The following is a 72,089-nucleotide window of genomic DNA, read 5'->3' as shown; positions in this document are numbered from 1 at the left end:
ACTAAGTTCATTCATTTCCATTGAAAATTCTTTTCATTTCACAACTTGAGTTAATACAAAATAAAAACTGATATTTCACTTGCGTTACTTTGGTACACCTTGAGCGTATTTGATGTGTCACCCCCATTATGTCATTTGTGAGCTGTAGACAATACTGAGAAAAATTAAGAAACTCACTAATATGTAAAGTGATTCATGAACAGGGCTATGTGAAAATTTCTTAAATAAACACAAAGTCAAAGTAAATTTTAAATCAACGAAAGGTTTGTTTTCGCTTGCTGTGCTTTTTATAAGATTTTTTACCGGTTTTATTTATTTAACAGTTTTAACTGACTACGTCCAAACCGCAAGATCGAACCATACGAACAACATTTAAGACACTAAATGAAACAGTAATAAATGATGTTGTAGTTTCAAAGAGACCTAATTGTTTTATTTAATTACATAAAACTAGTCGTTAGCACGTGGAAAAATGCACGAAAATTCACCCTTCGTACATGCTTGCTGCATTGATGTATTGTACATCCTTTTTGTTATTTTTTGTCTGATTACATAAAAAAGAAAACTTCTACCTTCTTGTGATTTATGCCAAAAAATTAAGCAAAAATATCTGCCCCAAATTATTCGGTTCCTCAAGTTAACTTTTTAATTAATATTGGTTCCAAAACCTAAATTAAATCAATTTATTACAAAAATTATGAATAAGCTTACAATTCATTTTTTATTTTTGTATAATCCATTACATTAAATTTCGTTTCTCAAGTTTTCCGTGTTAAGAATAGGATGCTGCCGTTTTGTAAGACTATTAAAATCAAAATCAATAAACTCTAAGACATATGGTTTTCTTTTGTACACCAACTAATTTTACAAGACTTTTCTTACAAAATTCTTTTATTTTCATTGCATCGTCCACGCAGGAAGAAGTAACATTTTCTAGAACATATAGCAAAGTTTTTTAATTTACAATTGACGGATACAACTGCTGTTGCTTTCCTCAAATGTCAGACCGTCTGGACATTTTTGACATCCTATCTTTTTTCCATAATAGCAACTGACATAACGATGTGGATTCGTAGGATGTGCTATGTTACCGACAAGACTCGGCAACCGACTACAAACATCTGGACAAGACATTGCATCATCTCTCTTCCAGGTTTCAACATCATTATTGCCATGACCTCCGGAACAAGCATCTAAAAAAATATAGCTAGAGATCATTTTTTGCATCAAATAGAATTCTACCAATATATTATATATTGGGGCAGTGTATTATTTTACATATGTGGCAATTTAAAGGTATAAAAACTGTCATCAGGAAAAAAAATACAATTCACCAAAACTTATGTTAAATATATTGTTGTATATATTTTGTAAACTTTTTATAAACTAGTCAGTGGCCCGTTGAAAATTCACGGATTTGCCCGTTCTTTTCAAACCGCATAGCGTGCGTCTCGCTACTTTCGGTACCATTTTGCGTGACAGACGGACAGACGTATACGGGGTTATTATAGTGTAGATGTAATAAGTGCTTGTAATTCCCATATTAAATTTGCTTTTGTGAAAATCGCACCTGCAAACTGAACGTTTTTAGAAAGAAGGTTCCGTTATCACATAGTCACCACTTCTGTCAACATAATGAAATAAATTTGTTACTTGTTCGCACCTGTTAGGCTGTAAAGACATTGGTTACATTTTTCCACAAAATGTAACGACGCTGGCCAACAAGTTCTGCAGTAGGGTATACCATTTGCACATGTTAAAAAGTAATGAGAACTTCCTGAGTACCTGTAGTTACCATTCCATTTGCCAGTACACAAACAGTTGGGACCTAAAGAGCATAACAAAAGAATATCAATAGAGTTCTTAATTTCTCAATAGTTGGTTTTGAAATTGCAAATTAATTTTCTTACATTTTGGTTGGGAACTGGAATCAAAGGCTGAAAAGATATAATTTTTATAAAGTTACAACACAAAATAATATAGAGTTAACAAGTCTAACATTTTGACGTTATTTAAATCTTGAGCAAAATTCAAAATGAGAATAAATACACACCATTTCTTATTGAAAAATGATGTTGATCAATCGAAGGAGCACATTGTTCAAATGAGCATGATGGACTGGATTCATTCTCTGCAAGACAGTATCCGTTTATTCTGCAAGTTGATCTCTAAAAAGATATATTTAAATTTTCTAACTAATTTTTATTTTAGCTATTGTTGCTAAGAGCAGGCAGAAGTATACTTTTCAATTGAGTGTAAGTAAAGATACTTAAAAACTTAAAATTTCATGTTTTTTACCTTTAGTTGACAAGCAGCGGAAGTTGCATTACATTCAATGCATTTTGAATCGTAAACCACAAAAGTCTTCTTTTTTGTGCTAAAATGTGTTCCGTCATTTGAGAGCTGTACGCGGAATTCATTTGAAGACCTACCAGTATTCTTTGAGGGGTCACCAACCAAAATAAGAGGAGGAGATGGAAGAGTGCAAAATACTTCAGCGAAAGAAACAACAACAGCTTCAGTGGTAATAGAAGTGTTCCCATTCTATAAAACAGATACAGACGCAGAGTAAATAAAACTAGTAGTAATATAAAAAGTACAGTATTATAAAAGAGTTGCGCAAATTTGATTTGCAGAGAAAACACTCCTTCATTAAAATTTACAAATGCTCATTCTACCTTTGGCGTAAACTTGCAAAATACAGGACTTGATGTTCTGATATTGCTTCCCACAACACTGACTGTTAAACAACTTTTGGTTCGTCCATCACAAACTTCAACACCAGCAACCACACTCGGGGGTTTATCTGAGGGTAAGGCAAAAAAGAAGAGATAAATAGTGATTTATTCACAACCAGTAGATCTAGTTACAAGGCGGTTTCAAGAGACTTTTAGTAATGTAATTTAATCGTACAATTCCTATATATTTTACTTTTCATGAAAGAAAGGGTGTTATGAGTGTGTTTTTAAAGACGTCTTGTGCAAGATGTTGGTAGTTTTTGAATTAGACAAGGCAAAACAAGACAAGACAAATGGAAAGATAAGATTATAACAGTATGAAATTGCATGGAAAATAATTCTTTCCACATACTTCTCTCTATAGAGCAATCTTCTCCTTCAAACCCAAAACTGCAGAAACAAGTACTATTTATACATTGTCCTTTTTCACTGCAGTCATTTGGACAAATGCTGTTACCAACAGTAGCTGGTGGTATCAATGTTCCATTGTTGTTCCTCACCCAATATTTATTAACACCCTTCAATATAGTTTCCGTACACGATGACGTCATCGAGTCAATGATGGATTGGATATAGTCGTAAGAATCTGAAATCTAAAGGGATGTTTTAATTGTTGGAGTTTTAAAGGAAAATTGTAACGGATTGAGGATGTCGTTCAGGATTTCAAATCGCAAATACTCCCAAATTCTTGCTAACTTTAGTACTATAGCACTTTGAGTTATGAATGATTCCTATACATATGTTGTAAAAAGCAACAAACTTTTAAGAAGCAATGCTAATTTTTCAATATCAATCTTCCAATTGAACTTACCTGTACATCTGATACACATTCCCTACGAAATGTGTTAATGTCAAAATCTGTACCCAGTGTTATAGAACACTCTTTTCCTGATGTTGAATTCAAAATGGCGTTGTTACAAAATGCTTTAACTTGCGCTTCTGTTTTTCCACTGCTTGTTGGCCATGTTTTGGGAACGAAAGGTCGATCTGGTGGATCGTACTCATATATGGTGTCGTCTCCCTCGTCGGGAACAACAATGACGTTTGATACTGCCCGACGCTTTCGGCGATCACAATCGGAGAACGCTGTAATGTAAAAAAAAATAATAATAAAGGCAAAGGAATAATAGGAAAGCATTAAATCAAATTGGCACTATAAACGTTAATATATTTTTGACCTGGTAAAAATAAATCTTTACGAAAATATTCACTTTAAGGTGGATCATAAATAATTGACCTAAATTTAGCACAAGTAGTAGCTTGTGGAATCTTAGCAGCTTAAAGTTCTAGACTGTAAATTGCAAAAACAGATGGGTCTTACCTGCAGAAACGATAGTTTTAAAATTCGTTGAAGGTGTAAACGTTGGTTTTATAGCTATCCTTTCAATTCCACAGCTAGGTGTCACAACACCACCTCTCTTATGACAGATGCATAAGTTTGTGTCATTTAATTGGGTTGGTCGATCACAGGTCTTGTTTCCGCTTCGTTTGAAGAATAAACTAGTTCTGTTCCTTAATCTGCAAAAACCAAAGCATATTAATGATAAACAAGATGAATTCTTACTTACTTTACATAATTACATATTAGCGCTACAAATTGTCTATATAATGGCGGAGGCAGCTTTGGTGAAAGAAATTTCAACAAAATCATCTGCCGATATCCTTATTCCTTAACGCTTTTGTTACATGGTATCATAAATCCAAAGTAAAAGTGAGAAACAATAATTGCGTATTTTAATTAGCTAAAGATATTTTAAAGCAAAAGGACGTATAGACGTACAGGGCGTATAAAACTCAATCGACGAATAGATGTGTTGGGTGTGTGCATAAAAGTTGTATAATTAGACGTCGTTACAGAGGAGGATTTGAAAAAGAGTCTATCTGCATCTATTTTTGCGTGCGGTTTTTTAACTTGGCATACAGACCCGGGCGTCAATTGGAGAGATTAAATTTATTATATAGTATTTTTGTTTTGGAAAAAGACGTTTATCAGTCACTTAAAATAGCCATTAATCTGAATTTTCATCTGAATACCTTCAGTAAATGCAATTACTATTCCTGCTGAACGCAACTGCGATTGAGAAAAACATCTCTGAAATTTTTTTTATAGATAGTGAATAAATTGATCAAAAAGACTTCTTACTTCCAGCTGTTAACAAAAACAGAGTTAGCAGGATACGTTTGTTGATAAACAGTTTTTTCTTTCGATGTCATATCGTTGTTTATGTTCCCATCAAATGTCCCACACAAGCCTTCAACCTTCTTATAGTATATAGAAGGTACTTGAACGTAGATATTGGCGAAAGATGGACGGTTTGTTCTTCGGTGAACTTGGAAAATAATTGATGTTCCAGATGAAAATTCGATCTGTAAAATATCCCAACAATTACAAAATATGTGTTGTTGTTGAGGTTATATAAAATCTGTTCAATAACACATCTACTATACACCACAAAAAATCGTGAAATCGTGTTCTCTACCAAACTCTAAGGAAGGGTACTTAGAGTTTGGTGGAGAACACGATTTCACGATTTTTTCACAATTGCTCTTGACAAATTGTGTCATAATTCGATTAAGAAGTACAAATGAATTTGTTTCATCATGCCAATTGGTGAAAATGTTCTGAATTTGTAAAGAAATAATTTATTACAATTATATTAAATTCTAAGAAAAATATTAATGTTGGTGTTGGAAACAAACAAACCTGAAATCTAGTTGGATTAATTTCTTTTAACTTTGTTTCTGGAGACGGACGGTGCCCAGTTGGAAATCTAAATTTGGGTGCAACAGAATTGCACATATCAATTGCAACAATATCATCTTTCTCTTGGGCAGCTACAGCGCAGTTGCATGTCACTCCTTGTAAACAATCAAATGTTCTGATGTGGATCTAAAGCAACAAATATGTAGGTTTTAAAATTGCGGGTACATTCACTAAAGTAATCATAAAGGATTAAAATAACAAAAAGTTGTGTCATTAAATATGGAGTGTCTTTTCATTGTCACAATTTCTTTCAGCTGACGACCAATTACTGTCAGTGTGCAGATAAGTAATAAGGGAAATCCTACCAGGTTTGTAATTTCTATTCTTAACTATTCTTACCTTAAAGTTATTTTTACGACTTTGGGCTAACACGAAATCTCCAATGTTAAAAAAGGAATACCATTGCCTATCATACGTGCGAATGTAGGGGTCACCAGAAGATGAGCATGAAGCTGTTGTAACGCTTTGTGTTGTAACCTAAGTAAATTAGGTAATATGGAGATGTGTGACACTTTGCACGTTGAAGTATAATACATTTACGTTAAATCAGTGATAATGAAGCAGTGGCTATTACACATTCACGCGACGTAAAAACTCAACAGAACATAACGCAAAAACAAGTGTAATATGGACAGAATTTGTATCCTTTAATTAAGTGTACTTAAATTAAAACAAAATAAGACAAAATATAAACATAATTACCAATTACCTTTTTGTTTATAGTAAATAGAAAAAATAATGAAAAAAAGTAAGTCTAGAGACGATGCTCTATTTTGGTTTATCAGGAGGTTAAACCTTGCGAAGCTGGTGCTTATGAAAATAAAATTTCCTAGATTTTCCTTTTTTTATTTCCTAAATCTCCGCATCTTTATGACTGCACTGAAAATATGAATAAGTACAAAACAAAAATAATAAAGCAAGCAAAAAGAAACCTTACTTTGATTGGCTGAGAAGGTGCATGATTATGCCAATCAAACATGTTGGTTGGTTTACTAACAACTGGTGTAATTGTAACAGTAGTTTTACCATCATCAATGAAATCTTGAGTGGGATATATGAACAATTCTTGCATACTTGGTGAATTTGGTTTAAAGGACAGCATGCACGTGCTAAGTTGGACATCTAGTCCTTGATATGGGAATGAAATGGTCACTTCACAGTTCGTGCTACCATCAGCGCATATAATTGGAATAGTGGAAGTCACTTTTACTTTTGCAGCTTCTGAACTTTCAGTTATTGCGAATTCTCGAGGTTCAACCTGTAATAAAAAATGTTTTTTACCCTTTTTTTCTTTACTTTTCTTTACTTTTTTTCTGTTTTAAGGCCTTTGTATTTGAATTGACGCTGACCAAGGTCTTTGATTTGGCATAATTCATACAAAGGAACTTGCATTTAGGTGCACCTAAAAGTGCCAATAATGTCTCTTTGCCAACCATCTACACTTCGGAATATATTTTCAAGATTTAAATAATTTTAAAGCCCATAAAAATAGCTAACAAGTATTGAGGATTTGCCATAAAGATGGGAGCTTACCTTAATTCCAGCAAAGAACTTGTTACTCTCAAAAAAGCGACTTTTCGTATTAGATGTATTTGTATACCATGTTCGAACTTTGCAAGATATCTAGGAAATAAATTTTAATTTAATATTTAAAGCTTGTGTTTATTTTGTTTTAATTCTATTGCTCTATAAACTGTTACTTACTTCTGCTCCAAGTTGGTATAAACTTTGAAACACGTTCTCATTCATCAACAAAGATGTTTTCGAGTCATCGGAGAGAATTTCAGTTTTGTTGATTTTTGTATTCCCGTTGTACCACGTGATTTCATAAACACCTCTAGGATCAAGCATATCGTCATCAAGAGTGCAATTGAAAACTAAGCGATGATCTTGGGTAGTCGCTTTAACGACAGGATAACGATGAATTCTTGGGAAATTACCTGAAAGAAATAATTAAGTTTTTTACTTTTTGATGTTGTGGTGCATACTCAATTTCTGCTATTCACATCACGTGACATGACTTCATTGTTTTTATACCTTTACGAACTTTATTGTTTTGCTATGTATGCAACTTGGTACGTAGATTTCAATTACTTTTCTGGCAGCTCTTATTTTTTTATTTTTGTGTTGCAATGTTTTTCTTTTATTTTTATATTCACGTAAGCTTTAAAGTTACCATTTACTATTGGTAATTAAAATCTCACCTTCAGGTTGTATCACGCTGTATTTTTATTTGTATATTAGTGTTTTCTTCGGGGGGACTGTTATGTTATTGACTACAGCTCGTTTAATCATATGCTTCCGCTTCTAACTATTATTACTGTGTGGATAACTTAAAATGCATTGATTTTTTAATAGATCATATTTTGCTTCCAAGAGTCACGCTTAACTTCTGAGCCTATGTGTCCTCCATTGTAAGAATTTTCTGCCATTCTAAAATCTTGTTACTAACTTTAATAGACAAATATCTTACCTCCAGGTTCTCCCACTCTATATATCCACATTCCGTTCACACCTACATTTGATGTATCTACTAATTTGCTCACATTTGCCATGCGGTGCAATGGATGTCTGAAAAAATTTGATTTTGTCCTTTCTCCATCATTCCAGCCGACCTAATACAAGGATTTCATTGCTTAAAAAATTTAAAACAAGTTAAAGGTATTGTACCTGGCTTTCTTATCTCAGAAAATTAAGGAACTGCTAATATGGTTGCTTTGATATTTTCAAGAGTTTATTTAACCAACACTGCAAATCTGTTACTAAAATTGGTACGCTGTAGAAGTTCGCATTAAAAGAGGGCTGAAGTAAAATATATATAAACTAGTCGGTGACCCGTGGAAAAATCAATGGGTTCGCTTGTCCTTTTTATAGAGCATTGCGTGCGTCTCGCTAATTGCGGTACCATTTCGCGTGACAGACAGACACATGTATACGGGTATTATAATATGAATAAAGTGACATAATTTGCATGCTTTCCCTTACACTCATACATAAATAAACCTTGTCAGGTTAACATTTAGAGGCCTGTTCTATTTATAATTAATTCAATAATATATTTAGTCATTCATTCAACTTAAAGATCAAACTTCATACTCAACAAAGGATATTGTTGTAGCTCACGCTGCATATTAGGCGCAAACATTGCGTTCGTGTGACCGAACACAAGCTTAGGGCGGTTATAATCAATGCATTTGAATTCTCCACAGTAACAATAACTGATTATTCAAAATTGTCTATTCATACTTAAAAAAAACTTCCTCTTTGGCAGCTCATGTAGTGATTAAATCACATTAATTAGGAAATTTCAATTAAAAAATGACAATTAGTGGTTTAATTAATAGTTGCGAAAATCAAAAGTTGTTGCCTGGTGTAGTTTCGTTGTATTTTCTTCCTTTCAAACGAATAAAACTTAAAAGAGTGTATTGCATCTTCAAATTAAAAAAAATTAATACCTGCCTATCTATTTATGCATGGTGAATGATATCTATATTATTAATAACAGTATTTCGTCTGTGAGTCTCCACCAAAAACGCGATATATAAAGGACAGGCGACCCTGTGTATTTTTTCACGGATTAACAGCTAGCTGTAGAATATTTTGTACACGCAAGAATGTTTTAGTAGGGGAAACATTTCAATAGCTGCTTAGTCGATAAAAAAAAATTCCGGCTTACGGATGTCACTTTGGATAAATTGTCCAATTGATTGTAAAGAAAGAATGCATAGGTTTCTGTTGCGTCACATGCCAATGCAAGTTGGAAAGTCACTTTTGCCTTGAAGAAAGTAAATAGAACATAAACAGTCTAACAAATATATTGCAATAAAACAAAGCTAAATGAAATATTAATCATATTCAAGGGAAGAGGGAGAATATTCAAGTGATTATTTATAGTAAACTATAAAAATTGAACCTATTATTTATTGCAAGCAAAAGGTAACATGCGCAATTAGACTTCTTAGATTCTCACGAAACTTCTCACTTATTCTAGTCTTTTTTGAGCATTTTGCCGATACCAAACTTAATCAAGCCCCTTGTTGCCTCTTTCATCCTACTATAGACTTTTGTTCTATGAAAGGGGGAGAGAAGGGGCAAATATTCAAAGGGGTGGGATATTCGACTAAATCTTTAGATGGTATTCCAGGAATCCACGTTAAAATTGTGTTTGATGGTAGTTCCTAACTAAATAATAATATGAAAGTAAAATAAACGTAAATGAACTTACTCGTCTGTTACTATAAATATTTGTTTTGAACCATGTAACAACAAGCACGAAATGTGGTTGAAACGCTGTCCCTCTTCTTTGTAAGATTTCTCGTGAAGCTTTCTCCAGAGCTGATCCTGTTTTATGTACCTGATAGTATAACTTTCCAGCCCTATCTATAAAATCGAGGTCATTCCAAAATGGCGCAATCATGGCAACACCGTTGAGAGGAAAATCCTGTGACGTCCATCGATTAAACACTGTTTTTCCAAATGCAACATAGCCGTTTGTGGAGATCTAAATAAGAACGTTGTAAGGTGTATATTATGCAGGAGTTAGATATGTTGAAAGTGAAAAGAAAAAAGGGGGTAATGGCAAGCAGCAGATTTTTTTGTCTACAAAGCTGATACTTAAACTTCGTCTTATTTTGTTTATATTCTCTTTAGAAAAACAAATTAATTGCCATTGAAGTATCGATACCTAAATATTAATTAATATTCCACCTTCTTACATCCAACCTACTTTCAAAAGTGGGTTAAAGGACCAAAAACTCATTACATAATTAGTTAGCCCTCTTACCTGAACATCGGTGTTCTCAGTTCTGTTAAAAAATGGAATGTGAAGTGTTGTAATTTGATAAACGCCGTCATCATTTGGAACTTTTTGCGTGTTATTTTCTTTATCAATTATTACGATATCACCTGCTCCAAATGGAAAGAAATCGGAAACTGGAAGAGTCGACACTGTCAAAAATACTGCTGATAAAAGTAAAAACTTGATTGAAAAATCCGCCATGGTGAATTTTTCTTTACTGCCTCTTCGGTTTGCAGCCGATTAAGATGGTTATAGATGTCAGTGGTTTATATAGCTAGTAAAAGCGGAATATTTTTCCAGAGATATTAAAGTGCAATAGTGAATGGATCTGATTATTTTTTAATTGGGACGATAATAATATGAAACTAATTGGATTGCTATTGACGAGCACCTAATTTTTACGTTAATGTCCATCAATTTATTATTTCGACGTCAAAAGTTCTGCAATACAATCTCCATCATTTTTGCTTTCAGTTTTCACAAGAACACTGTATCTGTTTTTAAAATAGCTTTTTTAAATGGAATATACATTTTATATAGACCATATGAACTTCAAAGATGTGTACAAAGTTGCGTATCTTGATGTTGTTGCGTGGTTATAACTCTTGACTTGTACGCTATTATAAATAAACTTCTGCAAATAAATCAGCCAAACTTTTCTCGGCTTTCATTTTCTGTTGGTCTAAATTTTTAGAATAATTTGAATAATTATGGAATAAAACCTTTCTCGGGTTTTGAAAATAGGAAGGAAATTCCATTATGACCCTAAACGTTCTTTGGCTCAAATCTTCTCATTCTTTAAGTTTCTGTTACTTTTTTTGAGCTAAGGTTTATTTTTTTACCATTTCAATTGTCTTTTATGCAACTCACTAATTAGAAATAATATTAACCCCCATTTCGCTACCTGTAAATTATACTTGCAGTTTTCAAATGCCATGTCTTCCTTCACGATTTGTATGACATAAACGAATTAAAATAATTAGACTGTGGTATTTCTTCATTCTTTTAACTTTCGTGTGGTTAAGTTTCTGGTGTCAATACAACTGTTAGTTGTATTTCTGCCGGAAGTTTTTTGAGTGCCAACTCAATGTATTAAACAGAACAGAAATAATAAATGAAAGTAGTTGGTTTTATTGCACTGATTTAATCAGAATGAGTTCGGTAGTTTATATTGGTAATGCCAGATTGCTGCAAAAGGTTTTTAGTAAATCGAACTCTCATAATTGAACCTAGACAACCATGTGGGCTGAAAACTTGTCTAATACATCAATCCCTCACTTTTGTAGAGGACATTGTTTTCAATCAGTACAATGTGAATCGATCAAGGTGTAAATTTGTGACTTCCATACCAAAAGCAAATATCCACAACATCACCAGTTGCACTCCTACAAAATATTTTAAACCAATCGATAAGAATTTTACTGTATACGTCAGCTGCAGCATTCAAATTGTTTTGAAGTTGTAGTCAATGGACAAAGAGAAATTATGCCATGAAATGATCTATAAAAATCTATTTGAGTGATATAAAATATAATTTTACTTAGTGAAACAGGTTTTTGCTACAAAGTTTTTGGTAGAATCTGCAAAATGTTTCTTCAAATGAAGAAGTTTATATGGCCATAACATGTTCATTAGAATTTATCCATTCCGAGGATATCGGGTCACCTAAATTTTTAGAGACTTTTTCACAACATTTAAGTATTAACAACTTAAAAATTTGTATTGTCCGAAAATGTATCAAACAGGTGAACACGACTGAGGGCATTTTCTTTCACGGTATACAAAATGTTATACTTAATGATGTGCTATTATAACCACAAATTGCGATGTTTGGTTCGATCAGAAAATGACAGCGTTTATAGCAAAGTGGTTTCGGACAGACTTTTTTTAAATACTCAAAATGATGTTCACATCAAGAACAATGTCCTCGAATTCTCATAAAGTCTCGTTAAAAAATTTACATATTGTCAAAAATATTCTACACGTAGCAAAAGCTACTTGTTAAACTTTAAAAAAGTGAATTTTTTTTATAACTTTTTTAATCGTCTGTGATATACACAATAAAAAAACAGGTTATGAGTTGTAAAACAAATCTTTTTTTTAAAATAGCTGAAACATTAGACGAAGGAGTTCTTGTCATAAGTAAAAACGTAAAAAGTATCTTTCCTTAGAAAGCAACCTTTTTCCATATAAAATCAAGCATTTTTTTACCCATCCAATTCTGAGTCTTCAAGATGATTCAACTTTTTGCAGTCCACTCAGTTATGAAAGAAACGCCTGTGAGTCCAATGAGATATCGGACTGGTAGACTTTCGGTAGAGCTTTCGCTTCCAGCGCAGAAGGTTTTGGGTTCAAGCCGCCGTTGAGTCATGCCAGAGACCATAAAAGTGTGAATCGATTCTTCCTGTTTAACGTTCAGTATGAAAATAGAATTGATATTTCAGGCGGTTGTCTAGTTGAGCGATTCCTGTGCTAGCACGACTTTTGTGACTCAAATAGGTACCAAATTTATACCAGTACCAATAGGAAATGAGGACGCAAAACTGGATAAATAATGTTAATAATATTAACGATAGCAAATCATTATTTATTAACATAAAATATAAATAAAAGTTTAATATACGGCTATACACATTTAAAATCAAAAGATCAAAAACGTTTTGTTAGAGCATCATGTATAAGAAAAAAACAAATAGGCGAATGAACATACAATCAAAACAACATAGGGGGGACTGCGGAGCCCGGCAAATTCAGCAAACTGACGTTTGCCTTAGAAAACTGCAAATCGTCCTGACCGTGTCTTGTTTATTGATACACCATCTCTATTTGTCTTTAAATAACTGATTCTTGTAAAGTGTTACTATGTTTAGACATTATTTAGGCTTGGGACCTTAGAAAGCTGTTCAAAAATTAAATGGTTATGTCAGAAACTTAGTTGTTTTAATCCATTATAACCCATTATAAGCTTATTTATGATGAAAATGCCAACGATGGTTAAATCAAATGAAAAATCATTTGAAAATATCAAAAAAAGAAGAAGAAAATTTTTCAAAGAGAAACAGTCATATTATCTTACAATTAGAAATTAAAAAAGAATGTAAAAGTACTTCCGCAAGTTGCAAGCAAAACTTACTCATTCAAGACAGTCAAGAACAGTCAGGTTTTTATCCATTTTAGTTACTGGTCTTTTTCCTGTAGAAATTTTTCGGTTCCTTGGTTTACTTTGCGTAGAAAACGTGTTTCACAATTTAACAAAGCTCGCAGAGCTCAATTACTTCCAAAAACCAAAAACAGAACAAAAACCTAGACATGATGTGAAAGACCAAGTACTTGTATCTTTGCGCTTCCATTGCTATATCTAACACATTGTATCGCAGCATATTTAAAACAAGTCGGTACCCTGTGGATAAATTCACAAGCTACGATATATGCCGATATTTGACTGTATATATATCGCATTTCGTTTTTACGTAGCACGTACATTTCTCATATGGTTTATATTACAAAGGTGTAGCTATCTAACGTCATTTGGCTGCTTTTATTTTCTAGTGATATGTAGCAAAGTGTAAATATGCACAAACCCAGAACAAAAGTGAAATAATGTTAGCTAGGAAAAAAAACTCTTATACCAAACCGATTAAAAACATCAAAAAAATAGTATAATAAATAAGGCTAGCTAGCTACCAATAGCTGGTTTAAGGATGCCCCCACAATATTCATGTTTGTAGCCAAAAATCCTAAAATTGTTTTGATTGAATGTAACAATATATTTATCTTAATATATTATAGATAACGAATGTTACAAAAATAAAAAGGTCAGAAAACGACTTACAAATTTCAACTATCGCATCACTTCCAAATCAAAATGACCTTCGTCAACGTAGTCCGAAATTTGAATTAGTTATTCAGAATTCATGATTGCTCTACATACTACGTGCGAGCGGCAAAACAGAATCAGTGAAAATCGGTCACTGCGAAGATTTTAAAATAAAGCTTCCGCGCAACCCTTTTAAACAGACAGACAGAACACGGTTATTAGTAAAGAAAATAAAGCCGAGAACACGATGTAAAAACGCCTGATTAAACCACAAGTGACTGTGTAATGCGACATTGAATGCCAAGTTGAAAGCCTAATAAAGCTTTAGTATTGACCCTATGATGACTGTTTATGAGGGTAATACCGAAGAATACTGACGTCAAAGTATTGCCGGAGGTTGCGAGGGCAATACGTGACAGAGGTCAATATTCAAAGGTATTGCCCGAAATAAACAGTTATTATATGGATTATTATCCGGGTACTGCATTTTACGACAAAAAATAATCCACTATAAGCAGGTGTAGAAACCATGTCTTTATAGAAACTATTCCCATGTGGAACGTACATTCGAACTAAAAATACACTTTTTAAAATCGAATGTATCGTGTAAAACAAGAAAAAAGAAATTGTGTTTTTTTATTAACTATCATCTTCCAAAATTACTCTTCGTCGTTTGCGAGGCGAAAAATAAGAAATGGACCAAAGTTTATGTTAAATGTCTAGTTATTTATCGAAGCTCCTTGAAAAGTAGGTGTATGTGTTACAAATAAAAGTAACTTTCACTTTTGTTTCGCGTTTTGTTTACTTTTTTCCGTGTTTATTTACATTTAATGCTACCATATTTAAACTTTAAACACGGGTGCTATAGTAGCGGGCAATACCATGGAAATTTGCCCGCTATGACGTAAGTTCTAACCAATCACATTGCGCGATTTTCGAAAATATCGATGCCGCCCTTTTACTGGGGTAAAAAAGGTATATAATGAAGAAAATCATGTAAAGCGCACAAACGATTAAAGTGTTTCGGGTGTAACATATTTTTGAAAAAAATAATTTTTGCAATTTTTGCTGAAAAAAACCACAGTTTACAACCTGTTGTTACCCAGGTGTAACAAAGTTGCCAGCCAGCTTTTTTTATTTTGCAGAAAAAGTTTCTGTAAAAGTACACTTAGTGCAGGTAAACCGTCTCGCCCACCCGTATATGAACGTAATATTCTTTTTCCAAAAAGCATTATCATAACTTCAATTTCAATAGAAACACAGAAAACAGCCCGTCATTTCCCCGTCTAGCTAAAACAATCACTCGGCAATTTTAATTTGCAGAAGTCTTCGCTAAAGTAGCCTATCGTTACAATTATTTATTGTGGGCAATCGTACCCAATCCACTATCTTTCACGATTGAAATTGTCAAATCGGAATTGAGATGTAAAAGCCAATATGCTTTTAAGATTGTTTAAGAAAATAATAAGGTCAATTTTAAAAAAAAGTGAATAGCTTTTGCCAAAATTCGTTCTTATATAAAACTTAACAGTAAGATCAAACAAAATTTACGAAGAAATAAATTCAAATTTATACCAAGTAAAAATAAAGCCTCTTTGTATTATAATTCGATTTAAGAAATATTTGACAAACAAAAAATACGCTTACAAAAACTTCTTAAGGTTTTTCCTTCGTCTGATCATGAAAATGTTCTTGTTAATTTCTTTAAAAAGGCGCGAATAAATAAAAAATTTTTAAACAAAATAGACAACGCAATATTAATTGACTGTGACTTTTTCCGTGCACGTATTTATACCATAAAAAATGCTTTGAAGGAACAATAAAAATTAATCACCCATGACTTTTGTATAGAAAATTTTATAAATGAAACAAAGACCTCGCCAAATTAACCATCTTCATGGACCGGGAGAATAAGATTTTTGCGTATAAAAAAGATCATAATGGCGGTTTGTTGTGCTTTTAAAACGAAGCAGACCTCACAAACGAAATGAAACACAGAGGAGCATCCAGCTGATAATATATTACTGTAACATTTACTTACACAATTATAGTTGAAGTCACTGACCAGACCAAGTAAACAAAATAAAACTGTAAAAATATAAATATATAAAATTAAAAAAATGTAAATCAAGATTGCTTCCAAGTTTCTTCTTACTTCATTATAAAGTAGAGTATGGAAGACCTCCTGAAACAAACACTTGAGGAATGTACATACATAATCGAAAATGTAACCAACCAGGACATTCTGAAAGACGGCACATGTCTCTGTGCTTGTTACGTTACCATGAAAATTGTTACTATAATAGGTTCTACTTTTGCTGCAATATCCCTCACCACACGTTCTTTAGCATACAAATAAATACAAATAAATCTTTATTCGCCGCTGCATTATTTTAGGTATTATAGTTATATGGTTGCTGAAAGAAAATACAAAATTATGTCCAGAAACGCTTAAAACGACATCCTTTTTCTGATAATCTCATATGACTAACCAGACCAATAACAGTTATCTGTAAAGATGTATTGCTTTTGACTTTAGTTTTTATTGTGGACCAGTAAAAAATGCACTTATAATATTACTATTACTGCCAATATCTTGGTGTAAGACTAAGACAAAAGTGCAAATGATTTCCAAAACCTAATCTTTTAGGGGTTAAACCCCAAAGCAAAGAGTTCCGACGTATCGATTTAGCACGCCATTTAAATAGACTTTCCAGTTCGCTAACTGCCCAAGACTGTGTTTTAAATAAGTGGAACTTTTACCAACTAGGACCAAATTCCTGGTATCTTGAACTTCCTTACAAGATACAAGCAAAAATTCTAGTTTAGTAGAACCCATTTTTACGGTCTCTCATGCAAAGAATTTCGATTAAATGGAATATCAATGCAATGGATTCCCGTAAAGGATCACAAAAAATGAGTAAAACTAAATTAATCATATTCGAATGATAAAAATCGCATAAAAAAACACAGTGCTGACTATCGTAGCAGATTAGGATAACCCTATCTTACTTCATCCGTCGCGGTTGAATACAAGCGGCTGCGTATCAAAACTAGCGGTCCGAGTTAAAGGGATGTCAGAAGTTGGTAAAACCGAAAAATATATTGAAAATTAATCACCGAAAAATATATAATACTAAAAGAAGTTTAAAATATTGATGAGTGGGACATTCAGTTAAACTAGACATTTACTAAACGAATTTTTAAGTCCAGAGAGTGTCCCACTTAACCTATTCGATACGTGGTTTTGAAAACATATTATAATCGGGAAGGTAAACTCCGCCCACAACCCTCTTACCCCACTCCCACAATAACTTTTGATAGACTTGTCCGAATTGAATCAAATTTGGCTCAATTATAGTACGTCTTATAAGGAACAAAATGGCAGTAATAAATTTTTGGTTATGTCAGCACTTTTTCCGTGACGTCATTTGAAGCTTCAAATTCTTTTAAAATACCACAATCTGCTTAAAATAAGTAATAAGTGACATAAATATGCAGTGTAGGAAAAAGTGATATTAAAAAAACCGTACCGTTCAGTCCTGATTGCATTTCACTACAGTTTGAGGGCAACGCTAGTCATGCTCTAAACTTGCTGTGGAGAACTTCAATTGGGAATTATTTATATTTCTAACCCATCAATTCAACCTGATAATGATCAGTTTTGCAATTAAATTGCACCTCCACCTACTTACTTAACTGTCCACGAAGCGAATTGTGAATGGTGACTTTGACTGCGAAAAACAATTCTGGTTTCCACAAAAAATAAAAGTCGTGCATTTAAAATATAGAATGTGAACACTCTTTTAAGAACTATAACCATAAAAAATTATTTTGAAACAAATGATTACATTATTACTTCTTAAAGAAGAACCGTCTCTACTTTCCAGCAAAGCGAATTCTTTGAAGTACAATCCAAACAAACGAAGCGCATTTTTGATACATTTCAACAGCAAATTCGCTATCCAATTCGACCTAAAAGGTTTACTCAAAAAGTGTTCCTTGCCACACTATAATTTGTCAGGGAGCTAGTAATTAGTTGTGTTTTTTGAAGTGCAAAGTGAAATTATTTGCGTTTGCATACTGCTGTGACATATCATCTAACAGGACTTTAATCATTTAATGCGCTAAAATCAAAATTTAAAAAAAAAACTGGTTACGGGACCACAGCACTTTATATTTTCAGAAATGGACTGCACTACTCTATCACATTCTGCTTCAAAATTTTAAATTGACCGACTCAGATTTTGTATTGTTTGGGACCTGTACAGAGAATGGTTGTAATGTTCATCTTACAGTTTCTTTAAACTTTGGTAAATTAAAAATGGGAAACAACATTTAAAACAATTTCTCTGATTGGAATATTAAGTCAAGATGCTATTTGAGACTAAATGCTTTATTCTGTCCAAAGAGATTGCATTTAGGAAAGCACGGTGCTCAGATGATTTAATTTAAATTATGCTGGTAAACATAAGAATAAATAATAAATATATCTGGCCTAAATTCGCCAAGTTATGCAAAATATTTAAAAGTCAGTCATCTGCAAAAATCTATTTTCCAAAAATTTCCATTTCTTTGTACATAACAAGTGCTACCGCTAAAATTTCCAATTCACAAATATACTTCATTTACTATTCTTTTTGTTCAATTTTTAAAGTAACTTTTTTTCTAAACACAACTAACTTAATGATTTTTTTTATACTTGGTTGCCAATAGAGTTAAGTTTGAAGAGATTTGGGCCCTTTGATTAAATGACTGTACTTTAATAAAAGAAATTGAGAAAAATTGCTGTGGCATTTTTAGGCATTTTGAGAATAAAGACTTGTGACAGGCTATACTAAATTTGCAGGCATCTAAAAAGAAAAATGTTAAAAATGTGCTTTTAGAGAAGATTAAAAAATTAAGGAAAATTGAGGATTCCAGCAAGCCTGTTTTTTCATCCGCAAAAATTAATTTGGCAAATTTTGGACATCCTGTCATCGGCAAAATGAAGTATGAGGACCACTCTTGCAAAATTAAGTTCCGCAAAAACATCTTTTGCAAAACAATAGTGAATGTGTAACATATCTTAGGTCTGTTTTCCGGCTTTTCAGGTGACAAAAACTGGGTTTTTAGGTGTACAGTACCTATATAATCAGAATATGAAAAAAATGTCTACATCTTGTCAAGATCAACCTGCATTCTTCTCTCGCAACTATTATATCTTGTTTTTATTGCTTTTAATTATATTTGAATCTTTGCGATTAGAATTTAGTCACATGTGTGATTGACTTTTTTTAAATTCTTTTAAAACAAAGTCTTGCTTTCTCATGAAGACAAGGCTTGCGAAAAGAGAAGCGAGTTATGGGACTCAAGCATTGCTGTGTTTTTATGGCAATTTAGGTGGTATGGTGTAAGCAATGTGACAACTAAAACAACATTTCGATCCTAGACGAGCAGTGGAATATCTACTTACTTGCTTTATTAAGGTCTTTTTTAAAAATATTATTAAGAGATTATGAAAAATACACAAGTCAGTTTGTATGTCTCTTCTTAAAAGTTATAATAAACTTGCTTAATTTTCTTTTGTAGAACTGCGTATTTTTAGCAAGCCTCAACTTAAATTTTTAAATAATCTAGGTTCTTATTAAAGCGTGTAAAAAATGTATTTATAATGTACAATGGACTCTCTCCATCTTGAAAACTCTCTCGAACTTCCTTCTATCTCGAATGTGTACGGTCTGAGCAATTTTCCTCTCTTTTTCTCAAACTTCTCTATCTCCAATTTTCGAACATCTTGAACATTTTGAACAAAAAACCTACTTCCTTGCGATTTTTCCTTCCTCTATTTTGAATTTTTTTGTGTCTAAGAGTTGTTCTACACAGCGATTAGATAAAAAACGAAAAACGAAAAATAAAAGTTTGAACGTTCCAAATTTGAAGTTTGATGGCAAACAGTAGGGTTTCTTTTCCAATTGCGGTAATCATTGACAATTGTCCAGTCCATCCCTTAATCGCAAATTTAACCAACGTTTAACTCATGTTTTCACTACCAATTACAACCTAAACTGTTATAGACAACCTTAAAGCGCATTACCGAAGAAGGGTTGTACGTTAGCTATGCCTATCCTTGGAGAAATAAGAGCCTTATCCAAAGATTTCAATTGTAAAAACGATGAAGATACTGGTTGGTTCTTGGCAAGCCGTCAACTTTTTAGGAAAGGCTAAAATAACTCCTGGTGTCCAACAAGCTGCTATCGATATGAAACATTTAAGAATTTCCAAGAAAGTTTGATTCAATTAAGAAAGCTGATTCTTCAATGGTACCAGATGTTGTCAACACTACATTAGTGTGCCCAGACGATGATGTTATTGCGACTGAACCCGAGATTTCTAAAGCTATTATCGTAAAAGAATTTAGGAAAGGGAAAGAATATGATGAAGAGGAGGAGAGTGATGACGATGCTTCAATAAAAGAAATATTTGTTCCTGTTGTGAAAAGCCGTCAAAATCAGAAATTGAATCTGCTTTAGATGTGTTAAAGTATACTTCCATGTTTAGATAGGAAGTTGGAAAGACAAATAGAGAATGAAACCTATCAGATCTTTATTACAGATCTTTTTAAGCATGTTTAACTTTATCTAATGTATAATATTTCATAAACGCGAAGTCCAATGCTCCTTCAATCAGGGGGGTATTTTTTTGCTTTATTAACAAAAAGTTTTATGAGAATTTTCTCTATATCAAACTTTTTCTATTTCGAACAAATTTTTCGGTTCCTTGCGAGTTTAAGATAAAAATAGTCTCCTTTAAAATATATATCAGACACTGTAAGCTGCATATAAAAAATGGTCTGTTTAAACAGAAATGTTTTCGTCCTTGTATGGCAAATACGATATATTTTCTTGCACTTTGTTGCAACGGGCAAATTCTTAGAAAGGTTCATGAACCTCCATAATTCGATAATCTCTAATTCGATAAACTCTCTAATACAATATGGATTTTCGTTCTATACGGAGAGATTTTTTGTCTAATTTGATTTGAGTAAGGCTCTGACCACAGCTTCAAGCCATATTTGAATTTCGAATTTTAATTTATTCGAATATTTTGAAATATAGGAAACGTCGTGAGAGAATTGAAAGCAGGTTTTGGGAAAATGAAGGGTAACTTCCGTGTGGATTATCAAATAACAGCCGGAGAACTGGTACACGTGGATTATTAGACATCTGTCAGTAGGACTTTGTCCAATGCTAACACAATTGCCCAAGTGTCCGGGAATTCTGTGGACTCCAGTAATGACAAATCAGATGTATTAAATACCATTAGCACATAAGAAGATTACAGTGTGTTTTCAAACTTTGGAAACGATGTAATGGTTGTATTTAAAGATGTAAATAGGGCTGTTGATTTATGAAATATGCTTAATTAAAAAATAGTTAGTATTGATAACTATTTCCAGAGAATTTAGAAGACCCTTTTGCCTTATTCTTTTTTTGCGAGACTACAAAGATTTCCCTCTGTAATTTGATTTTTTCTACTTTGTCGCCTGCAAATTCGAATTAGGGAGACACTCCCTAATCCGATTCTCTCTCTAATTCGATAAAAACTTTATCCCCCTCAAAAATCAAATTAGAAACAATTGACTGTATACTAATAGTTGTGTTCTGATTATATGTTAAGAAGGGTTGCGTAGCAGCTTTATATCAGACCCGCCGCAGGGCAATTTTATTACCTCATCCTAACAAACGAACAACAATGGAGGAAATATTGATGCGGGAAATATATACAACAAGCAAATTCCTGTGCGTTTTTGAACAAACTAACGGCTAGTTTCTGTTTATTCTCCAATATAGAAAGTGTTAAATTATTAGCGACAGAGACAATTATACCGAACGATTTATGGTCAGACATCTCGTTGTCTTTTGTCTTGTTAACTAAATATAGATAAATATAAAAAATTAAAAGTAATATACTCAACAATTAAACGATATTAAAATTTAAAAACAACGAATTACTGTCAACCAACATTGGCAGTTGCGTTTGAATTTAGTTTTTAACAATATCCGGTGTGTCATATATATTTTGACCTCATACGTGTCGAAATAAATAGAGTTTTCGTGCTTTCGTTTAATGTCAATTTTTAATGGCATTTCCTTTATAACTTTCCTTGGTTTTTTTCCTTTATAACTTTCCTTGGTTTCTACAATTTAAAAAAATGACTTGTATAGAAAGTCTTGAAAATACAAAAACGTTTTAAATTGCCTTAACGGAATATATTTTAGCGAGAGTTCAATTTCTCGATTTCACGAATCGAAATTTTGAATATTTTTGGCATTTGCGAGAATTTAATTTTGCGAATAAATAGTTTCAATAAATTGCGCGAGAATTCATTTTCGCGAATAGCTAATTTCTATCAAAATCATAATCATAATTTGCACGTTTAATGTTTTTATTCTGCACGCTTTCTTATAAGTGTACCAAATTTATAATCAAGGCGGTCAAACTTTTACTTCTTTGTTGTTCTAAGCAATAGACCTGTTGTTTTCAACCTGAAATTTTAGCCTGGTATTCTTATGAAGTATATTTTACACGTTTACGCTATTCATCAAATAGTTGAAGGCATTTCAGCCTTTATCAACTTCAAGTTCTATGTTCCAATTATGTTCACAAGGAATTGTCATTTCCAGAACATGGTTTGGAAATCACCAATCAATAAATCGTCACTTCTACAGCTGATACAATACCAGCAAAAAAAACACGGCCCAAGTAAGCAAAAATACAGCGTTATTTTGAAGACAGGGTTAAATCTTTGCAAAAGCGTTCTTTAAAACCAGTTTTAGATGTTTCGAAGCAAAAAAGCATTGCCACCAGAAAAGGTATAACTTCATGGAAGACCAAAAAATTTATAGCTTTTAAGGGTTGGGTCTCTACGCAGCAGAGACTCTATACGGCAGAGGCAACACACGTTTATTAGTTTTAGCTAACGCTATTTTGCTGGAACAGTCAGTCATTGAGATTAGACTAATTACAATAAAAGTAGTCCTAAACATTTGGAAACATCTATGTTATAATACCCCTATCCGTCTGCCCGTCTGTCTGTCTGTCTGCCTGTCTGTCTGTCTGTCTGTCTGTCTGTCTGTCACGCAAAATGGTGTAAAGAGGTATAGCGAGACGGACGCAATGTGGTATAAAATGGCTAACAACTAGTATATCTAATTTTCACTGGAATTCATTTGTTTTTAAAATTCGAATTTTCTTAAATTGGAAGAGTATGTTCTTAACACAGTGCCAGCTGCAGCGGTTTTTATCATTCTTCCTGGGAACTATTTACGGCAAACAAACTCACTACAACCACATGTGACAATATGTTATGCAGGTAGCAGGTTCCGATGGCGCGTATATGCAAATAAAAGGTTTTTTAGTCTTGAAAAAAGAAATAAATCCCTATATACAAAATATGCTGCAAAAATGCTTTAGTGATATTTTCCTCGCTAGCAAATCATTTCGTTATTTTTCCGCAGCAAACTTTTTCCCTGTAACATCAAAGACTACAATTTTCTTTTTTTAGTTCTGTTTTATTCATTCATGGTTTTTCTTTGTCAATGAATGGAATTTTTTTATTACGAAACGCAAAAAGAAAATAGCCCCTACCTTTACCTTTCAGAAGATATCAGCCCTTTGATAGTAAAAATTATTTGTCAAGGAAAAAGCGGTCAGGGAAAATCATCCCTCTAAGGGAGAGAGGAGGGAGGGGAATTTTCAATTAAATGTAGCCCACACTGTTCTAAAGCAGCTCATGTAACATTTATAATGTTAAAACCGCCCGCTGGTAAGTGAAAAAGGAATTACTGTATGATTATAATACAGAATTTTACTAGCTACTTGACATAAATATCTCGTTTACATTTTTTCTCTATAGCTTATTAAAATCCATATCTGATTATTTTTATAAAGTTTATTAAAATCCCTTACTTAATTACATTTATGTCTCTTATTGATTATAATTACATTATAACTGTACTAATCATTTTACAATGTACATAAAAACAACTATACAGGATATATGATAAAATTAGGTTATAGAGATTTTTATCTTATTAAAAATGCTATTGACCATTTTACTTTGTGAACTTCGATTTTGTGTTGATGTTGTTATTGATGACAAATTTGTTTACGTGTTAATTTCAAAGGGACACATTCTAGCTGTGATTCTAGTTAATCGTTAGTTATTTCGGTTTTTATTAACTTAAATATGACACTCTACTTTTGTTATTTCCTACAATCTCAGAGATGTCTGGTGGCACTCCCATATGATTGGTTGATCTAATGATAGCTAGATCATGGCTAGCTAAAAAATATGAAAATTTATGATGTGACTCATCTTTTGATACGATTGCATGCTTAAAACACAGCTTGGTACTACACCAAGGGCAAAATCAAAATCAATGATTTGAGAATTTTTCTTATGTAATTACCTTTGTTCACGAGAATATTACCTATTTTTTACTTATCTGTGTTTCTATTTAACCGTCATTGTATTATGGGTTGGATTTTAGACTATGAAGACAGATCATCAAGATTGGTTTGGTCCAGAAGTGGTTTTAAATAATTAATTATTGCAATCAGACTCAGCGGCGTTCTGCAATCAAGTCTTATTTAATAATTACTTTATCACATAATCACTACAACAAAAACAACTTCGTCAACAACATGATTAACGAAAACAACAACAGCATCAAGGATAACAACGACCACGACAACAACAACAACATTGAAAGTAAAAGAAACAATAAAAAAATAGCAAACAAATAAACCATGATGATGAAAACAGCAAACAAACATGAAATAACAACAACAGCGTCAGCAAAACAAAACAAAACAAAACGATCTTAACAACAACAACCATATCAACAACAACGAAAGCAACAGAAACAGAAACAATGGCAAAATAGCAACCGAATGAACAATAATGAGAAAAACAACAAACAAAACAAAAACAGCAGCGTCAGCAGAACAGAACAAAAAGACAATAACAACAACAATAACAATAACAACAACATATATAACAGCGCAACAACAGTCACAATAGCACACAAGTGTAATTTCAAACACGTGCAAATCATATAAAAATCCTGTGTGGTAGACTATAGCTTGCTATAACAGCTAACAGCGCTACCATGGTACTCTAGAACAGAATCTCTTAACTAAGGCTGTTTCCGTCCGTCTAATCTTTTGTTTATTTGCACATATCCTGTTTTGATTAAATTTAGTTATAACTGAATAAGCAAATCTAAAAATATTAGATTGATAAGCTTGTTATTGATTTGTTTTTTATTGAGTTTAACCGCAAAATTGTTATTCTTGTTTTCAATCTTGTTGTCACTGTTGTTGTTGTTTCGTTATTTGTTGTTGTTGTTCTTCCTCTTCTGTTATTTTGTAGTCTTTAACAGTTTAAAATTGTGCCTCAACAAAGGACGTCATAACTTTAACAAGTATAAATGATGTTTCAAAGTTTTAAATGTAGGGATCTAGAGAAACGTTTACACTTAAAACAAAATGGTCGAATTGACCGATGTCGATCGAGAAAAAATAAAAAGCAATCTTAGTTGAATAAAATTGGCCAGCACAAAAATCGAATCAAATAACCAAGCCAAAGCCGTTAAAAAACTGTAAAGCTAATGGTAACAATTATAACGCTCGTGATGCAGAATCGCGTGTTATAAACTGCATTAAGCATTATTTTGTGAATAAAAAAATACCCTTAAATTCGTAATAAATATTTTTTCTTGACGAAGAAACTAAGCTAGTTTGTGTAAAGGTAGCTAGGAAATGGAAATAAAGAAAACAGGGAAAGCATATGGATAACAACAATAACAGGATATCGCAAGTGAATGTAAAAAGCTTAGAGCTTCCCACTTTATAGTTCCTCAATTAATGAGTCTTAAATTTTTTGGGGAAACGATTGGCTTCATGAAGTGTTTAACAGCAATGATGTGGCAGTTTGTAAATATGATTTGTAATTGTGATATACGTATTTAAATCTTGCTCCAACTGGATTTTAATCCATATGGAGGAATCCACCGATTTGAAACTGGTTTTGTGACCAGTTTCAAATCAAAAAGAGAATATAAGAACCCGGTGTATGAAAAGCATATCCTAAGTGCAATAAACAGACCGTTACTTTATTCGGAAATATTTATACTATCTTGCCCGCTATTACATGACTAGCCAATTGTTTTCTAATCCAAACCAATATTTTTGTCTGGTCTACAACACATATTGTTTTTAATTTTGCTACATTACAGTGAAAGTAATGAATTTAATAAAGCCATATACCCAGGTACCTAGTCTGATCTACTACACTTGTATCGCATATACGAGGGTTATATAAAGTTAATAAATCAAGTTATTTTCGACTAAGTGCAATGAATTAGACAATAACATAAAGTTACAACTATCAATTGTTAGAAACGAAAAACAATAAAATAATTGTAGTCCTCTTAAACGGTAGCTAATGGAGATAAAAAGTTAATTGAAAGCGTTTAAGTGACTTTCGAAAACAACAAGACAGAATGACGTATATCAAGATGCATGATCAAGGTTTTGGAATAAAACGTGCCAAAACTATAGTATCATAATTACACATATTCCTTTTAAAAAAGATTCCGCGTACTAAAACGGAAAAAATGCGTTTATAGCTTTTTTCGTTTTTTTGGTGAGTGAAGAGTAAAATCAGACTCAATTTGTTTTGCAGACTAATCAACGACATAATTAAATAAACAAAAGAATAATTAACAGAGGAACCAGTAACAATGCTTTTATTGTTCTGCAAAATGATGCATGAATCAAGTTGGTTCGTTGCAGCATTGCTTTCGTTAATTTTGGTGTGTTGTATAAAAGAAATATCTAAACATGTCAAGTGAGACGATGAAATTTTGCCTGTATATACAATGCTATACATTCGCAATACCCGCACAAAAAACTGTATCTCTGGAAGAAAAGAAGGTTACCGGCGTCAAAAGCGCTTGCTGATGCGAGAGTAATCAATAGTATTATTGTATCCGAATTGGATATGATCACATCAAAATATAGATCTGTGTCGACTGTTTCAACATGTTAGAAAAATGCATGAAATAAATAAAAAATCTATTTTGAATTAAATCTATATAATCTTAATAACACTATTTTTATTCAACATATTTACAAATAGGTACAAAAAGGCAATAAATAAATAGGGCTTATAAATTCTTCAAAGTATACCATCTTAAAAATTGATGAAAGTACTGTGTAGAGAAGAAATAGCATGTTGAATGAACACATGTCGTGATAGAACGAACTCTCATCTGATCGTTATAACGATTGAGGAAGTCTCGTTAAACTTCCATAGAACTTCTTACTCATAAATGTTTTAAACCTTTTTAATTTCGGTTTTTTATTTAATTCTTCAGATTGATCGATCTCTTCACTAGCTCTTCTTATTTGTCTGATAACACCGTTAAAAACATCTTCAACATTTATTCTGTTTGCTGCTGATGTCTCATAAAATGGACAGTCAAATTCACGGGCGAGCGCTACACCCTCCATTGTAGATACCTGACGGTCTTGAAATAAGTCTAATTTGTTACCAACGATAACTATTGGAACTCGATCAGTATTTCTAATTCTTTTTAGTTCTAATAAATGTTTGCGTAAGTTTTGATAGCTCTTTTCATCGTCTATGGAATAGACACCGATGTATCCTTCACCATGCGTCAGACATTGTTCTTTTAATGTGGTCTGTAGTTCATCCTAATAAAGGAGAAAGAAATGTAAATATTAGTATTATTGAGAATTAAGTTTAAATCAATTTGAGTCTAAATGTAAAAAAAAAAAAAAAAAATTCAAGTAGAGAATATCTGATTTTAAGAAATTGACAGAGATTTGTCTTTTCAATAATATTATCGATGTTTTAGATATGATTGTACAACAACGAAACAAAGGTTCTTCAATAGTGCATAATAACAGTATGTTTATTTCCACCTTTGTGAGCAAAATAATTAATCAAAAAAGAGTAGGAATTGCATGTTTTGTTTGTTTCTTTTTTGTTTTTTGTTTATTTATTTATTTATTTATTTGTTTACCTGTGCAGCTGTATCCAATATGTCCACAACAGCAACATTGTTATCGATCACTGTTTGTTTCTGGTAAGCATCTTCTATCGTTGGGTCGTGGAAATCCAGAAAGATATTACTCACATACTGTATTGTCAGCGCTAAACAAAGAAAATAATACGATATAAATAAAAGAAAAAAGCAGATTGAAAATAACGGGAAGAAGTTATATCTATTCGTGGGCTTTATGATCTTCCTGAAGCTTTCCAAATGTTTCCTACTTAAACTTTTATACAGTTTTGTCGGCTGGATGCTTTAGAATCAATCTGCTTTGTTTGTGTTTTCTTACCTTCCATTTTTTGTCACGCTATTCATAGTAACGTCCTTTTGATTGATGACTCAATTATGTGTACAATAAAATAAATTTTGAAGTAAGTTTAAACACAAATTGCTTGTCAAGTTTTCTCATGTCTTATATATGCGTAAAACGAAGAAACATCAAAATTGTTATTTAGACTCCGAGAGTAAACATTGTCTTTTCAAGTGGGCTGGGAATTTTTTTTTGCCCTTACAAAGCACGACGTTTAATTGGTGATGAATCGTGTGAACGTTTTTACAGTTGATTTTGTAAATACATGCACTTAAATAAAGTATTTTTACGACCTTGTTCGGTCAAGTGATTTGTGGATAACGGTTTTTTGTTTGTTTGTGACGTCACGTCAAATTGAATCAGAATGTAAAAAAAACAACAAAACAAATCCGAGTAGAGGATATCTGAGAAAGTTGAGTCAGACAAGGAAATGGGTTGTTTTTCTTTTTTTGGCGCTCATTTGTATTTAAATATGTATAATATTGAAAAGAAAAAGAAAGAATAACATATGAATTATTAATAATCAATTAGAAAGAAAACCTATTTTGAAAAAAACAGAAACACATTGAATTTTTTATGGGTTTGACTTTTACGTGGTTAAGAAATTATTCTCAAAAACAACCACTTTTGTTTGTATCGAAAATGAATAAACTGTTTTTTCGATTCGCAGTTTCTGTATACTTTACTGATGATATCAACAGCTTTTGCTCTTATTCACCATTCACCATCAGTTGCTGCATAAGCAAAAGCTGATATCAACAAGTTGAAGAACTCAACATTAACAAACGTCAAAAAAGTAACTGTATTTTCAAGTGCCCTGCACAACAGGCACTAAAATCAAAACAGAAGTGAAATTTAAAATCTACCTGATTTTCCAACACATCCATCTCCTATCACTACTGTCCTATAAACGCGACTTTCAATTGGTTTTTCCATCTCCGAACTGGCTCTTCGTCTTCTTGTTTTTAAGTGCATTTGATTTTAATAGAAACGTGTTCAGTGAGTACCACGGCTGATTTAATAGTTCAGTTAGCTATGCTTAAATTTATATATATATAAATGTATATATATGTGAATAATTTATTATGCCATATATATATGCTGTAGACTTGTAATAGGTTACACTGACAAATCCTCAATAACAACTACCTTTTTATATCAATGTATTCAAGCACTCCATCGTTTAATTTGATTGACCTACTAAGAGCACATTTTGGTATGATTACAGACTCTGCGATGGAGACTAGATAAACAAAAACAAAACAAAAATTTGAATAATTAACCTTGTTACGAGTTCTTCTATTTAGTGCCCATGTTCCTATTGTTTCTTAAAATTGTTTTTTCCGTTCGTTGAATATGGTTAATTGGGCACCTCATCACATTCGTGATTGTTTATCTATTAAAACGCTGACGTCAGTCCAATCAAAATAATAATAGATTAATTACAATGTTTTAGCTGCAAATTTTGTGTGAACGCTTGTTATTCTTTCGTTTATTTTTAGACATACATGGCGGCTGTTTTTTACTCATTGATACAATATTTTGTGTCGTAAGGACAAAACCTTGGGTTATCGAGGCTAGATTATATCGGTAAAGTGCGTGTGTTAGTAATTCTTACAGCTTGTGAAAATTGAAAGGACCCCGCCTAAAAATTGACGTTTTTGAATGCTAACGCATTATAGAACGTCAATCTTAGCCCCTTATCGCCATATTGAAAACAACTGTCCTTCTTTCCGCATACTGCTGACGTCATGTTCTATTTTGTCGCTTTGTCATTTGCCAGGTTTTTTTATAATTTTTTTGTAGTATTAAAATTGTAAGAAGTGTTAAATATCTTTCGGCGGATTTAAGAGATAGAGATCTATTAAAAGGAGAGGATTTTCTACAATGCACCATTTTAGATAGAGGAGGTTCCGGTTAGACTTTTTTGCTAATTTATTCCTAGTTGCAAATTTTTCCGTTTGCGAAGGAATTTTTTCCTGGACACGTATAAACGGTCCTTATAAATAAATTTTCTAAGGAGATATTTATAGGCTTTTTTATAGGCATCTTTTTTTAAAACGAATTGGAATAAAAAATTTAACAAACATTATCTGGCTTATTACTGTTAAAAGTTTATCATTTCTTGAACATGATAGTGTTGTAGGCGACGTTTCGGGAGATCTTAATAAAAAATTTAATAAACATTATCTGGCTTGTTGTTACTTTGCAGTGTCAATCTTGCTATGCAAAGATACTTCCACACGAGTCAACAATAGGATGCAACAAATTGAATGATTGATTTTAATTAAAAGGTCAAATGTGGTAAATGCTTCACATGTAAAAGAAACTACCACATTACATGAAAATAATTGTGAGTAAGCGAGGGAGTACAATGGCGTCACTGAAGCGTCATTACCGCTTGAATTCTGAATATCTGAAATTAGTTGATATCTACTGACGTAAGATTAACTTTTACCTTAAATATTGTGGGTATCTTCATTAAGAAATAATAATAACAATAATAATGAGAAGAATAAATATCAGAAATTTGCTTCATTGCTATTTTTTCCCTTCTTTTCATAAGCAACAAGCTGGAATCTTTTAAAAACGAAGCAAGTAGTAAGAACGGCCTAGGTGAAGGTAAATAAAATATTAAATAAAGAAGAAAAAAGAAGAAGAAAAAAGAAAAAGAAAAGAAAACTATAACAATAATTCTAATGGCCGACACTTTTCTTGTTCAAATAATTATTTCGGTTTTATAAAGCAAAGTTGATTGAAACCAAAATTTCGATTGATGCATTAATTTAACAAACAAGCCACGTGCGAATTAGGAGTTTAAAGCAGCTAGCTAAATAAGCAGAAAGTAACCTAAATTTAGATTGTAAATGAGAAAATCTTAACAACATTAGGTCTCAACTGTTCATTGGTTATATAAAAACGTGTACGTGAGCCATGCTCAACTTTGACTTCCCTCCTTCATTAACAGATCTGTAAGGTATTAATCATTTTTCAGGATGCGAGTAAAAGCAGATTTGTGTAAACTTGCTGAAAGATCTGAAAGTTTTCTTCCGATTGATCTGATAGCTGAAATTGGTCGAACTATTTTTATATGAAACACTGTCGCAGATTTTAAGTCTTTTAATGAAAGTTTACTGCGCGGAATATACGATGTTAACGTATTTGTCGCAAAGGTCATGATTGCGAATCTTCGTAGTTTGTAAATACTAGAGCGACAAAATGATATGCATACGCTCTCGTTGAAAAATTAAAAGAAAAGAAATCATCGCTGTTTTTTCACACCTTTTAGTGTCACAGTTGACCCTCTCAATCATCGTTTTGGGTATTCAGATCCGACGGAATGTGGGTAGCTATTACGACTTGAGCAAGTTCAGGATAGTTGCCGCGTAAATCGTCGCTTCAAGTAAAACGGAAAAAAATATTTCCCTGAACCTTTTTAATATAACTTTTAAACGCACTACGCCTACATGATCTGTCTTCTCGACATTTTATTAAATTTCCTGAACAAATGTTTTCTTCAAACATAGTGGACATATTGCTAGTCACGTACTTCGGAATATAACAGACGAGTTGTTGTTTATTATTTTACCGGGCTTTTTTGTCTTGTTTTGACGTTATATGTTGGGTTTATTTTGCCATTTTTCGTCGTTTAACTTTACATTGTTAACAGATTTATGAAAACAAGCCGGTTTATCGTATTGTCACATGTTTTGATGCAAAAAGGAATGTCTATCCTCTTATCAAATTAAATAACTTTTTAATTTGAAAATATAAGTTTTTTAGAAAAAGAATAATAAATAATTTGAAAAACATTTTAATTGATCAACATTGCTGGAAGTTGTTATTGTTTTTTGTTTTTTTAATTTTTGTTTTTCACAAATCAAATGTCATTTTTGACATCTCCTCCACGCCAAATAAAAATAGAACTTGATTGCGCAAATATATAAGATCAAATACAATTTGTTTTTTTGTTTTTTTTGGTTAGCTAATTTTTATTAGAGTAAAAAACATAACTTTGTAAAAATATGTCATATTTAGGGACTAAAAGGGACCTAGATTGGAAAAATTGAGTAGCTATTTGAACAGTGTAATGAATCCATAATAAATATACACAGATTTCTTCAAATTTTAGGCTAAAAACCAAAGACATCAGTCTCACAATGATGACAGCTATGACTAAGCATAATATCCAGGCCGGAAATGAATAACAGGGAAAGGTATTCTAAGTGCATGAAAGCGAGACAGTTTATTATACGTGTACATATTGCAAAGTCAGACATAAGTAAGTAACAGCTATTCCTTTTATGAGAAAAATTCATATTTATTCACCCATTATATAATGTTATGCTGACTATAACTAAAGTTGTCCATTAAGCCTTTTTGTATTAGTGTAGTATAGCAAAAAACACAAGAAGTCAAGGGAGAATATTGTTGACCATTAAACCTTATATGAGCTGGACCTTTCTTAAGGCTCTAAAAAGCCGAAGGAAAGGGGGAGGGGCCGACGTGAAGTGGTGAAGGAATTATTTTTTAGCACATTGGAAAAATATTGGAATAATACAATTTGGATGATTATTCTTAAAAAAGGCTGTGGGACATAAAATCTGGAATAAAAAGAAAATTTGTCAACGATTTAAGTTTATAACATGGCTAAAATATAATTTTGATTTTGAAATTCTTAATAAGGATATTTAAAGAAACCAACATTTTCTTGTCTGATTTTTTTCTGACCACCTGCTAACCGACTATTTTTTGACTACACACTTTTTTTATAGAAATATATACTATATAATAAAATTCAAGATGTAATTAGACAAAACGTTAAAAATATCCTAAGAATGTGCTCAATTGGAAATTTTTGCTTTATTTTCTTTTTTATTGAAAATTTGGATTGTGAAAGTTTAGTTTTTTTTATATAAACTCATATAAACTCGTTTTCTATTCATGATGTAAAAAAGTCTTTTCTCAGGTTTTAATTGAAGTATTTTTTCCTTACACAATCTAGCTGTCTATCTGCCAGTTGAATTAACAACAGCACCCTAGGGTTGACTTTTACACTAGTGTGAATTTTCAGATCTTTCACTCTTTCTAAGAATTTGCTGAGAATACATCAAGATGTTTTTGTGGAGAAGTAAAGAATACTCAAGTTGAAACAAAAAGAAGAATTTTAAACGGTCTAGCTAATTCAAAACCTACTTTAAAAAATTGGGATGGTAGGTCTTTATAGCCTGAATGGGATAGCCATTTTTAGAGGTGACTTTAATTTACATCCCATCTCGTAGGCCGTTACCATACTAGCAACAGTATTTTTTTTAGCCTTGTTTCTACAATTTGTGGAAATGCCCAAATCTTTTATGTCATTGGAAAGCCTAAATTTCATAAATTATTAGATTTTAAATAAAAAAATGTACATTTTTCACAGAAAAGATGAAAAAAAAGCCGAAATATAAAACAACAAACAATTTTTTTATTTTTTTTTAAACTTATTCTTGCTATCGTGGCTACGCAAAAATTTGTCATTTAATGTTTTAAAATCCCCAACAAAGCTTTAACTTCTCAGATCTTTATTAAATTCTTGTTAAACTAGACCTACACTGAAAGAAAGAATGTGAAGAACTCGCATGTTCCAAAATCACATTTTTAAGCGTGTTGTAATTTATTTGCTTTATTCCTCTTATTTCCGGGAAGTCGTGTATTTTCATTAAAGTACAAAAGCCCGCACACCCATACTCTTGATACCATCAGATATGCATTTTAGGTAAAATGGCACATAAAGGGGTTAAAATCATTTGTTTTGGCTAACATTTCACCAGCAAACATGTCAAAAAATAAAAATAAAAACACTGATCAACAATTTGGAATTCTTGTATTTTAAAAGTGTCTATTTCTTAAAGGTCTTTCAGTTGAAGAATTGATTTAATTTATTTATTTTAACAAGACAAGTATTTTTATGGATACTGTGCAGGAGAGATCCTTGACAATATTGATTTCAATAAAAAGCGTCATTCGTCGCTCTTACAGATTATTGACCATCATTTTAATTTTTTTGATTATTTGCCCTCTCATCCTGTACGCAAGTCACCAAACCAACAATATTACCTCCTGTGCGTGGGAGTTTAAATTCTATATTTTGTAAACAAGTGAGTGTAAACGTAATTAATGTCACCAGTTAAAAATGTAAACAACATTCTTAATATTTTCCAAACTCATAATACTTTTAATGACGTTGCGATATAAAAATACATCTGTTTATAGAAGTGTCACCATATTTTAAAACTGTCACAACGCAAAGATCTATGTAGACATTGTGAAAGATTTTTTTATTTCCTGAAAAACAATTAACTCAAAATTAACTCCCAGTGAACATAGGGGCGTTGGAAAAGTTACTAGCTACCTCGTGCTAGAAATACACGAATTGAAAATTCTCGAAATATATGCGACAGACACGATCACTTTTTCTATCTTACGGTTGTTCTCCATGGCTGACTAGGTATCTTTAGTTTACTAAGTGCCACTCTCTTTACTTTTGTTTTGTTTTACTCTCTCCGTTATAAAATAAAATGATTAAATTTCCAAAACTGGTGGTTGAGAGTAGTCTGAATTGAGTTTCAGTGTTGTCAGAACACTGTTGCATCAATCGCACTCAAGTTGCCAACCATGGACCATTCTGAAGCTCTCACAGACAAGTATCAATGTTCCTAGAACGAAACATATCTTTTACTGTACGTCTGTAGCGCTTGAAGACCACTCTATCAACCAGATAGATAATCTTCACGATAATAATTACATGGATTTTGCCTCAGACCTTCCCAGGAGATTAACTCTCCTTAGATGCACTTCAACCACGTTAACTTTAACTGCCTCAGCTAACTTTAAGGTTTGCTAATTTTAGAAAATCTCTGCTTGTGGCTAGAGGTAACTAGGCGACGATTTAAGCTTTTTATTTCGGTACTACTTAAACACGGTGGCAAGTTTTGAGCCCGAATACGGCTTTTAAATTTAAAAAGAGGCTCTTCAATTTTGGCGGTACACAAAATCCAGAGTTTTTTCTCAAAATGATCCTTCCTGCAGCATACTACAATATCGATATCTGAATTCAAGTCAGGGAGAAACATTTATGACATTAAATTAACAAAAATACTGATGCTAATTGAGACAATGGATTTAACACGAAACTTTCAGAAAAAGAATATTGAAAAGATACGTAAGAATTATATTAGTTAAAAAATTAAAAGCCAATGTTATGAAATTTGTGTACTGTTGACAATTAACCCTATTCGGGCTGGACCTGTACAAAGCCGCAAGAAAGGGGAAGGGGTGCTAACATCTCTCCTCTTTTTCCTCACAAAATCTAGCTTGATTTAAAAAAAGCACCTTATGGTTGATTTTTAACGACGTAACAGAAAAATGGCAGCAAAAACATTTCTCGCTTGCGTCAGCAACGCAAGCAAAGAGTTTTTGCTGCCTTTTTTGAACGTTCAAGATGGTAGCTTGATTGCTACCTCGTGCTAGAAATACAGAAATCTTAATTACTCGGATTATATGCGACAGACATGGCCGTGGAGTTCTCCATGGCTACCGACTAGTGAAATATATATAGCTAACAATTTGACTTTCTTTCTTCTTACAGCAACTGCAAGATTACATATTACTTCCTAATATTACTGTTTAATCCTGAAAATGAAATTTAAATCCTCCCTTTGAAACTATAACTACTTGTGATATTTGATATCAAAACATTGTCTTAAGAAAGTAATTTCCAACACTTACTACAACACTAAAAACTTTTTTTCCAATTTGACTGTTGTTTCTGACATCAACAAAGTGATTTCCGGTTCAGCTATTAATGGGATAAACAATTACACATTTTTCAAAAACGTTTTAAAATTATTGGGGACAAAGATTTAGGACATTTTTTAAAGTTTGCATAAATTATAGACTTGCTAATAATTGGTTGTCGGCGGAAATGCGATTCTGTATCTGCAAAATTACTAGTTGTACTCTCTAACACGCCATGATTACAGAATAATCCACATCAGTTTCCATTAATTTCTGAAAAAAGAGTCGTGCTGATGTCAGCAAAAATTAACACTCTAATCGGATTTTACAAAATATCCTAAGGCCTAATTCTGCTAGTCCCATTCTGTGCTCTTTGTGCTTTCCACAATTCCTGTATCACAGAATGATCTGCTCCACAGCCCAGAGAGGTCTAAAAATTGGTGAACTAAAGCATCAAGGAAGCCGTTTCTTTACAAGTAATATCTACTTATATATAAACGCCTTTCTTAATGCTTTGTTGTGGTTATAAACGTTGCAATTTCGTCCCCCTTTTCACTAATTTATGTCCCTCGTTGTAGGCCATCAAACTATTTTTTAATTAATTTTCTTATAAAATTTATCTGGGATCATTTAATTATAGAAGTCGTTTTAGGCTTACTTTTATTATATTTTGATGGTGGATGCTTATTCAATTGTGATTATTTTGAAAAATGGGACATAGGCTTGTAATTCAACCAAAGGTAGTCTCTTAAATATATGTTAATAGACATAATCGTTTAAAAGAGAAGGAAGATGGGGTTTTTAAATCGTAAATTAAGGTATAGCAAAATGCTTTAGCTATTAATATTACAGTATTAATTAAAAAAAACCTTAAACAAGTATACTAAGGTGTTTTTTAAATTTTGTTAGTAAACATGTGTGAAAATTTGTAATTAAATGATTCTGTACTGATAAACATTTATTATTGAAAAAGGTTTTTTTAATTTAGCAAGCTGTAAAAACCTGTTGAAGTTAAATATTAAAAAAGATGTTTGTGTATTTTTATTTTTATTTTTCACAATTATAAATAAAACAATTACTTAGAAAAACTTCATGTTTTTTGTATTTTCGTACCGATGCAGAGCTGACAACTCAGTAATATCAGCATAACCATTCAATTCTTCTATTTCCCAGTAAACTGGTTCTGGTTGTTTTCGTGGTGAGAGTAGCTCATCTTCATGTACAATTAGTCCGTAGATGTATTGTGTTTGTTGTTCCTGTTGTTGTTGTTGTTGTTGTTCCGGTTGTTGTTGTTGTTGCTTTTGTCGTTGTTGTTGCTGTTGTTCTAATTTTAGTTTTTTATATTTCAATAAAAAAATCATAACTCCAACACATATTAAAAATACACTTGTGGTTAAAATAATTGCAGTTTGATTGTTGGATACAGTGGGGGAATTTTTTAATACTGCATGGTGATTCTTACAGGGTGTTGTAATGTTTTCGCATTTAGATATATTTTTATCTGCCATCATTGTGTCGATGCACACTCTGTATCTTGTACATTCTTGAAGGATAAGTTCTCTTGTACAGTTACCATTTCTGCAGCTCCTCTCGGATGCTACTTTATATGGCATGTGCACAACACTTCCTTCCCTAATGATAATATACTGGTCTTTGTATTTAGTATGTATTGAGTTCTTCCAGTTTAGACGTACTTTGTTGTGACTGATATTAATAATTTTGAACGTTTTTACAGCTTTTGTTATGCAGTTTGAAAAAGAATACATATGTATCCATTTTTTGTGATATGTTTGTGTTTTGTTAATGTTGTTAATTTTTATTCTCATAGTGTACATTCCATGATTTGTGGACCAGCTTTTCATTTCGCATTGTGCATATTTAACTTTGTGTATATGGCAGTGCTGCACCTGGTGCCACCTTCTTTTCCTATGTTTTCTGTAAGCAAGCTCTATGCAGTTCTGAGATTTGTGATTGTTGCATAAATTTGAGTTTTTTGCAGTAGGTATCTTGATATTTAAAATAATGGTGTGGTTTTTATTAAGAAAACATGTCCAATCCAATTTCTGAGTTGTGGTAATGATATTTAAATTAAACATAAACAGGTACAACAGATTGATTGCATGAATTTTCATGTTTCTAAAAATAAGAGTTTTACTGAAATGATGAAGAATTTCAATTTCCTGCTGAAAATATATATCATATATCACATTTTGTATTTTATGTCTTATGTTATATGTATGCACTTCCTGTTTATAAAAGTATTAAACTCATTTACTGTAAAAATTAAAAATCCAAAAGTTGAATAATAAAGATAACAGATAAAATGGAATAGGCGGGCAAAATTAAATCTTCGTAATATAGCGAAATCTTACAGTTGTGAATTATATTATCATGATGTTAAGGGTTTTCAACATGTAGGACTAGTTACTCAAAACAATAGAGGGAAGCATAACTGTTCATGAATTTTATTTTTTTGTTTAATATACCATCATTTTCACATACTGTTGACATATATACCTAAATCTGTTCACATAGTCCCTCTTGTTGTTGTTTGTGTTTTTTTGTTTGCGTTTTATGTTCTGTTTTGTATATCTTGTAACGTATAGTTTTCCACTTGTCTTTTGCTTCTTTTTATCTTTCTCCAATAACTTAAATGTGATTGTATATTGTGCTAACTATACAAAAATTTGCATTGTTTTTTTATTCAACGTTGAGTTAATTGTTTTAATTGCTCTTTTTATTTTTTAATGAAAAGTGTTTGTATCCTGGATACAACTTATCGCCCTTATGTTTTTTAAAAAGATTTTAAAGCTCTTTAAAAATCTAAAAAAATTAAATCCTTAACATTTAAATACTTCATGTTGTGAATATTTTCTTAGGAACAAAAAAAGTGTTTTAAAAGTATTTTGTCTTCCAACGCACAGATTAATTTTTTTTGTGATTATTTTATTTTTATACCTTAAAAACATGGATCTTTATTTACTTACATAATTTTTATTATGCAATATATAATTTTCAACCCTTATTAGGAAAGGATACGCATAAATGTTTGTTTATAATATTGTCTAAATTTTCGATGAATCCTGGTGTGCTTACTTTTTTTTAAAGTTATCGTAGTGTTAATAACAGGTAGCCTATTTCCTCATTAAATAGCCAAATATAAGGTACGGTGGAGGGTGTATAGGATTTCAGACTTCACAAAGGAACGTTGGGGAAGTTATAAACTTCTCCGTATTTAAAGTATGTATTCAAGATGGTAGCCAGATCATTATTTCGTACTAGAAATCCACGAATTAAAAATGCTCGAAATATATACGACAGAAATACCCATAAAGACTAATGATATATATTAGAAATTTTATATTTCTTTTTTTATTTACAGCTTCTCTCCATGACTGGCTACGTATATTTGTATTGATGTCTTTAGTTTAGTAAGCTCCAGTTTCTTCCTTTTTGTTTTGTTTTGCCTTTTCCATTCTAAAACTAATAGCTTAAAAACTTCAAATCTGGTGGTTGAGAGTAATTTAAATTGAGTTTTAGTGTTGTCAAAACACTGTTGCATCAATCGCACTTAAGTTACCAACCATGGACTATTCTGAAGCTCTTACAGACAAGTATCAATGTTCCTAGAATGTATGTAGCGCTTGACGGAAACTCTATAAATCAGATATATTGGTTCTTTTCTGAGACCTTCCCAGGAATTGAACTCTCCTTAGATGCACCTCAAACACGTTAAACTCAACTACCTTAGCTACTTTACAGGTTTGCTAATTTTAGCAAATTTCTGCTTGTGGCTAGAGATAAATCAGCGACAATTTAAGCCTTTTACTTCGGTACTGCTGAAACACGGTGATAAGTTTTAAGCCCGGAAACGGTTTTTAAATTTAAAAAAAGGCCTGTTAACTTTGGCGGTACACAAAATCCAGAGTTCTTCCTCGAAATGATCCTTCCTCCAGCATACTGCAATATCTCTATCTGAATACAAGTCAAAGAGAAACATTTATGAACTTAAATTTAAAAAAATGCTGATGCTAATTGAGAGAATAGATTTAACACGAAAATTTCAGAAAGAAAATATTGAAAAGATTCGTATAAATTATATTATATATTTGACTTTTAATGACGTCACAGAAAATGTGCTGACGCAAGCAAAAACTTTTGTCGTCCATTTTATTCCTTTTTTTGACGTTAAGGATGGCAACCAAATCACTACCTCGTGTTACAAATACATGAATTAGAAATGCTTAAAATATATACGACAGGTGGGACCTGGTGTTTTCCATGGCTACCAACTAGTGAAATAATATATATAGCTAACAATTTGACTTTCTTTCTTCTTACAGATAGTCTCCATAGCCGACTAGGTAAATAGATATATTTAAGGATATCTTTGGTTTAGTAAGTTCCAGCCTCGTTGCTTTTGTTTTGTTTCTTTTCATTTTAAAATAAGTTTTAAAACTGGTGGTTGAGAGTAGTCTGAATTGAGTTTTAGTGTTGTCAGAACACTGTTGCATCAATCGCACTCAAGTTGCCAACCATGGACCATTCTGAAGCTCTTTCAGACAAGTATCAATGTTCCTAGAACGAAACATATCTTATACTATATGTCTGCATCGCTTGAAGGCCACTCTATCAATCAGATACATTATCTTCAGGATAATTACATGGTTCTTATCTCAGACCTTCCCAGGAAATTAACTTTCCTTAGATGCACTTCAACCACGTTTACATTAACTGCGTCAGCAACTTTTAAGGTGTGCTATATTTAACAAATCTCTGCTTGTGGCGAGAGATAAGTCAGTGATAATTTGAGCTTTTCATGCCGGCACTGCTTAAAAGGGGTGACAAGCTTTTATTCTTAAAAATTTGCATCTGCAAATTTACATAATGTCCCCTGTTTGATTTTTTGCATTGCCTAAAATTGCCTAAAATTGCCTAAAGTCAAGGTTTTTAACGAATCAGCCAAATCCGAAGCATTTTACATTCATTCTGAATAATTCTGTTATAAGTTATTAAGATTTATATTGTATCGATGATGTTGTTAATAATTTATTTATTTTTTTGAGATATCGATACACGTTCATTACCGAACTTAAAGGCGCGTAATCACCCTGTAGGCAACTTTTTTTGAGGTGCCTATTTTATTGTAAAAATTGAAAGATATACATGAGAAAACATTACCCAGAAAATTTTATTGAAAACTGACAACCAGAACATGTTCAAATGTTTCATGGAAATAACAAACTCACCCCATCTCTACGCCTATAGAACCGCCATTGCATTTCATTGCACGAATCATGCGATAATAAACCCACGGCAAAATCGATCACATGGTTGCTGGATTCATGGCATTACAGAAAAAATAATGAAGGAGGGAGAGTATCCGTAGCTGTGTTTCATCGTAATGCTTTTACAAATGTATCAACAAAGTTCCGAGCATGATAAATTAGATAAATCAATCGAAGTTTCTGTGTTATTCTTTATTATTTAAACGTTTTAACTTACTGAAATCAGACTTCTTTGCAACACTGACCACTTCTTGTTGTTGTTTCTGAAGACAGCTTCGCCTCGCTAGCTGTCTTACTTTTTGATTATTTTCCTTTGTTCAAACAGTTAGTCGTTTCCTTATGGAGGCAGTATCAAATCTACACAATTAGAATACCTAAATATTCAGAATTTCTCCTTTCATGCTCTAAATTTAATTATCTCCATAGTGCTGCTTCAACTATCTTCAACTATCACAATGAGCATTCTGCCCCGTTGGGTTTTTTTTGCGTATAATATGCAATAATCCCGGTCAGCTAATAAAAAAAGAAAAAGCGTGATAAGCATTAATTATCATAATTAATAGCCACGAGGCAATGCTGTGATTTCTTCTTTCTATTTTGTTTTGTCTGGTCTCCAAAAACAATGGCGAATAGAATAGAAGAAAATTAAATCTAAGTGGAGAAAGTGATACGGATGTTTTTACGCTCAGCCTCTTTTTTAAACAAAACCAAAATTTCTTTCCACTTTTTGATGCCATGTTTTACTAAGAAAAACAAGCCTAAAAGAACAGCGTGAACAGAGCCAACCGATTTTATCGAACTCCATCTCAGTGCTCATTTAAAGATAAGGCCGTTTGTTTACCTACGGTTTCACACGAACATTTTGCGACGGCCCGCGTATTAGACGAGAATAAGAGATCAACAAGACCGTTAAATATGGCGGCTGGAAAAAGACCCCAATAAATGCAAGATATTGAAGTACCATTATTTCCATTTCTAGTAGGTTTTATATCCTCAAATTTTTAGTAAAGTCATAAAAATGGATATGTTAATTTTAGGGTGATTACGCGCCTTTAAAGAAAAATTATGGGATGGTATTTTTTGATGTTCTGAGTGTCCCTCAGTTACAAGTATAATGCGATAATATAAGAGCCAGGCCAAAAAAAAGTGAATTGTCTGGGCAGCTCCGTTCAACAATTACATCCTTATAAAAGATAAAATGGGAGACCAGAGTGAACTTATGGTAACATCCGCAAAAAATAACGCCATTAGTTCAGGATGTATCATGCTAATTTAGTGTCACTATCACTGTGATCTAGGAGGATAGTTGTAATCTTGGAGGAAGAAATACTTTTGTAAACAAAAAAGAAAGTTTATATGTAGTTTTAAATCTAGTTTCAGGAATCGGAACTTATTTTAGCAGTTGAAATAAACATTAATCTTCCACATATTTCGTCGTCCTTTGGCTGCCCTTTTCTATCGCTACTTTTTTATATGTTCAGTCCAGCATACTCTAGCTTGTAGAAAAAGCTTATTATTCCAGCTTTACGAATATTCTTGAACTTTTTGTAAAACCTTTCTCATGCAATGCTTCCTTTTTTTTACTTTTTTACCAACACAGCGATAACAGCGATGTTTTAGAGTAACATTTCCATAGAAAAAAGCAAGCCCCTATTAAAGTATAATTTAGAATTTGATAATTTTTTTGCGAATAAAACACGGTCGAGCACCTTGCGCACTGATTTTTTTGAAATAAAGAAAAATAGAAAATTCAATACATTTAAAGCATACAGAAATGAAGTTGTTTCCCCTCCCGTATTCTTTCTTCCAAGCTGTAATTTATTATTTATGCTAGTCTAGAATCATTCTACTCAATGTTCAGGGGTTTTACAGTTTTCCTGCAAGACGACCGTTTCAGTTTGAATGCATTTTTCTGCGATAGCACATAAATCTCTTGAGATTTTGGTAAGCTCGCGCGCATTTTGACAAAAATAGGGATTTTGTTTTTTACTAATTTTTTCACTTTGTTTAGATCTTCATTAGGTGAAAAGATATACTGATTATGCACACATTTTATATAAACAATGCCAAACATAAACAATCGCCTTCATACCACAAAAACACTGACTAAAAAATATTTTGGGACGTTTTTCCTTAAGTAGCTAATATTCAAGACGAAGTGCAAACAATCATTTTTTTAAAATAAATAAAAGCGCATTGTGAGAAACCTAGAGTCAGCTACCACACCTCGATCATGACGTTTTTTTAAGAGGTTCCAAAAGGGTTATCTATTGAGGTATTTGGGGCCACCACTGACAAATATTTCAGTGCATGTTTCTTTTTATGCCCATTGTATACAATCCGTTGGTTATGTCTTGGTGTACTGATAGGTCTCAATGTTTCATCGACAAATTGTCAACAATTATCGATAGGAGCACCTCTTTTTGATTTTGACAAAATAACTTTTTCTTTTTTAGTTTTGGAATTTTCTTTAAAATGTTTACTTACAATTTTAGTTAGACAAGTTGTGTTTATAGCCGCGCTTTTTTCGTAAGTTTAAACACACGGACAAAGGTATAGGACCTAAAATTTGGCATGCAGGTGTCTAATAGATAAACATTGAAACTATTATTAGTTATTAAAAAAAAACGGCAGGGGGGAAGCAGAATCCGCACCCCCCACCTGGACTAAAAACAGGGTTAAGTGCGATTGATGTAACAGTGTTCTGACAACACTGAATATCAATTCAGACTGCGTGTCAAATCGTTTCTTTCATTGCGCATCCAAACTAGGTAAAATATCATTTTCCTGCATTATTTTTTCCAGATAAACTTGATCAGCAAGTGTGACTTCAAATTGTACACAAAGTTAAGGAAAAGTAGGCTGGTTTAGGGACATATCTTTGTGGCTGACATATTTGGCCACTGCATCCTTCAATTAGCAGCACGTTTGAATAAATTCATTTATTAAGTTATACACAAAATATTTTCACATAATCGTCAATTTATGATGAATTTTTACTTTGAAAATATAACATAAAATGTACTACAAGAAAAATCTTGATGTATACTCCAACAGAAAACGTTGAAATAAATTCCAAGGATTATAATTGACTGCTGGGGGAATTAATAAATGGAAATACAGAAAGACTTGGAGACTGAAAGATCAGTATTATCGGGAAGATATTTGCGTACCAGAATTTAGACTGCCTTTTTTTTCACTTAAAATTTGGTACAGTTGATACAGACTTTATTATAGTTTTTTGACGTGAATGGAAAAACCAAAACTTTGAAACTGTGGAAGTAATACCTTTAATATTAATTTACAGTGTACGTTATATGAGTTCTGTTTCAATTGACTCTACATCCCAAATAAGTTCCAACTTAAATAGACAAAATAATAAGCAGGGCGATAGAGGTTTTTTTTAGAAACCGAGTTGTTAAGAGCTGAGGCTGCCACTTGTTGTCAAAAACTAGCAAAACGCTAATCAAATAGTCAGGCTGGGAATGTGGAGCGTTAAGGTTAAAATCTGGGTAAAGAAGCAAATTACAAAACCGTCCTTTAGTAGAATGAAAAGTATTTTGTTTTTGTAAGAAATAATAACATTAAAGCATAATCTTGTGAAATATGAATATTAGATTTAGTACCTTTTAAGCCGAAAACAAAAATGGTACGCCCAGCCAACTGCGGCTGCTAAGATCAAAATTTTACTCTTGGCAACTAAGGTTAATATAAAAAATAGAGTTGCTTATAAAGGCGTGTTGCCAGAGTAACTCCGGTGCGTATAATATTATTATTTACAAAATATATGATGTACATAAAACACTGACAATATATGACAAAATACTTAAGGGTAGTTCCTACTGCTACACAACATTATACACACTTAATTGTGAACAATTGTATATTAAATTACCCGTATACGTCTGTATGTCTCTCACGCAAAATGGTACCGCAAGCAGCGAGACGCACGCAATGTGGTATAAAAAGAACAGGAGAACTCGTGACTCTTTCACGGGCCACCGACAAGTTGTATATATTTTTTGTACAAGATATTGTAGAGATGTAACAACGATATAAAATGTATTTTTTCGCACCTACTTTTGTTCTTTGTGCATTCAAAGCTCACCTCCTGCGTAAAAAGAAAGTCGATTTCATATAAAAGAACTTTAAAAGTTGTCTATGAATTTTTATTTTTTTTTGAAAAATCTATTGGTTTCCGAGATGTAAGTCTAGAAAGATGAGCTAGCTATGCGGAATAATGGCAAAGTAAGAAACAATTGCTGGTAAAAAGGATAATCAGGGTAACTAATTATTAATAAATTATGTAAATATGTTTAAAATACCAAACCTGACATGTGAAACATGCTTACATCACCACATACCTTGGTAACTCCTTAAAACAGCACCTCAGTTTTTCTAATACACTATATCATGCCATTAATTAGCATCGTCATAAAAAGTTTAAAAATCTTGCCAACCGATCAACTGATTGTTTTTCGGGAGGTAAGCTTTAAACAAACATGTGAACTATTTATATCCTTTTTCTTGTAATCGTACAGAATTGTACAAAAGTTCCTACAAGTGATTGCACAATATTGTGTGAAGCAGTTGAAACTACACATTAAAGAAAGACTTAGGTTAACAAAAACAACAAGTAACATATATTAATTACTCATTTTTCTTTTAGGTATAAAACTCTCACAAATTCCAAAATTCATTTCAGAAAATAAGAGAGCTGATTGACAAATTAATTGTTATCGGAGAGTCCTAATTAAAATATCATGAATCACGGACAAAAAAAACATTTAAATAATAACAATAAAGTATCCTAGAATGCATTTTATTAATAATGGAAGATTGATACCTTAAGGACAAAACTGTTGCAGACAAAATTATTGCCACATAAAGTAATGCGATTTAAAGGAGCAAAATAAATTGATTGCGATTTGACAATAATTTTATGATTTTGTGGCATAAATTATTGCTATTTGACAATAATTTTATGATTTTGCGACATAATTTATTGCGATTTGACAATAATTTTATGATTTTGTGACATAAATTATTGCGATTTGACAACAATTTTATGATTTTGTGGCATAAATTATTGCTATTTGACAATAATTTTATGATTTTGCGACATAATTTATTGCGATTTGACAATAACTTTATGATTTTGCAACATAATTTATTGCGATTTGACAATAATTTTATGATTTGGCAACATAAGTTATTGCAATTTGACAATAATTTTAGGATTTTGCAACATAATTTATTGCGATTTGACAACAATTTTATGATTTGGCAACATAAGTTATTGCAATTTGACAATAATTTTAGGATTTTGCAACATAATTTATTGCGATTTGACAACAATTTTATGATTTGGCAACATAAGTTATTGCGATTTGACAATAATTTTATGATTTTGTTACATAATTTATTGCGATTTGACAATAATTTTATGATTTTGCGACATAAGTTATTGCGATTTGACAATAATTTTATGATTTTGCAACATAATTTTTTGCGATTTGACAATAATTTTATGATTTGGCAACATAAGTTATTGCGATTTGACAATAATTTTATGATTTTGCAACATAATTTTTTGCGATTTGACAATAATTTTATGATTTGGCAACATAAGTTATTGCGATTTGACAATAATTTTATGATTTTGAAACATAATTTTTTGCGATTTGACAATAATTTTATGATTTTGTTGCATAAATTTGTGTTATTTTATTAATTTTTATCAACATTTACAGACGTTTTCTTCTCAATAAAAATATTTTTATGAGTACCCTGCATTTCATGTAAAGAATCTTTACCGTTTCGATAGATACGAGTTTTTTTATTCCCATTAAACTTAAATAATCTACAATTAACATTCAAATTGTTCGTATGGATTACTATTTTTTTAAATTTTGCGATAGACCTTTCCAGAATTTCCTAATTATGCCAAAGTCATTTAAAGAGGTCGATACTAAAAATGATTTTTATCCCTAAGTTCCTTAGCATAAAGTAGAACAAATTACCTAATTTCGTAAATATTTGTGTTCGCTAAGTGCCTCAATTCCGAGCTGAAAGTTAAGGTCAAACCCTTTATATAGCCGAGCTTTTCAAGAATAGCTTCGTCTTCAAAATAATTTTTTCTTTAAATCTAAATAAAATCCAATCAGAATATTATATTGCTCTAAAAACTACATTTTTCCATGATAATTTAATATTCTATCTGAATATCCTTATTTGGAGAGCACAGAATCATTACAAAAATTTGTCATAATTATTATAATTTATAAAATTCGGGAAAGGTGTATTATCTTGGTTCACAAAAATTTTGAACAAAAACCGCATTAATTTACATTCGCGATAATTTATGCGACAATAATTTATGTTCGCAATAATTTATGCAACAATAATTTATGTTCACAACAATTGATGTGCTTAGTAGGTAGTACTGTTTTTTATTAAATATAAATGTTTATGTATGCATGGCTTTACTCTTAGTCATCTCGATGGATTCGACGCGAAAATTCTTTCGACTGAGAAGCATGTTTCGTTCAATGGATAAAACCATTTACCTCTACAAAAAATCATACCAAATCAAAAAGTGTTGAAGAATGAAACGATACCAAACTCATCGTTTCTAAAGATTTGTTTCTTGAAACTGTGTTTGATTTCATGCGGGTCGCCATATATGTATTCAATTTTCATAGTAACGGCGAATGGTCCCTATCAAAAAAATACATAATAATATACATAATACATTTCTGCATAGCGATAGGAATAATCTTCTAACGCTTCAATTCCAAAACCAAAAAGCACTCTACCAAAGAGTAGTGTTAATTTAACTTGTATAACTATAATCACTAATTTTCGCGAAAATAAATTTGGCGAAATTTTCGCCCCTTAAGGTACCTAGTTAATTCATATCCACCCATTCCAAACTTTTAGTTCTATCTCTTGTATCATATTTACTGTTTCAAATTTACTGTAAAGCGGGAAGTTAATAAAAATAAACAAACAAACAAACAAACAAACACACAAACAAACAAACAAATAAATAAATAAACATACAGTAAGCTTTTGTAAACCAGATACTTGCGTCCATCTTTCAATTCCTGATGGTCTTTCAGATTCCATAGATGTCTCCTTACTGTCAAAGGGTAGACTCTTTGAAAAATATTCCTAAACGACAAAGAAGATTTAAAGCATCGAAGGGCTCAGTTTACACCAAATTAAATTAATTTACTGTGTTACACTTTAAGGAGTTGCTAAAGATTGAGGCTGAGATTTGACTTAAAAACTAGGCAACCACAAAGCCCTGAGGCTTTAATCTAAATAATTTAACAAGTAACCTAGAAAATAATTTAACAAGTGACCTAGAAAACAATTCTTATAAAGAATGAAAAACTTTTTTCTAATGGATAAGAATATTAAAACACAAAAATAGCAAGTGACAAGTCAGAATCTTGTAAAATTTGAATATTATGCTTAGCAACTTCTTAAAAGCTGAGGCTGAAATCAACATTTTGCTTTAGCTGAAATGAACTGAAAATAATAAAGTTAACATACTTGCAGATAAGATTTGGGGAAAAGGAAGCAAGGATAAAGTGATACTTCTAGTGAGCAGAAATGTACTGTGGCTTACACAAAAAACAAGACTGCCTATTGTGTTTGTTTTATAAATGAGATATATATAACCTGCACTTATATATATATTTTTAACCTTATTCCTGACTTAACTAATTAAAAACCACTAGTAACTAGGACACTAAATCCTTTTATTTCCTGAAAATCATCTAATTCCTTTACCTTTCATTGGTTAATCCCTTTTTAGTTTTAGGCTAATTACCAACGTTCAAATTATCAGTTTTAAAACGGGTATAATATTGAGTTCTGGATTTTCAATAGGAACAGTTTTTAATCACGTACTCCAAACATTGCTTGGGCGTGCCCTGATGTCTCAAAAGCCACAATATGAAATATTTCCGTGGCTTAAATATTAAAGGAATTAAAAACATAAACAAACTTACTGGTAACACAGAGATTTCCCTGTTCATTGAATCAACTGGTGCTTCTAAGTCCTGAATAAATAAAAAAATAAAACTAACAAGACGATAGATAAAAAAAGAGAACTGCTGTTCCTTTTTGTAGGAATCTCTTAATGGCTGGCGGTTGTTGATGATTTGTTGATGTTAATATACAGTAATTATACTGTAAATGACGTAATAACCGCCCTTGTACGCTTAGTCAGTAGGGGCCTTAAATTCAGAGGGTAAGAAAATTCAATTTCGGTTGTAACAAATAAAAAAGAGCAAAAGTTTCTTTTTTTTTCTTTCATTTTCGATTTTGAAAAAGTGTAATACATAAAAAAAATAATTGAAAAATACCCTCCATATTAACCGACCTTTTCTGAATCAAATTTAATAAACGATCAATTTTTTGCCATAATTTCTTAGAAAATATGTAGTTACTCTGGGTCCCAATACACACCCTTTTTGCTTAAAAGGGGTTCTTAAATACTCATAAGCGTTCCTTGATAAAAAAAAATTAACTCAAAGCACTTATTCAGCAGGGGTAGCTTATTTCGTCATTTACGATTTCTTTAAAATGTAACTTACCTCGCACACTTCAAGGATTTTGGCATCACAACACGTGGTTTCGCCCATGCTAGCTACGTGGATAACAACATTACATATATTCGAACACACTGGTAGAAATCTCATCTCAATTTCAACGCCATGTTCGAATGAAATTGATTGGCTGGACGGTAACCCTAGCAACAAGCGAAAACAGCATGAGAAGAAAATACTTCTTACAAACAATCAGTAAGACAGCCGTATGTAATTATTTTGATCTATCTAAGGTCAATATTGCTGATGTTGAAGGCGGAGATGATGTAGTGGTAGCGCATTTAGCTTGTAATCATAAGGTTTCTGGTTCGAGTCCCCACTCTGGCTAACTTTAAAAATAGTGTTGTCAGCCCATTTGATGCCATCTACTGACCGCTAATCGACTTGTGTGGCAAGCAAGTTAGAGCAATGCTATACGTAGCCATTTTATACGTAGCAATGCTATACGTAGCAATGCTATACGTATCTCTAACGGTAATACAACTTAGTTAAAGTCGGATGAATCCCCAAGGACGTAAAAGCTTCTCGTTACTTACTTGCTTACCTCCAAAGTCAATGGAATATTTCTACAAGCCCTAGCTAAGTACAATACGTCTTCAATATTGGCTTTGGGGTGAAGGGTGAGCTCGGGTGAAGGGTGAGCTCAGAGTGAAATTCTCAATATATAATTCTTTTAAGGTCGTAGTAAATATAGGTAAAGCTAAAGGTAGCATTTCGTAAGAATTAAAGGAGAATCGTCACTTACTGTGGTAGTCAAACCATTCAATAGTAGGATCACGTTCATCCAGAAAGCCAGCTGGAGGAAGAATGTTATCACACAAGCTAAACACCTTAGTTGTCGTTGATTTGTAGGTAGGTGACATTGTGTTTGTGATCCGATGTCGTTCAGCTTCTTCGCGAACAGCTAGAATGTATTACACAAATTTAGTGGAACTTATAAGCATGGTGTATTTTCTTTCAACCTCAGTATGCTTATGAAAACTCCTATATCAGCCTCAAACCATGCCTACGATGTGTTTTCTAATGTTGTCCAACCTGGTTTGTGTTTGTACCCTTTGCCCAGGACAGCAACATGCTTTGTCAACGATTAAATTTTCGAACATGCACAATTTATTCAAATATTTAAAAAGCATTTCGTTTAAGTCAATGTTTTCCTAAAAACTGTGATCAATGTCTATCCATGTTCATCCATTTAAAATGCTATTTTCTTTTTTTGGTAAACGTTTTAACTCTTAGGCTTTAGGCTGAGATTATAGTTCAAATATTTTAGGGATTTCCCAGCCTTAATGTGTTTCCAAAGAGTTTTTTTGCTAATTCAATTATTAAAAAAGCTATTTATGCAAACCTGTATGCAGGTTTCGTTTAAAAAAATTGTGTGTGGGCCAAGATGCTAATTTATCCATTAGGGATCTACCAAGCCTCATTACTCCAGCTACAGAAGAAGCCAGAAAGCACAAAGTGCCACCCTTTTTAACAGTAAGTGGTAAACTACGCTGCAATTTAATATTGAACATCTGGTTTCCGTTATGAGTTTTCTGTTTGACATAAAATGGACGTTCTACCAAAATTTCGAAGTTCTTTATAATAAATTTTAGTTCAGTATGCTTATGAAAACTCTTATATCAGCCTTAAACATGCCGACAGTGTTTTTTCTAATAACTTTATTCTTTAGAATAAATGTTAGCAAGATTAGGACTTACTGATACCAACTTTATGTAGCAATTTTTCTATTTCAATATTCTCAGTCAAATGACGCGCCAAATGTTTCATATATATACCATTTGTATCACGTCGTTTCTCGAAAGCTTGTGATTGTGGACACCTATATGAAGAATATCGAAACATCTTATCTTTAAAACATTTTCTACTGATTCCTTATTCCTCAAAAAACTATATATAAGTAGCACCATAAAGAGGTGTATATTTTTAGTAGGGACAAAGAATAAATATTGATGATGCAGCATACGTCGTACACGTTTTTATGTAAAAAAAAAATTTATACGAAATCTACATGTAGAATCTCAAAAAATTTAAAAACTACATTGTTATGACTATTTTTTCATGTTCGACTTCTTATTTGAGGAAATTTTTTTAAAAGAAAAATTTCATTTAAATTATATATATAGCTAAATTACAAATTATATAGCTATTATATTGCAAAGACAAGTTTGTTTCAAGCACATTTAAAAATCGAATGCTTACATTTTTCAAGTTAAAACAAAAGGAAGGATTTAAAAAACTACAAAATATTTTTAAAAATATCAAAATATCATTCATTGGATACATATTTTAGTTTAAAATTTAGACCAAAATTAAGAAACTTTTAAAACAAGACCCTTCACCAAGTTTCTTATAAAAAACAACAACAACGTGTTTTCATCAAAAGAATTCAGGGCGTATGGAAAAATTTATTTAGTAAATTACATGAACCGTAAAACTTACGTTGCATATCCAAACACACATTGGGCTCCAGCCAAAAAAGGGGGATCAAATGCTCTCAACCCATTTGACATTTGGTCGCCGCCAGATCTTTAATACACAATGAGGACAGATATATTTAAATAACACATGGTTAATTTACTCATATGATTTCTAGTCTTTACTTAAATATTTTCACCATTTTTCATCATTGGCTATTTTAATATTTCATGTAACACAAAAATACGATTGGTTTGCATAGAGAGAATTTTTGATATAAAATCAATTCTATTCTTTGTTATTTTTGTTATTTTTATTATTTATGAACAAATGAATCAAACCTGCCATTTTTTGGTTTGAACATAAACAATGCACAAAAGACTTACTTGATTCGACACACATCCAGTAGAACAACATCAAGTTTTGTGGCTCTACAATGCTGGATTTCTGATAAAACATATTCCGCTGACAAAGCAACATCTGAAGTCCATTTGTTTGTTGCATCAATGGGAACTAGGAACGTCTTTCCATGATCCTCAAAACCATGACCACAAAAATAGAACAACGAGTATACGCCTTTCGCACATTCCAGTAACTTACAGAAACCCTGTATTGCGGCTTCCATTTCTTTTTTCGTTAAATTTACCAAACAGGTGACTTTGAATCCAATTTTTTCTAGCGTAGCAGACAAAAGTTTTGCATCGTCGATGGGATGAACTAATATTTCGGATTCATTTCGTGGAAATTGATACTTTTGATTTGCAATAACTAAAGCTAATTTAGCAGTAGCTACAAATAGAAAAAAGTAAAAGTAGAAGAACAAAAGAAGAGCAAAAATATAACAAATAAACATTTGAGTCAACTCCTATAAACATAAGTGACATGAATGAAAAAGACTACTGATAAAATAGCACACCAGAAAACTTACCAAATTCTTGATTTACAAGTTTGTTGACTGGTTGAGGCATAGGTAGAGGTGGGTTGCCTTGATGAAATAAAAAACAGACATGTACAAATGATAAATGATGTGTACAAAATAACGGAATAACATTGAAAAAATGGTCAATTGTATGTAAGCAGAATAAGTTAACCTTAAATGAAAGTCTTTTGCCAGTACCTATGAAATTGTTTTTAAAGTACTGAGAAGATTAAATACACCATTGATTGTTTAAGACAATTTCTTTTTAGCAGATGAGGCTTTGTGTGAAGGTTTCCCAGCAGTTATACACCGAATATTGGGGAAGTCCAGATTTCGTGTAAAGGCTTCTCAATGATTGTAAATTTAAACAATTCTACCAAAGTTTACTGAAGCTCTTTAAAGTTTTTTAAGAAACTGGTAAGTTCAACCTTCAAGTTCTGATTTTTTGCTCACTGACAGACGAGAAACAGAACATCTTCTACAGACAGCCTCGTTGATTTAAAAATACTGCAGTATGCTAAAATGGTAAAACGTAGACACTTATTTCTGTGTTTATACTATTTTTCAGATATTCTAAGATATACTAAGGGAAGTGATGGCCTAGGTAAGTCTTTCATAATGTAATAACACTACATACTAAGACAATGTTGCTGCTCTTTTTAAAGTCAAATTTGACGGCTTTTGATAAGAATTTTCAACCTTTTCTTAAACAATGGGGGTTTTTTCATGAAAAGTTTTTAAGGAGATTTTCATTTTTTTTGTGAGAAATTAAGAATATATAAGATGATTTTAAAGGTATATGCTATAAGTGAAGAACAAATTATGGATGGGCCCATGTAGCATTGCTATGCATTTTAAAAATTAAAGTTCAAACATGTAATAGGCTGAAGTAGAATGCTTAACTAAAATTAGGAAGATTTGAAAAAAAATTGTTAAAAAATCTACTTTTAGAGGAGATTTTAAGAGTTTTAAGGAGACTTGTCCAAACCGAGGGGATTAATAAGTTTGAGGAGACGTGTGTCAATTTTCATTTCGAACATACATACCAATTTTCAAATGTGCAAGACGAGTGACAATTTCTTTTCCGTTCACATTCACCTTACATGAATAATGTCCTTCATCAGCAAGTTGAAACTCGTTAAAGAGTAGATTACGATTAGTTGCATTTGCAATAGGGTAGCTATTTTTATACCACTGATAGCTTTGTGCATCTGTGTCGCATGACAGAACAAAGTATTGTCCAACGTACATTATAACTGTCTCCTCTGGAAACCCTAAATATACATTAATATTTAGAGTATAAGAGTAAAAACAAACAAAAAGATGCCGGTTTGTTTCGTTGCTCGGCATAGCAAGGTGAAAGCTCAAAGCACTTAGTCCGCAGCGTCTTGAAGAATATTTAGGATTGCCAAATTTTTTAAAACATAGAAATTGAGGTAGTCACATGCAAAAACTCGCAAACCAAGATGTCAACCTTTTTCCTGGAGTTTATCCAAAACTACTGTGAAAACAGAAAACTGTTTGATGATTTTTTATTCAGTCATGCTGTGAAGCAAAGTGTAAGTCTTTGATTCATTTAACAAACTTTTGTCGCCTTATAATCATGATTGGTTGTAGACAAGATATTTCAGATATATTATAAAGTAGTTTTTTATTTGGAAACGATCGCGACACAGATATTAAAACAACAGTGGCGTGTTAACAGTATAGGTGAAAATTGTTTTAGAAACAAAGAATATAAAAGAGATCGTAGAAAAATCATAAGTTATGTAAAAAATGAAAAAATATATTTCATTTAGCTTTAGTTATGAATTTACTCATAGTTTGCTTAACGATTATATAAAAAAAACTCTCACCATTGGGATCCTGAATTTTCATACCAGAAAAGGTTCTTGAATATACATCTTCAGGGCCAGTAGTCCCATTAACTAAAAATTAAATAATACATGTATATGCAAGTTAATACCTTAATGTTACCATAAATAGCGAAAGTCACACTGAAATTTTGTATGATTAGTTAAAACCAGAGAGTTGTTATGTCTACATCACAAATTGAAAAGTGTACATCACTTGAGTACATTATTTATTTTCAGACTAGTTATACTAACATTTAACTAGTCTAATTTAGTTAATCTACCATTGTATAATCTGGTATTAATATGTGACAAAATATTCTTGTTTAATTGTTATTTAAACAAATTTGATGATGTACTACTGTGTGTGTACTTTAGAACCTGCATGCGTGACTGATTAGTCAGTGTGTTGCTGAAGAACCTGTTTTTGGAGGAGTGGGAAAACATAGTTTTTTTATCTCATTAATAATAGCCATATTCTGTCTAGTTGTCCGTTAGAAATAGCATATAATTAAAAGACAAGCGACCCTGTGGATTTTTCCACAGTTTAAGGACTAGTTGTTTTATATTTAGGAAAAAATTACTTACTAATTGGTGCAATCAGTGGCGTAACTTGTACGTTTACAACCTCAGTATATTCGGAGCCAATAGGATTTGTGATTTTACAATAGTAGTCACCACTGGCGTCTATAGTGACATCTTTAAATTTCAGTACTGGTGTACATTTTCCAGTAAGTGGGTTTTGATATTTATACCATTGATAACGTGGGCGAGGAAAGCCTGTTGCCTCACAGGAAATACAAGCATCTTGTGATTCTTGAACGATAACCGGAGATGGCTGTTTGGTAATTGTCACTGGTTCTTGAAAACAATAAAATTATGATAAAGGGTTGTACAATAGGTGGAGATCGCAACCCTTAAAGGTTGTGTAAAACAGCCAAAAGGGTTTTCTTAAAAACATTGACTGAAAAAATGTTTTACTTTTATGTTTTTGTTGTAAAAAATTATCCTAAGGTGGAGTTTACATGGACAAAAAATATATAGTAACTCTTTTTAGTTCCCTAGTTTATGTAGGGATTCAAAAGTTAAAACCAAAGAAAATCAAAATCAATAAATTTTGTACTTTCTAAAATTTGATTTACTTTACCACCTATGTCAAAAGTACATCATGCAACATGTTTTAGGAAATATTATTCCTTAAAATACTCAATGTGGAACAGTTAAAACAAAACTAACCTGTTAATATAGGAATGTATGGAAAACATTTTAGTACTATTACATAAAACAATTTTGTTATCTGTGTAAAACCACTGTTAATCCTTACATTTCTGTATGCACTATAACCAATGCCTCTTTTTATTTATTTCTTCGTTTTCATAAAATTACTTGTAATCATAGTGAGATGAAAATAAAAGTTAAATTAAAATTATGAAAATTCCTTCGCATACAAAAATAGCTATTTATATAGAATTTTGTTTTCCTTTAAAGAAATCGTTGAACAAGGCTATAAGAATTAAGATTTGTGAATAGCCTATTTTAATATATTTTGAGGGAATAAACGTTCACGATTAAGCCTTTTCACAAATTAATTTAAAGCCTAACTTTCGCAATTTACATCATAAACATTATTTTCTAAAATACTCTGCACTGTGGAAGAACTAGTACGGATAAGTACTGTGTCTTACATGATTCCATGTAAATGGTATATGTAAATTGTCAAATTTATGACCATGTACACCTACCATGAGGCTTCACAATCAACAACGCTTCTTGGTGATCTATTAATTCAAGGTACGCTGCCAGTTCTCCAACTGTCATTAACTGATGACCAAAATCTGTTAATAATGCCATTGCTGCACTGCCCCCTGGTCTGTAATTTTCTTTTTCAAATTGCGCAATCTATGAAAAAAAAATTCAACTTTAATAACACAGTGACAACAAGAAGCATGTAAAGTTGAACCTAGTTTAGATGAAATTTCAGAAGAGTAGAAAATGTTACTGCAATGAACGCTGGAAAGTTACCTTATCCTATATGCTCGAATTGATATTATTTTGCTTCTGAAGTTAATACAAAAATAATAAATTCCAGCTAGGAACAGCACTGGAAATAAATAAAAATTACCTGGCCACGTGTATAGGCACCACTTGGAAGTTCACTGATTAGGCTTTTCCAGTCATGTGGACCAGGTATATCAAGCAGTTCTGCCAACTGACGTAGCGCCCTGTATGGTAGGCTTCGAACCTGAAGATCAGGTGTGATTTGATTTACCATGCTAAAAAATAATTCAGTCACATAAAATTTTAAAAATTACAACTCTTTTAATATATAAGATATGTGCATGTGTAACAAGCAAGAAGTAAGGTTTATTTATTATAATAATAGACCACTTAATTCTTAAAAGGTAATTGACAGATCACAACATGAATAACATTCATTTAATGTCAATAGCTTATTACCAAACCATTACAATGCACTTATAAGTTTGAGGCATCATAATTTGGAAACGAATGGAAACAACTGGCATTATCCCCTGTGTGGGTAACTAGGGATCATCTGGGACCAAAATTGGATTTTAAAGCTGAATCAACACATTCATTTTAGAAGAGCATGTTAATGACAAAACCACATGTTCTTTGTTCAGTTTTAAGCTCTATACACAATAAAGGCAACAGACAAAACAAATTTAAAAAAACTTTTTTTTGATGTATTAATGGATCATATCAAGATTCAAGCAACATATCTTTTTTATTTTTTTGCAGAAGTTCGTTTTTTCCACAGCTTTTAGTGACTAGAATAACTTATTTGTTAATCTATTTGACATGAAAACAATATAAATATATTGACACAAAGGGAAAATATGGGTATTTAAATTATTAAATTACACATTTAATTTTAAGTCAAATAATTTCCTAACAGATGGTCTGAAAAAAAATTCCAGCTTCAATAACTAGAGCCCACCACTGACTGAAAATTGATCAGCAATTTTTTTTCCTGAGACAAGTAGGGTCACAAAAGTTTTTGGCTTACAAAAATTGGCCCTAACAGGAATTTAAAATCCAAAATGATTCTTTTTTCAAAAAACAAGCTTAAAGTTTCTTTTTTCAATGAATTTCTATAATCACAGCGGTTTGTGGTTAATATTTAATGCCTATCTATGTGTGCGCATATCTGCTCTCAACGAAAAAATTGAAGCTTGTCTATTTGTTTACTTCCAAAAGGAAAAAGAAAAAGGTAAAATAAAAATACATTGTAAATTGAATAATTGCTATAATAATAAAACTCATATTTTTTTAATAATTTTGTGATAGATCACTTTAAAAAAAAAAAGAGTATGCTGTGCTTGACAGCTCAATAATACAGTTTCAGTAATTTGTATTGGGCACCTGGCTAATAACAGTACTGCAACCTATATTATAGCTTCTGGTTGTGTAACAGTTTCGTATCTACATAAGAGCCCCATATACCCTTTGTTGACACTCTATTGTTATCATTGTTCCTTAGTTATAACAATAAGATATGCAGGCCTATAAGTAAGGGGGCAGCTTTTGTACACGCACCTAATTTTGAAATATTGCTCCACCAATTCCACAAAAATTGTGGCTAGCTGAGATATATATTCCTGAACCTGGTACTCTAAATTTCTTTTTCATAATTTTTTTTTAGATTAGACAAAACATACTTTACTAATCAAAAGGAGACTCCAGCTCACGCTCATGCTATAAGAATATTTCTCTAATAATTTTTTGCCTATTGCGCGCATGTATATAACTACTGTGTTACTAGACCCCTCAGTTATTTTACATTGCCTGTTCTGCATTTGCAACCATGTAGACTTTCTTTATCCGTTTCTCATTAGCATTCACCTCCATACTAGTAAATGATCGCATAGCTAGGTATTAGCTGTAATTCGTGGTTACTAATACAAAAGGACTGTATTTATGACAGCTTAGTCTAATTAGTCCTTTATCTGGCTCAACAGGCAGTGGATTAGCTAGGATATACAAGTTTGCTTTATATAGAGTCTTTGTTGATTAATTTCTTCTCTATGAAACCAAAATTATTATTAACCTGGGGGTGTGTGATCATAACGTTTGTTAAAAAAGTATGATCACACCAGGATTTTTAAAGTGACAATTTTACAAAGTTAGGTTTGAAAACGTTATTTTAAGTGCTGTTTGGTTGCCTTTTGGAGAAAAATAAAAGATGTAAAAGAAAAAAATTGTCTTTGACAATAATAGAGTAATGTTTAAAATGCTAATTTTTAAGATCCATTGTTAGCATTGTGATTATTAGGCTGAAATTTCCATAATTTAATTTACAAATATTGTTTGTTTTTAATTTAGTTAACAACGCCCACTACAACTTATTTTATATAGATTAAAACACCCTGCAGTAAGCATTGTTAAAAATACTACTACGTTCTTCCCCCTGTCAAAACAGCAGCCCTTCTGACGTGTACCCCTGTGTGCTTAAAATTTTCAAATTTCTATTCGTAATTTCAGTATCTTAAATTGCTAGAGGAAGCAGAATTATTAAAGCTTGGGTCGCATAACCACATTAGGTGCTTTTTTTATAAATTAGGCCTGAACATGAAAAATACATTTTGTTCTCACATGTAACACAATAATAAATTGTTAAAATGTCAATATAATAAAAGTTATTAAAATTTGTATTTTTAAATAAGAACTAATGTTATTGGTCTGGTTTCTATCAACTTCAGTTTGTTTCCATGCTATATAATTGTACTTTGTACTTTTTTATCATAAGATAGTTATTATATACCACATTGTATGACTTTTCCCAATGTATTGGATTTTCATGTAGTTTTTACTGTCATTATTATGAAACACCCTTGTTATTTTGTATTATTATTTTTATAAGAATTGTAAATATTTATATAAAAATTGTAACATTTAAAAAAAAAATACTTTTAATGATCATGACATTTTAAAACTTTGATAGTAGGTAGTAGTTGATAAAATACATTAGTGTTCTGCTATTTTAACAACTCATGTCAAAAAAAACATTTTGGCTAACATAACAGTGTAAACAATCTAAAATAACATAATAATAATAACAACATATCATCTATCATTCTCTCTTTAAAATAAAGCCATTTAATAACTAACTATAAAAAGTTGTGATATAACCTGTGTCTAACTTTCTTTAATTGCATATAAAAATTTCCTGTTTGCTTAGGGAAAATGAACATCAAAATGCTATCCTCTCTTTACTTATATATATACGTATGTAGCTTTGTTTTTGCAGTGCTGACTAAAAAATGTGTTTGCAAAAATCCTTATTTTAGTTACCAACCTGAAAGCCATAAATCTGTGAAATAAAAAATATAACAACATAATATAAAAGTAACATACTTTGAACTTTGTCCTGGCAAAGTTGAGGTTGTTTTTTGTTGGGAAGGACTATTAATGTTGCATGGCAAACAATTAAACACTATTGATTTAAACGATGAGGATAATTTGTCTGATGATGATGTTGTAGAAGGGCCAGCTATGCAGATCAAGACAGAATGGGTAGTGGAGGCTATTAGGAAATTGAAGATTGGCAAGACTGCAGGAGTATCAGGTATTGTTGCAGAGATGGTAAAAGCATCTGGATATATTGGAGTGGAGCTTATTGCAAGTCTTGCTAACCAGATTATAAAAGATGGTGCTATTCCGAGTGAGTGGTAGTCGAGTATAATAGTGAATTGTTTCAAGGGCAAGGGTGATGCATTAGAAAGGGGTAACTATAGAGGTTTGAAGTTGGTTGATCAAGCAATGAAAGTTATTGAAAGAGTGATTGATAAGTTACTTAGAGAAAGGATTGATATAGATAAGATGCAATTCGGTTTTGTTCCAGGGCGTGGCACTACAGATGCAATATTTTTACTCAGACAGCTTCAGGAAAAGTATTTAGGAAAGAGACAGAATCTCTATTTTGCCTTTGTAGATTTAGAGACAGCTTTTGATAGAGTGCCACGTAAAGTTATTTGGTGAGCTATGAGAAAATTAGGTGTGGATGAGTGGCTAGTTAAGATGGTACAGTCTATGTACAGCAATGCTAGATGTCGTGTCAGGATTAACGATTCACTTAGTGATGAATTTAGTGTAAATGTTGGTGTACATCAGGGTTCTGTACTTAGTCCTTCGTTGTTTGTTCTAGTCTTAGAAGCGCTGTCGATGGAGTTCAGAACAGGTTGTCCATGGGAGTTATTGTATGCAGATGATTTGGTTCTCATAGCAGAGTCGATGGAAGAATTAGTTGAAAAGTTTGAGAAGTGGAAGAAAGGACTAGAAGAGAAAGGGCTAAAGGTAAACACAGCAAAGTCTAAAGTCATGATTAGTAGCATTGCAGCCAAGTGTGACCTTGTAGTTGGAAAGTGGCCTTGTGGAGTTTGCAGGAAAGGGGTTGGTAGTAACTCAATTTTTTGTCAGACTTGCAAGCATTGGGTACATAAGAAGTGCAGTAGTATTAGTGGAAGGTTAAGAGTTGACATTCAGTTTGTATGCAAGCGTTGCAAAGGTGAGATTATAGAGAATGAAGTATTTCTAGCTTTAATGATGTACAACAGTGGCTCGTTAGAGATAGTTGAGAACTTCTGTTACTTAGGTGATATGTTAGGCAGTGAAGGGGGTGTTGGAAGAAGTGTTACTTGCAGGATAGGTTCTGCTTGGAAAAGGTTCAGAGAGTTACTTCCTTTGTTGACTAGCAGAGTCCTGTCAATTGAGGTAAAAGGTACGTTGTATGAGGCCTGTGTAAGAAGTGTTATGTTGTACGGTAGTGAGACATGGGCAGTGAAGCAGGAAGGTCTTGACCGTTTAGAAAGGAATGATATGAGAATGGTTAGGTGGATGTGTAACGCCAGTCTGAGAGACAGAAAGAGTTCAGATGAGCTAAGACGCAGGCTAAGTCTCCGTAGAATTAAAGATGTTATCCAGATAAGAAGATTGAATTGGCTGGGGCACTTGGAAAGAATGGAGGAGGATAATTGGGTAAGAAAGTGTAGAGGCTCAGTAGTTCCTGGGGCAAAGCCCAGAGGCAGACCGAGAAAGACTTGGCAGGAGGTTATAAGGACAGACTTGATACAGAGGAAGTTGAGTTTAGATCTAACACAGTCTAGATCAGATTGGAAGAGGGCCATTAATATACCCCGTCCAACCAATACTAGCATGGAAAACGGACGTTAAGCCGAGAATGATGATGATGATATTCAGCACAACAAACAAGATGGGTATGCTGTATGCACCTGCAGTCAAATTCCCAGATGTGAATTTTAATCCTGAATTCAGCATTGGTTTTCCAAAAAAAATTTTTTTCTTGGATTAAACCAAAAATGGATGAATGGAAACTATGCAGTTTTTCAGGTGGCTCAGCAATCATCTTGTAAAAAGTATTCTTCCATTAAGACCGGTTGTGTTGCTTGTTGATGCCTACGCATCACACATTAATTACCACACAAATCTATTTTGCCAACAAAATCTAATCTTGTTGTTCCACCTACCTCTACATATATCTCTAATGCACTTCAACCAACTGAGACAAAAAGGGTATTTTCAAAGGGTGTTTTGGTTTCTGACCAGTCAGTGAAATCTTCTACTGAAATATGACCTGTAAACAGGCTAAATGTAAACTATGGCATTTTAGACCTAGCACAAAGTAACACAACTCTTCCTGCGGAATTAAATACTACTTTACAACCAACACAGCCTGGTACTCTAAAAATGCATCCTGTTGAACAAGATTTGATTAATATAGAACTTTATGGACATTGACATCCCTGACAATAAGCTTGGAAAGTCCTTCACCAAGGTTGGAAAAGTCAAAACAAACTCTGAATGGACAGTTTCCCTACCTCCCCCAGGGCAATATTGCGTTACCCAGAGAGAGAAAGAAAAAATGAGAAGGACTTTCTAAAACACATGACTAGTGATGAAGCTATTAAAATTTCATAGATAAAACACAACGAAAAAAAATCGTCTAGGGCTGATTAAGGAAGCTGACAGAGAAAAGCGAATAACAAAAAAAGCCGCTGCAAATCTAAATCCGCTTTAGCAACAACACGAAAATCAAGTTACCTAAAAAAAAGATTTTTTATGGAGTCCGATAAAGAAGAGACGAGCTCCTTAGACCCAGAGTTTAAGGATGATGATTTTATTTGTAGTGAATACGGGAAAATATTTGTGGAGGGGGATGTTTTGATTCAGTGTAAATAGTGTTTGACCTGGTTTCATGCTGCATGCACTAACCAGAGGAAAAAGACAAAAAACAAAATGGATGCACCATCCCAATGGAAGTGCAAAAAAATTGTTTATGCATATATAATTTTTATTTTACAATAATAAAAAAAATATAATTACAACAATACTTTATTTATTTGTAGTGACTATGGAGTGATGATGTATGTAATATTATAGCTGTGTATTTATATTTTTAGCATACAGTTTAACTGCTTTTATTATTTTTAGATATTGACCTTAAGATGGAGTACAGTACTGGAAAAGGTTGTTTAACATATCAAGCTCGCAACGTGAGTGGACTCCCTCGAAACGCGATGTACCGCGTTTATAAAAATAAGAAACAATTAAATAAAATTGTCGCAATCTATCGAGAATCTAGTATCGTGACAAAATCCGTCTTGTTGTGTCGCGATGGTAGGTGTTAATAAGAATAAAGAGAAATTTTTGTTTTGTTTTAAACACCGCTGCTCCATCTTTTATTTTATTTCAAATATGTGATTTTTATAATAGTTTTTTAAGTTTCGTATTTATTGAAGTAAACCTAGCGTATTGATTCTTCAACGTATTTTTTTCTGTTACTGAGAAAATCAGACAAAAGTAATACTCAACTTATGATCCCGAACACATTCTTCTTTCTTTCCACGTGCAATACCAATAATATTCAGGGACGCGCGTTTCTGATATACTAAAGTGACCGCGTTGTTTTCAATTTCTGGTTGAGTTTACTTTAGGTGTTGTGTAAACAGACTCTCACTTTTACTAATTCCCAAGCACTGTTCAGTCGTAAACTTTGCTTTATTATTTCTAAAGCACGTGTGTTTTTTGAAACAAACGCTTTTGATGAGCTATGCTAATAAAGTCAAAAGCATACAGCAAACATACAAGTTTTATATTTTAAACTTGTTTATTTTTTCGTTTCGATCCCATCGCGTGACTGTACTTGAGTGAGTAAAAAATTGAATTCAAAAGATCATGGTCGTGTTTTTCAGTATTTATGAAGTAGAAGGTTTTGCTAGGGAATGGAACTTGGGAATGAGTTTGGCAGTGCTTTCAAATAGCTAGGATAAGATATATATACGTGAGATAACATATCAATCATATTCATAAAGTATTGCCAATTGTAGTGGAAAGAGAGAGCAAAGCCTCCTGACATTGATTTTTTTGCTTTTTTATAAATTAGTTCATATAAAAAAACATGTAGTGTATGAAAACTAGAGTAACTTTCAGACAAATATGTATGTTAAAAATATATTCATAAAACCAGTAAAAAAATATTAGAAAATAATATTGATTTGAATTTTTTATTCCCACACATGCAAATAACAAACAAATAGCTAAAGAACATTTTTTTTACTAAAAAAAACCCGGGTGTGAGTTATTTCACTCTAAGTAAATCCGTCAAGAATTACTTTTTTAATTCAAGGGTGGCTTCTGTTTAGGGGCGGCTTATATTCAAAAATATAAGGTACAAAATAACAAAGAAAGATCTATAACATGCTCATTAACATGCTCTTTAAGAACTATAACTTTTCTTGCTCAATCAAAACAAATGAAGATCTGAAAATGCGCGCATTAATGGTTTTATCTTTCACATTACGAATAGAAAAATATTTTCACATTTTTAACAGTATATATCCCGTTATTCAACACTGAATCAACATCGTTAAAAATGTCTTTTCGTTCTGGATTATTTTATTTTCCTCGTGATAAACCTTTATGGTTTTGCTAACGAAATACATTGTGAATGAGATCTTTGAAGTTGGAATGGAAGTACAGGTTTCCTTAGGAAAGAAAAAAGAATCCGGCGAAATTATTATATTAGGTGGTAAGTAATTTTTACTTAGGCGATACAATAAAAGTTTCAAAAATGAAGCATTTCTTCAAAAACCCAGTAGATAAATTTTTATTATTTAGATGATGACACAATCTTACATCAAAAGTTACAAGAATATTATGAAGATCCAAAAAACAAAAATAAGTTTTAAGTGTCATATTCGAGTGAGCAAGATTCCGACAGCGACAAGTAACAATTGCTGAGCTATTGGAAAAAAGAGAAAGTAAAGGAGAAGAGCAAAAAAAAATAAAAAATTAAAAAAGTGTCAAAGATGACAGCAACAAAAAAAAGAAAGATTGGAGAAGTGATAGAAAAAATGTCAAAGGGGGGGGGGGGGGGGTTCGGAGGATGTGGAAGCAAACGTAGTAGCTGAAAAACAATGCAAAAAACAACCTGCACAGAAAAAAGCAAAAGGAATTGTAACAAAAAATTTGGTATGTTATTTTACTTTTTCATTACACATTTTTTTATAAGAACCAAGGATATAAGAACAAATGGCTTCAGAGATAAAAAAAAAAAAATTAGAATATTTTAAGAATATTTAAGGAATGTAAAGATAACATTGCTTAATTTAATTTATTATCTTCTTAGGCTGTAGTAATCAAAGTTGGAGCAGTTGCGGACCATCAATTACAATTACAAACACCTTCTTCCCCACCTGAAAATTTAAATAAAAGCATTGAATATTTAAGTGGCGTTGTTATTGACACAAACAGTCTACTACGTGAACTTAATGTACCAGAGGCCATATATGTTGTGCATAAAAGCACTGTGGAGGAGTTACAGCCACCTGTTAATGATACTCATCATTCAACAACAATACAAGAACATATCCACCAAGGATCACAATTGGAATTTAGTGTATGTAGCATTATTAACTTTTCAACATGTGCATCATTGCCAAACAACGTTGTTCCATCATTGTAGTTTATTAATTTTTTAAAATAATTGTTTCTTACATCAGAAAAAGTTGTAAGTATTAGTGAAACTAAACATTTTCTTTTGTCTTTAGACACATGATGTAGTGATGGAGCGTTTTAATGATAGATTGGAACAATTGGAAAAAAATCAAACAAACATACAGTCGCTGCTTGAACAAATAATCAGCAATCAAGAGAGAATGATGGGAAAAATATCTTTCTTCGATAGCAGTCATCGTGTGAGTCCGATCAAGCAGAGTCGAAGCAACGCACCCTTCTTTTGCTTAAGCCCAAAAATGTCTTCGAAGCGTACGAATGCTGCTGTGGAATCTCAAATGACAATGAAAACAAGTTTTATTTTTGCTGAGTTACAAATGCTGGATCGGAAGTAGTTATCTGTTCCGAATTTCACAAAAAATCTTTCTGAGCAATTGTTCACAAGGCAGGAAAGAAGAGAAGGAAACTGCGCTGGTTCGAAAGGAAAAAAGAATTAGATATTAATCGACTACATTTAATTGAACAATATGCTTCTTCTCTTTACGTGATTGGTGCTGCAGAGAAGAATTTAGTTTGGAAGAAGTGCAAAGACGCCATAAATGAAGCAGCATGAAGAAAAGAGCTTTTTTTATAGTTTTTTTTTAATTATTTCTTATGTAAATATGTTTTATCTAAAAAAATGTTTTCCACAATTCCGATTGCAATCTGTCTTTGTCCTGGTACATTTGAGGTTGCCTAGTGAATAACTTAGTACCGGCGAAATAAATAGGAAAACAGTAAGCCTATCTTTGTGCTTTTGTATTACCCGGCAGACACATCATGTTGAATAATGTTTTTGAACTTTTTTTAGTTTCTAAAAAAAACAAGAATCATTACATCGATTATCCTTAAAAGCTGCAAAAAATGCTATGGATGACCAAAGTAAGATGCATACTAAGCATAATATTGGGTGCCCGAATTAGAGCGAAGTCGCCAGGGATGGGTGATTTTGACCATATTGTTATATTTGCTGTATACCCAGTGTCTATTTATGCCACACTTAAAAAAAAGGCTGCAATGCAGCATAAACATACCTGTACTTAACAGGATCGGCAGTCAGTGGGTTTCGGAACAAAAAAACTCTGAAGGTATATAGCCGAACCAACTCTATAGTGCTATTCCCCAAAAATTAATCTGTGCAAAGATTTCAACAAATTTTTTTCTATAGCTATATTATATGTATAGCAAAATAAATTGGGTGGACGTCACTGTTGAATATAATATGTATATATATATAAGACTAACCTGTAGGTTTCCTTTGCAATAGTTCTTTCTGTTTGTAACGCAACGCTAAATTAGTGTGATTGATTCACCTCAACACTATGGAACACCACTTTGACTAAACACAACAAATTACCAATGATAATGGTTCAACACAATTAAAACCCCACCACCAAGTGATTCTTATTAGTAATCGCCTAGATAGAAGATCAACAATCTCCCTCTATTTTCTTTCTGTTTGGCGTTCAGTTGGTTATTCGAATGTGAGAGGTTGCCATCTTGAAGGTTCCCAAATGAAGCATCAGAATATAAGATCAGTTGTAATGGAAGCTTAAGTTTCCAAAATTTAAAGAAAATGTTGGGATCCAATTTCAACTTCTTTATCACTTTGTTGGCTCTCATGACATCATCAACTACTGCACAGTTTATTTTGTGCTTAGCTGGCACACATTAAATGAAATGTCAGGCCTTGATTGTGATGACATCCAGTTTAGTTGCCCACAAATACATCGGAAGTTCGATTGTTCTTCATGTGATAGTTGTCGATGTCTGTCTGTTGTGTTTTGAATCTTGACCAGTTCCATACCTTCCACATAGTTCTTTTAGTCATAGTTAATAGAACCATAAGATTGTTGTATATTGACACCAACATATTTGAAATTGGAGTAATCTTCAGATCCAATGAGAAAAGTTTCTCTGATAGGCGAAATGACCTTCACTTGAAAATTATGGGATCCTCCCCATAGAAAATCATCAACATGTATTACAATCAGTCCTTGGCAGCAGTTATCTTGAATCCAATAAAATAATGCTTCATCAAATAAAGACATTCTCAACCCCAAGCCGATTAGCTCTTCCTTCACACGTAGATACCAAGCTCTTGAAGCATCAGCAAGGCAGTATACAACTTTATTTAGTTTCCAGAACACACCTGTTGTATTTGCTTCCTTTGGGGGCTTTATGATAACCTCTCTGTCAATCTGGTTTCCTTGAAGAAATGCCATCTTGACATCTAAGGTGTGACATTCCCATTCATAGGCTGCTAAGGGACCGTCTCAAAATGTTCGTACGTAATTCGTATAATTCGTATAAAAAACTTTGTATCGATTTATTAAATCTTTCGTATCATTTTATTTTTAATACGAACTTTTTTGTATCATCAAAATTACAAGTTCGTATAAAGTTCGTATCATTTAAAATAAAGTTTGTATATATGTATTTGTATCATTTTTAAAGAAGTTTGTATAAAAATTTGCTTATACGAAGTTCGTTTATTATAATTGGACTATTATCTATAGTTTTATATTCAATTTTTTTCAACAATTATAAAGTTCGTTTCGTTATACGAACTTAGTTTATTTTAATTGGATTTATTATCTAGGGTCTTTAGGGATCATCTCCACGGCATCGTAGAAAGCAAAAACATCTCTGTAGATCGTTTAAAAATCATGAAAACAGGATCGTAGAAATCGAAAAGATAGCTGTAGATCGTTTAAAGTTCATGAAAACGGGATCGTAGAAAACCAAAAGATCGCCATAGATCGTTTAAAAATCATGAAAACAAGATCATAAAAAGCGAAAAGATCGCCATAGATCGTTTAAAAATCATGAAAACGGGATCCTAGAAAACGGAAAGATCGCTGTAGATCGTTTAAAAATCATGAAAACGAGATCGTAGAAAGCGAAAAGATCGCCATAGATCGTTTAAAAGTCAAGAAAACGAAATCGTAAAAGCTAAGAGATCAAAGAAGTCAACCCCGTATATTTTACTTTTTTATTTCTGGTTTCGTTTAAAGTTTGTATCATTTCTTTTCGTCTTTTAAAAAAAATCATTTAATTCTTTTGTTTCTGGTTTCGTAATGAAATAATTATGCGTAATTACGCTGGTACTTTTGAAGTTTGTTTCAAGATCGTATAGCAACTTACTTTGTTCAAAGTTCATATCATTATATTTTGTATGATAAAAAACTTCGTTTAAGTTCGTATCATATATTAAAAAAGTTCGTATAAACTTCGTTTACATTTTTTATTTTAAACGAAGCACTTCGTATGACATTCGTTTCACGAAACGAAGTACGTAGCGTTCATATAATTATACGAAAAAACATACGAACATTTTGAGACGATCCCTAACATCGTAAGTACAATGCGAAGACTTTCATTTGAAAAAGTTGGGGAGTCCTTATTAAGATTTTTGACTTCTTCTTCTTCAAAACCTCTTATGACCAAACGAGCTTTAACTGTTTTGTATCCCTCTACATTCTTTGTTGTGACTACCCATCTTGTGGATATTGCAGATTGACCCTTATCTTCTATGGTGGAGAAAACTTTGTTGTCCTCCCAATTGGCTAATTCTTTATACTTTACATTTAAGACCTCATCTGTAACAGTTGCTTGAGTCGATAATAGTACTTCTTCAGTTTCGTTTGTCTCTTTGAGAGATTAATAATTTTTTTATTCTTTTATGTAAAAAGAATGTAAAACAAACACATCGAAATGATTTTGAAACGATTTTGAAATGAATTATGGTATGTGAAGCGATTTCAAGTAAATATAATAAAACAATCTTGAAACAATTATGAAACGATTATAAAACAATTTTAGTTTTTAATGAAACAATTTACAAAATAGTGAAACGATTTCCATACGATTTGAAACGATTTCAAAAAATTAAACATTACTTTAAAATCATTTCAAATTCGTATCACATGCTAGGCTAATTAAAAAATGAAACGATATGAAACGGTTTTTTTTGAAACGATCTCGGAGACAATCCCTTAAACAATGTGTCAAAGTTATCATTAAATATCGGTGATTTAATGGCACGCGTTGATGGCTGGATGGTTGGATTCTTATTTCAAATTTCAAAATGTGTAAAACTGTAGCTACATCTGTCAGTTCGCTAGATGTATTGAAAACACACTCTAAAAAACATACAATAAAAAATACCTTAGCTAGCTGTGTTAGCTAACTATAAAATGAAATCTTTACATAGATAGATAGATAGATAGATAGATAGATAGATAGATAGATGTGCATATTTTACATGGCTAGCCTCACAAATATCGAGGGATATACCCTGTCTATTATTTCCAGGAGGGGCCATGGCTTAGATGGAGAGTCCTAGAGTATTTAATGCTCATTTTGAGCTACGCAGACCCAATTAGTTGGGCCCACGCTCTACTAGACAACTCCCGGCAACATCCAACGGCTCACACAGTGTGCCATCTCCCCAATTTCCCTCACATGGCTTGGGTTAACCCGGGGCTATGGTAACATTCACTCGCCCATGTTGAATCGCCGTCAAGAGGAATCGAACCTCGGTCTCCCGCACAGAGTACGAAAGCTATAACCACTAATCTACGGCGCCACAAGCTATAGCTATAGCTAGCTATCTAAAACAATAGCTAAGAAAAGTGATAAAAGAAAAGTGGTATATAGCTATAAAAGATAATAAAGAAAAGTGAAGTGAATATATACGTAAGATTTACATACTTAAATCCGTTTTGGTTGGTAAACTGCACCATAACTAACAACTAGCTAGCCAACACCGAAAAAATGAATGATTATTCTCAATCCCAGTCAACTCTTTTTTAATTTTCTACTTGTTAAAAGTAAAACAAGTATAGCAATACATAAAAAACTAACCTTTCAGTCCTTTTAAAATTTAATAGTTTATTTTTTCATAATTTCAAAAACTCTCATTCATCCATTATGTAAATAAAAACTAGAGAAAGTAGTTTCTAGTTCCTGTTTGCAGATCAGTAGCTGCTTAGTGTACCATTATGAACAGGAATTCCGCGAATAAGCGTGGAATTTTAGCCTCTCAGATGGAGAGAGTTGCGAGATTATTGCGTAAATTTGCTTTCTTTTTCTGTTTTTCATTTTGTCCTTTAGCCTCACTTAAAGGCCGGTTTCCAGTCATTCTCTTTGGTAGCGCGAATAAGTCGCGCGAATAGCGCGACCAAGCGAATGCCGTTTCCACTTGACAACAAACATAAACAAAAATGGCTGAATATCGGAACAAGCATGTCAAACACGCGATGAAGAATTTTTCTAAATTATTAATGCAGATGGCTTTTACTGGAAGGCAAATTATAATTCTTTTGCTTTTGAGAAGACGATTCAGACGAAAATATGCTAAGAAAAAGAAAGCCAGACGATTTTGGGTGCGCAAGATTTATTTGGAGAGGAAAACGAAAGGAGGATACCACCTGCTTGTAAATGACATGCGACTATTTGATAGAGAATTCTTTTTTGGCCAATTTAGAATGACATCAGTTGCTGAAATTCCATCTCGTTTCTTTGTCATAGACCCACATCTGCCATTATGACTTCAATGTTTTAAATTCTTGATAAATAGCGGCTTCTGATTGGTTAAATTATTTTTTATTCGCTTG

At 32.3% G+C, this 72,089-nt stretch overlaps 4 protein-coding genes across 6 annotated transcripts; all 4 read right to left on the bottom strand.

Moving 5' to 3' along the window:
• Positions 1-72: 72 nt before the first annotated feature.
• On the bottom strand, positions 73-10,893 carry LOC130638731 (uncharacterized). The gene is made up of 19 exons (XM_057447025.1): positions 10,286-10,893; positions 9,728-10,003; positions 9,179-9,277; positions 7,976-8,117; positions 7,207-7,442; positions 7,036-7,125; positions 6,440-6,760; positions 5,842-5,979; positions 5,443-5,628; positions 4,882-5,105; positions 4,060-4,256; positions 3,550-3,824; positions 3,091-3,331; positions 2,679-2,806; positions 2,299-2,544; positions 2,054-2,168; positions 1,911-1,937; positions 1,664-1,828; positions 73-1,193 (listed from the first exon to the last, which is right to left on the bottom strand). The coding sequence occupies exons 1-19, from the start codon at positions 10,499-10,501 to the stop codon at positions 961-963; spliced, it is 3,555 nt and encodes a 1,184-aa protein (XP_057303008.1). The 5' UTR covers positions 10,502-10,893; the 3' UTR covers positions 73-960.
• A 16,337-nt stretch (positions 10,894-27,230) lies between these two features.
• On the bottom strand, positions 27,231-29,695 carry LOC130638783 (ras-like protein rasD). Its single transcript, XM_057447030.1, has 3 exons — positions 29,423-29,695; positions 28,217-28,347; positions 27,231-27,884 (listed from the first exon to the last, which is right to left on the bottom strand). Exons 1-3 carry the CDS (start codon positions 29,529-29,531, stop codon positions 27,447-27,449), a joined length of 678 nt encoding a protein of 225 aa, XP_057303013.1. The 5' UTR covers positions 29,532-29,695; the 3' UTR covers positions 27,231-27,446.
• Positions 29,696-35,151: 5,456 nt separating this feature from the next.
• LOC130650360 (uncharacterized) lies at positions 35,152-40,294 on the bottom strand. Its single transcript, XM_057456052.1, has 5 exons — positions 40,240-40,294; positions 39,716-39,812; positions 39,191-39,209; positions 38,853-39,010; positions 35,152-38,471 (listed from the first exon to the last, which is right to left on the bottom strand). Exons 1-5 carry the CDS (start codon positions 40,292-40,294, stop codon positions 37,415-37,417), a joined length of 1,386 nt encoding a protein of 461 aa, XP_057312035.1. The 3' UTR covers positions 35,152-37,414.
• Positions 40,295-44,889: 4,595 nt separating this feature from the next.
• Positions 44,890-71,498, bottom strand: LOC130638747 (mucosa-associated lymphoid tissue lymphoma translocation protein 1-like). Of its 3 annotated transcripts, none has more exons than XM_057447027.1 (15): positions 71,338-71,498; positions 57,560-57,710; positions 57,180-57,336; positions 56,026-56,298; positions 55,441-55,512; positions 54,631-54,858; positions 53,594-53,650; positions 53,052-53,454; positions 52,690-52,776; positions 51,948-52,069; positions 50,993-51,151; positions 50,236-50,390; positions 49,648-49,698; positions 48,689-48,799; positions 44,890-48,343 (listed from the first exon to the last, which is right to left on the bottom strand). In XM_057447027.1, exons 2-15 carry the CDS (start codon positions 57,707-57,709, stop codon positions 48,215-48,217), a joined length of 2,154 nt encoding a protein of 717 aa, XP_057303010.1. In that variant the 5' UTR covers position 57,710; positions 71,338-71,498; the 3' UTR covers positions 44,890-48,214. The 3 variants fall into 3 exon arrangements, with proteins under 3 accessions (XP_057303010.1, XP_057303009.1, XP_057303011.1); XM_057447026.1 differs by lacking the exon at positions 71,338-71,498 and adding an exon at positions 71,185-71,325; XM_057447028.1 differs by lacking the exon at positions 71,338-71,498 and adding an exon at positions 67,714-67,852.
• Positions 71,499-72,089: the final 591 nt, after the last annotated feature.

This window comes from Hydractinia symbiolongicarpus, chromosome 1, assembly GCF_029227915.1.
Source record: "Hydractinia symbiolongicarpus strain clone_291-10 chromosome 1, HSymV2.1, whole genome shotgun sequence".
Taxonomy (NCBI): domain Eukaryota; kingdom Metazoa; phylum Cnidaria; class Hydrozoa; order Anthoathecata; family Hydractiniidae; genus Hydractinia; species Hydractinia symbiolongicarpus.
The sequence above is the reverse complement of the archived record's forward strand: the minus strand, read 5'-3'. Positions and strand labels throughout refer to the sequence as shown.

What these genes read in the sequence shown, in the direction of transcription:
- LOC130638731 (XM_057447025.1), bottom strand. Translation starts at nt 10,501, where the DNA reads ATGGCGGATTTTTCAATCAAGTTTTTACTTTTATCAGCAGTATTTTTG. An exon ending in ATTTATCCAAAGTGACATCC is followed by an intron (nt 8,118 to 9,178) that starts GTAAGCCGGAAT and finishes TCCTTGTATTAG; the next exon opens with GTCGGCTGGAATGATGGAGA. An exon ending in TATACCAACTTGGAGCAGAA is followed by an intron (nt 7,126 to 7,206) that starts GTAAGTAACAGT and finishes TTTATTTCCTAG; the next exon opens with ATATCTTGCAAAGTTCGAAC.
- LOC130638783 (XM_057447030.1), bottom strand. Translation starts at nt 29,531, where the DNA reads ATGCACTTAAAAACAAGAAGACGAAGAGCCAGTTCGGAGATGGAAAAA. An exon ending in TGGATGTGTTGGAAAATCAG is followed by an intron (nt 28,348 to 29,422) that starts GTAGATTTTAAA and finishes TTCTTTGTTTAG; the next exon opens with CGCTGACAATACAGTATGTG. An exon ending in TATTGGATACAGCTGCACAG is followed by an intron (nt 27,885 to 28,216) that starts GTAAACAAATAA and finishes CTCCTTTATTAG; the next exon opens with GATGAACTACAGACCACATT.
- LOC130650360 (XM_057456052.1), bottom strand. Translation starts at nt 40,294, where the DNA reads ATGCTGGAGGAAGGATCATTTCGAGGAAGAACTCTGGATTTTGTGTAC. An exon ending in GGATTTTGTGTACCGCCAAA is followed by an intron (nt 39,813 to 40,239) that starts GTTAACAGGCCT and finishes TATTAGTTTTAG; the next exon opens with AATGGAAAAGGCAAAACAAA. An exon ending in GACTATGTGAACAGATTTAG is followed by an intron (nt 38,472 to 38,852) that starts GTATATATGTCA and finishes TCTTATTTTTAG; the next exon opens with AAACATGAAAATTCATGCAA.
- LOC130638747 (XM_057447026.1), bottom strand. Translation starts at nt 71,216, where the DNA reads ATGGTGCAGTTTACCAACCAAAACGGATTTAA. An exon ending in ACTTGTAAATCAAGAATTTG is followed by an intron (nt 53,455 to 53,593) that starts GTAAGTTTTCTG and finishes TTCTATTTGTAG; the next exon opens with CTACTGCTAAATTAGCTTTA. An exon ending in TGAATGGTTTGACTACCACA is followed by an intron (nt 50,391 to 50,992) that starts GTAAGTGACGAT and finishes GCTTGTTGCTAG; the next exon opens with GGTTACCGTCCAGCCAATCA.